Raw genomic sequence first — 72089 nt, 5'->3', positions numbered from 1 at the left:
CACCTATGACATTGTAAACCCTCACCATTTGTCTTTCCTTGGAGCACTTTTGGTAAGCACTGACCACTGCATACCAGGAGCACCCCACAAGACCTGCCATTTTAGCCATCACAATTCGGCCCGTGTCCAAGTGGCTCAGATTCTTATGCTTGCCCATTTCTCCAGCTTTCAGCACATCACCTTCAAGAACTGACTGTTCACTCGCTGCCTAATATTTGTATCCCACCCACGCCTTGACAGGTGGCATTACAACAAGACAATCAATGTCATTCACATCACTTCACTTCATGTCAGTGGTTTTAACATTATGGCTGATCGGTGTGTGTTTATAGAGCAAGGGCATCTTTTCCTTACATGATTTTTATCTGAACTGCACCACCACACTCAGGTTTCTCATCACTGTGTAAACGCAGCTTTTTGTCATTTGATTTCAATGCTGAAGGTTGAAAAATGTGTTTGTAGACGAATGTGAAAACGCAGTCCTCCCACGCCTGTCACTGAAGACGATGACACATATATAATTTTCTGTCTTATAAATAAACAGATTTCAAAGCTATGGTTTCATTTCTTGAGTCAACAAAGAAGATGGCAATAATAACAGTAGCAAAGTCCTTGTGGTATGTAATGGTAAACTTGTTTAATGAATGTTTTTTTTCTGTGTGTTCTGTGTGTGTGTGTGTGTGTGTCTTGAAATCACAAATGCCAGACGTGCTAAAGGTGTACTTAAAATCATGTTCTACAAAAATCAGACAAATCACACAATTTTCAATGTCTGAATACAACCATGTGAGTCTTGCTAGAGTTGCAGCATTCTCCCTTATCAATCGTTTGGTGTAGGGTGGTCAGGATAGCAGCCTTAAGCCAGCCCTTTCCTGGTTTTTTGTTCTTGATTTAAAAAAATCCACCATGTTTAATAATATCACTGTTTTTTAGTCTTGGCTCATGCGAACTGTGACATGAGCATTATGATTAACCAATAGGTGAGCCCTCTCCAGCACCAAACAGGAAACAGCAATGTGGCTACTGGTACATCTCTCCCCTTTTTATGGGGGGAGGGAGTTTTCATCCAAACAAACATACATACTGCACATACAAGGGCAGCTGTGGCCAAAAGCTGCTTCTGTTTCTGCTCCATTGTTCAACACTTTCTCTTCTTGGTTAAATAACCACCAGGAGCATGATGAAGTACAGAACTCAAAAGAACTGCTAAATAATACTGGAATTTTTTTATATTTCCAGGACATAAAACAAACAGCTATGAAACCATGTAAGAGGAAAAGGCCTGAGAATAAAGGAATGTTTTCAGATTTGACTTAAAACTATCAGTTGTAGCTGACATCCTTATTTAGGGGGGTAGACTGTTCTACATTTTGGGGCAACTACAGATGTGAGACTTGCTAGAGTTGCAGCATTCTCCCGTCTTTTTGATTGTTTGGTGTAAGGTGGTCAGGATGGCTGCATTAACCCAGGCTTTTCCTGGTCTGTCGCTCTGATGAAATCTTAATCTTAATAAAAGTGTTTATTATTATTACAGGTTTTTAGTCTTGGCTCATGCAAATTGGGATGTGGGCATTGTGACTAACATGGGCATTGGGATGTGGGCATTGTGAGGTAGAAGTTCTGTATAGAAACAAAAAGATGCATCAAGATAAAAAAAAAAGATGCATGGATTATCGTTAAATCATCGAATCACAGCCCTCTGAATTGTTATTGAATCAAATTGTGAATCGCCTACAGATTCCCACCCCTAGTATTTATGCATCATTACTTAAAATACTCAATAAACGCATTCTTTGAAAGGACACTGACCATGCATAACCTGAGGAAGCTCTTTCCACATGCAATACACTGCTTTCCTTCCTTTTGTTGACTCTTTCTTCGTTGTCTGTGTTAGCAGTAATGTCACGACTGACATAGTTACCATATTTATTAATGAATGCAGGAATGGAAGTAGCCGTGTCACTGTGAGATTCTCGGAGCAGACCTAGAGGGAGAGAAGACGAGAGAGAGAAAGAGAGAGAGAGGGTGAAGATAAGGGAGCTGCTATTGGATAAAGGCAACAATTGGACTCCCCAGACTCTTCCTGGACACTTCTTTGAATGGAAGTCATGTCCCTCCAGGCCAAGGAATCAGAAATAGTATAGGCTAGAAGCTCCATTAGAAGATGGAGTCAGTCTGATGCACTGCACAAATTCGAACACATATTTAAAAAGACTCGACCTCTCTCACTTTTCATTAGATTTTTGTAGATTTTTTAAAAATTGAGGACACTCACTAAACTATTACACTTGCACTGATTAAAAAGGCTTCCTTAGGTAGTTTCCAAACTTTTTACAGCTTTGACATTAAGCTTGCTGCTGGATACACTTTCCTGATCCTTACACACACATTTGTATTGCTATTATGCACAGATGTAAGACAATTATCCTATTAGACATGCCTTAATACAATAAATACTCTGATCAGCCATAACATTAAAACCATCTGCCTAATATTGTATATGTCCTCATTCAGTTGCCCACGCTTGTATACGCTACACAGAAAATCTGTAAGATGCTCTGGAGTAGCCGCATCATGAACAATGCCAAGTGTCAGCTACAGGCGTATAAAGCCCCCGAGTATTGGGCTGTGAAGAAGCGGAACTCTGGAGTGATGGAGATATCTGCATATTCGCTTGAAAGGCATCACCAGTCGAAAACCGAACCACAGATTTACACATATTTTCTCATTACTATACAACAAAAGTATCATTAGGCAAACAATAGGTATAAAATTAATAACCAATAAATATTAAGCCAGCATCATTGTTAGCCTTACTCAAGTTTACTTAGTTGTGGACATGATTAAATCAGTTAAGTAATACTAAGCTTAGCCCTTTTTGCACCAAGTTCTTAGCAAATTTACTAATTTATTAAATGTATTAATTCACTACTTCTACTGCTACTATACTGGAAAATGCATGTAATTCAAATAATTCCATTTAAAAATGTGCATCAAATTAAGTTTAATTAAGTTCAATAATTAGTTTGACACTCAAAACTGAAGTAATCACCTTCACAGTGGGAGGCTGTAAGACTTTCTACTACACCATGATACACACAGCTTAAATCTATGTAATACTAGGAACATACTAATCACATAATAAAACAGTAGGTTTAATTTAGTTTGAACTACATGTGAACTTCAAGTTAAGAAGTACTTAGTGAGTTAATGAATTTACAAACGAGCTGAAGGACTATGTTAGACAGGATTTTAAGAATATTCTTAAGTGCAAGGTTACGTAGAACTTAGTGTTACGAATGAAATACATCTCAGTAAATCATGGTTGCCACGCACATGCAAAAATGGCAGACCTTATACTTTTCACTTTTGGACATGATGTGAATTCTTTAAATTGCTTCAAACAATAAAAAATTGGACCAATAGAGATGCCCAAAATGATGTGTAATAAAATCCTTTCACTGAAAGTTAGAAAGATTTTTTCCTTCTCCAGACTGCAGAGAGGCAAAAAAGTTAGAGACTGCCTCTAAACACCTCCCCAAATTTAGTGCCAGCTGTGTAGAATAGGACCAATTGTGAATCGTGCTGTTATTGGGTTAGAACTCATGAATGGCTTGGATGCTGCATGTGAGCTAAACTGAACAGTCAGTGCTGGTTATTTGAACTTCACCAAATATCTTGCTCATTTATACAGTAGTACCAGAATTATACCAGCGAGCGTGTGTGTGTGTGTGTACGTGTGTGTGTAGGTGGAGAGATTTATGTGCAGTAGGGATGGTAAACATATTTTATCACTTACTCAAGCTCACAGGCAGTAAATCAGGTTTGGTGCCGCATCCCCCCTCATCTCAGGGCTATAAAATGGATTAATGAGACCTGCCCCCTCTTAAGGATCTGCCACACACATTTACACATACACACTGCGGGAGCATTTACATGCCGCCTCTTCTCTGTCAACTTCTCACATGTTTATTGTGGCATAACATATTTATAACAACAACGAGAAAGACCAAGTTCGGTTACTAGGGTTGTGGAATATATTTCTTGCATATTATTTACAGAAAATAGGAAAATTATTATTATTATTATTATTATTATTATTGTTGTTGTTATTTTTATTATTATCTGATATTGGGATTATAGGGGGATTTCATATTGGGATTACATTCCAACTAATCACTAACTTTCTGTTAGCTCATTTTGAGGTTAGCTATGGTACACTATATATGTCCAAATGTTTGTGGACACCCCATCTAATGAATGCATTCAGCTACTTTAAGTTAAATTGTGCTGGAATGACGGTGCTTCATCCAATACTTTTGGAATGAGTTAGGGAGTTCCGGATGATGTGTAGTGGTGTTCATCTAGCATCCTGACCTCACTAATGCACTTATCATTGAAAGCAATTAAATCTTCACAGCAATCGCCGAAAAATCAGGCAGGTCTTGTGGGGTGTTCTCGTTATGCAGTGGTCAGTATGCAGTGGTCAGTACCATGCAGTGGTCAGTATCTACCAAAAGTGGTCCAGTGAAAGACAACCAGTGAACCGGCGTCATAGTCATGGGCGCCCAAGGCTCAGTTATGCATGCTGGGAACGAAAGGCTAGCCCATCTGGTCCGATCCCACAGAGAAGCTACTGTGGCCCAAACTGCTGAGGAAGTTACTGCTGGCTATTTCTTGTGGACTCCATGAGCTAATTTAGAGACAAGAAAAGGAACCTATATAATAATAGGCAATATCAGGCAATCTTTCATGGCTGATCAGCTTCCAGCTTAACTACCTCCAGTGGCATACAACTGTACTGAATTGTGTGTTTGCATAAATTTGCAAGTCGTTCCTAATGAACGTTATTACTGACCCACTGAATAACCCAAGGAGTCTGCATGCTCTCTGCTCATGGGGCTCATACAGAGACCTCATTTGTGAAATCTCTACAATATTAATGACATTGCATTTTTCTATGTCGATCAGACATTGGGGAAATTTTCCCGTGGTTCCCGAAGCTGGTTTACCCCTTCAAGTACAACCGAAACACCAGTAATAACTGCTACAAGCTCAACAAACTAATTTGAATATTCCGTCCCCTACAAAAAATATCACTCCAGGCCTTCTGGGTGTCCTAGATAAACATGTCACTCACTGTAAACTTGAGTAATAACCAACTTTCAGTAATCTGTTAGAAACAGAAAACAGTGGCAGCAGAGCTGAAAATGGCTAAAATGCATTAGCTTAGAGCTAACATCATACTAGAAACCCCACGTGAAAGGCAGAAGACATTTTTTATTATTAGAAGTGGATCTTTCGTTTTTGTTTTTTGACATTCGGGCCAAAACTGTAGGCCTAGCTGTAACAGTCATGTTTCATCAGTGGTTCCTGTGTTAAATGCTGTTATAAATATTTACTTTTGTGATACTGCCAATTGAATATGACTCCTATTGAACATGAACCTATTGGCCCCAATGTCCAATGTCGGACATAGGCTAGAAGAGTATAACCCCTCCCCCCCACCCCCACCCCCCAGCATCGAACTGTGGAGCAGTGGAAATGGAATGATTCCCTGGAATGATTGTGCTCCAGCCAATACTTTTGGGATGCGCTAGGGAGTTGGGAATGAACTGGGGTGGTGATCATCCAACATCCTGACCTCACTAACACTCTTGTCGCTAAATGTAATCAAACTCTCACCGAATTGCTCCAAAATCTAGTAGAAAGCCTTCCCTGGACAGTTGAGACAGTTGCTCCAACAAAAGCAGGATAAACTCTTTTCAATACCCTTGATTTTAGAAGAAACAATGAATAAGCAGGTGTCCCAATACCTCCAGGTGTCCATACAGTTTATGTGTTAAAAAAAGAACTACATGTGTGGGAATTCATATCAAGTACATATTGTGCCTACACATTCATTACCCCAGTGTTCCTGGTACTCTCAATGTGGCGGTGTGGCACACTAAGCTACACATTCACCCTTGGTTTGGTGGATGAGTGCTTGATCACAGACCCCATCAGCATTTCTCCTTTAATCATGTTATAATCATTATAAAACTGTACAAAATCAACTTCCTATGCTTTACAATTTAGAAATATTACAGTCATTTGTATTGTATGAAAAGGATAATGATGCTCTTACAATGTAAATACATTGCCAATGTTTTAGATTAAATAGCACAAACAAAAAGGCCTCATTTAATAGTAACAGCTCTGTTTCTTTTGCTAGTAACAGCTCTGTTGTGTGGGTTGATGTGCGTGAGTGTGTGTGTGTGTGTGCGCATGCATGCGTAATGGTCAGTTAAAAACAGCGTCATAAAACTGCCACTGGAGGCACCAAAGTCACATCTTCTCCCATGTGAATAAACACCTGACACACACACACACACACACACACACACTTGTATATGTGAAATCACCTGTCACTGAAAGGTATGGCACATACATTTCATTTACTGATGAGCAATAATCCATTAAACATAGAGAGAGAGAGAGAGAGAGCAGTTCACCAGTCATCATTGAGTGGAGAGTTTTAAAATTTACTACATACAGTTACATTCTATGCAGATGTTCAGGCACCTTTGGCCAAATCACAGAGTTTGTGCTTTTTAAAAATGACAATTAGTAAACAAGGTCTCAGACCTTGATTAGCAAGTCAGGCCTAATGCATGTCACAAGTAGGAACTGTCAGCTGAATCAAATTTCCAAGCTTTATACATTCTTGGACTCCAAACCTGTGCTAATTCTGCAACCATGGACTCCTCTAAGTAACTGTCTAGATATCTGAACACACTGCAGGGCAAGGCTACAAGAATGTAGCCAAGAGTTTTCAGCTTGCAGTTTCTACAGAAAAGACTGGCATTAGGAAACTGCAGCTTACAGAAGGTCAATATGAGATCTGGAAGACCAAGAAACCTCTTGGGGAAAACGCACAGCACATATGCTGGTAAGAAAGGCAAACCAAAACCCCAATATGAATGCCAAGAACCTGCATGAATGCTCAGCTGAGTCAAGAGGGTGCAACACCGTTCTACTGTGGACTGTGTGGACTGATGAAGACAAAACAGAACTCATGAAACGGTAGGCATGGAGAAAAAAAGGAAATGCAGTTCATGAAAAGATCACCTTGCCAACTGTGAAGCATGGAGGTGGATTTATCATGCTTTGAGACCGTGTTGTGGTCAGTGACACTGGCAATATTGCAATGGAGTGAAGAATGGATTTCATGAACACACAAGCAAATCCTGGAGACAAATGCCAAACCATCTGTTACCAAGCTGAAGCTGAAAGAGGATGGCTTCTGTCCACCATCAGCTACCTGAAGAAACACTGAAGCTTTTGGAATGACCCTCACACACCCTCCTACCACTGCTACCTGTTTAATGACCATGTTAAAACCTAAATGGACTCTATCTATCTCTAACTTTAACTATCTGCCACTATTAATATCACCACTATTATTATTATTATTATTATTATTGTATCTGGTTTGGTCATTTTTATCATTAATGTTTAAGTAGTTCTGACCAAAGGAGGATGGGTCTCCCTTGTGAGTCTTGGTTCCTCCCAAGGTTTCTTTCTCCAGCTCTGAGGGAGTTTTTCCTTGCCACTGTCGCCGTTGGCTTGCTCACTGGGGGTCTTTGATCCTTCATGTCTTACGTTATTTCTTCTTTTTGTCTCTGTCTTTTATTAATTACTAATTATGTAAAGCTGCTTTGTGAAGACAACAGTTGTAAAAAGCACTATACAAATAAATCTGACTTGACTTGACAGTCCACTGACCTAAACCTCATAGAAGCTTTATAGATAGAGCTTGAATAAAGCTGTACACAAATAACAAGACCATTATAGAACTAGAGGCAATCTGAAATCAAGAGTGGGAGGGAAAAAAAAACAGACTACAGAAACCCAAAGGGGGGGTTACACATTCCTGACATTTTGCAATGGGTGCCCAAACTTTCGGATACAATGATACACAATACAGGTGCATTGCAAGTTGCACAAAATACACTTCAGGGTGGTATGACACATTCAAGTCAGTGAATGTGTTAATGCTGGTGTGTACTATGTGTATCCAACAAAAGCCTCTGTGAAGAGCCCGTTTTCACAGTCTGGGTTGTTTTGGTGCAGAAAGCACATTTTAAGATTTATGAAATATTCATTACAGCTAAAACCTGTTTACACACTCAAAACCACAAAAGCAACCCACTGGAAGCAGTGACTAGTCACACATTATGGTGCTGCTTTTTCAATTACCACTGACAGTCTGAGGAAAACTTCTTTGAGTGTGAGTGCTTTTACATTCATTTTCAACCAAAGCCGTTTTTAATACGAGCTATGAAGGGTTACACAAATACACAAGCAGCCCACACTAAAACAGCATATGAATATGAGTACACTCTCAAACACATCCACTGTTTCCACACCGTTCACACTCACAATCAAACACTTGTATGGGAACAGATATTATGTGCTTGGATTGATATAATTATATATCATTATAATATGATATAATATAATACTAACTATATACATATACAGTGGGGAAAAAAGTATTTAGTCAGTCACCAATTGTGTAAGTGGAAAATAAGTATTTGGTCAATAACAAAAGTTCATCTCAATACTTTGTTATATATCCTTTGTTGGCAATGACAGAGGTCAAATGTTTTCTGTAAGTCTTCACAATTGGCACACACCGTTGCTGGTATGTTGGCCCATTCCTTCATGCAGATCTCCTCTAGAGCAGTGATGTTTTGGGGGTTTTCTATGGGGTTGAGATCTGGAGACTGGCCACTCCTGGACCTTGAAATGCTTCTTACGAAGCCACTCCTTTGTTGCCCTGGCAGTGTGCTTGGGATCATTGTCATGCTGAAAGACCCAGCCACGTTTCATCTTCAATGCCCTTGCTGATGGAAGGAGGTTTGCACTCAAAATCTCACAGTACATGGCCCCATTCATACAGTCGTCCTAGTCCCTTTGCAGAGAAACAGCCCTAAAGCATTGTTGCCACCCCCATGCTTCACAGTTGGTATGGTGTTCTTTGGATGAAACTCAGCTTTCACTCTCCTCCAAACACAATGAGTTGTGTTTGTAACAAACAGTTCTACTTTGGTTTCATCTGACCATAAGACATTCTCCCAATACTCTTCCGGAACATCCAAATGCTCTCTAGCAAACTTCAGACGTGCCCGGATATGTACTGGCTTAAGCAGGGGAACACGTCTGGCACTGCAAGATCTGAGTCCCTGGCGGCGTAGTGTGTTACTGACGGTAGCCTTTGTAACATTGGTCCCAGCTTTCTGCAGGTCATTTACTAGGTCCCCCGTGTGGTTCTGGGATTTTTGCTCACCGTTCTTGTGATCATTTTGACCCCACGGGCTGAGATCTTGCGTGGAGCCCCTGATCGAGGGAGATTAGCAGTGGTCTTGTAGGTCTCCCATTTTCTGATTATTGCTCCCACAGTAGATTTCTTCACACCAAGCTGCTTGCCTATTGCAGATTCAGTCTTCCCAGTCTGGTGCAGGTCAACAATTTTGTTTCTGGTGTCCTTCGACAGCTCTTTGGTCTTCACCATAGTGGAGTTTGAGGTTGTGGGCAGGTGTCTTTTATACTGTTAACGAGTTCAAACATGTGTCATTAATACAGGTAATGAGTGGAGTGGAGAAGCCTCTTAAAGAAGTTACAGGTCTGTGACAGCCAGAAATCTTGCTTGTTTGTAGGTGACCAAATACTTATTTTCCACCATTATTTGCAAATAAACTCTTTAAAAATCAGACAATGTGATTTTCAGAATTTTTTTCTAATTTTGTCTCTCATAGTTGAGGTCTACTTATGATGTCAATTACAGGCCTCTGTCATTTTTTTAAGTGGGAGAACTTGCACAATTGGTGACTGACTAAATACTTTTTTCCCCACTATATGTTTTGGTATTCTGTTGCATTCATCCTTCCCTCTACCCATGCATTGTTGCCAATGCCACTGGCAACAACACAACTCCAGAGGATGATACATCCGCCCCCATGCTTCACAGTGGGCAAGGTGTATACTTATCACATAGATTTAGTACATAGGGATTTTCATGGCTTTGTAACTGTACTTGCATGTTTATGGTGCTGCTTGGTGCTGCTTTGCCATGTTTGGAACTTGCCTCTGGTAGTTGCTGTAATGTGGAAGCCTGTTGTGGTTAATGACCTTGTAAGCATGTGTGCATTTGAGCCTACGTCAGTGAGTCACTGCTTAACAAATCAATTGGACCTCTGATTCATGTATCAACTCAAGTAAGATGCTCTGTCCAGCTTGACAAGAAAAGAGCTATTTGTTTTCCAAGCAAGATGACTCCTGCTTCTTCTTCTTCTGCACCGACACTACAATATGAGTTCAGTCCACACCAGTCATTTCATAAACAATCTTATAAGATCTAATCATCTTAAACATGCATAAGCCATGCAAACCATGACGCAAGTTCTTAATGTGGGAGTCCGCAAATTAAAAGTAGCATCTATGTATCTGCCACTACAATAATGGTAATTTCTGTTAGCATGCCTTTGGCTTTCCCCATATAAAGTTAGCATCAAGCTAACTGGTTTATTAAGAGTTATTACACTTGTGGTCAATTAGCTACTTAATTATGGTGGACTATTTCACTATAAAAGAGTTTAGGATCCGCCATAGCCACTTGGGAAAATGTTGATCTTGTGCTGCTGCTGGATTTAGCGGACAGAGCTCTTCAGAGAAAACTTTAGCATCCTCAAAGGTCATACAGATTTATTAGCTAAGAGTGAGGACTCATTGGTTAGTTGCTTTAGACCACAGAGATCCATTCCTTTATATTTATGAAATATTTTAGAGCCAGCTTTCAGAAGGGAGTCCAAAAAATCCCATGATATCCCTGTACCTGTCGAGGTGCTGTCCATGCTTGGCTCAATGGATAGTGGAACCTTACAGCAGGAGATTGCTGACAGACCAGGAAAGTCTCAGCCTTCAATTACCCCAGCATCATACCAGGAGTTTTAAACTAGATTCATTCTTGACGCAATGCAACTGGCGTGCGCACCACAATTGCAGCATTTGCAACCCGTCAGATGGCCCAGCTTGTTGTCGCTGCACGTGGTAGCGCACCTTGTAATTTTCTTTAACTAGGGGCGCGCCACACTTCATTCAATATGGATGAATTTGAAGGAGCTCTTGCTGAGCAGGTACAACTCTATATCCATTAGTAAGAACCCTCTTTGAAAGACCATAGTGATAGTCAAATGGCTCAGGATTCTGCGTTTGCTCAGGTTCACATGCCATCTACTAGTCAAGTGACAATCTTCTGTGAAAATATAACTATTGAAGGATAACTGTTGACGGCATTTTGCTGTAATTCCCCAAGCTCAGGGCTTCCTTATGGTATGGTAATTGTAAAGAAAACTGAGGGCTTGGCCACTTTGCGAACCATTGGTATTCATTAACATACATATGTTGTACTAGTATATTTTGCAACGTTGATGAATTTGAAAATGTTCATTTTACTCGTAATTTGCTTGCTCATGTTAATACTTCATGAATGAAGAGCATTTCGGGCATTCATGACATGAGTAAGACAAGGATTTTCACTTTTTTATATAGGAAAACACTCATAAACTGCTCTTTCTATTGCTGTGCTGTAGATACAGGTGCTGTAATTGGTCACCAGGATCTTTCTGATCCTCTCAGAGGAGGGGCTGTAACGTGATTAGAACATGACAGTGGAGCAGGACTTTTTGACTAGTGTAGTGGGTAACAACACTGACTTTCTCACAACAGACTAAGGTTTGATTCCCTAACTGGACCATCAAAACTACGCCAAAAAGAGACTCGTAACACTACATTTGCCTGTAACGCAATTTACATATATACTGATCAGCCATAACATTAGCATTTGAGGTGAGGTGAAACACATTATCTTCATCTACAGGGGCAGCTGTAAAGGGGTGGATATATTAGGCAATAAGTGAACACTTAAACAGTAATGTCTTAAAAGCAGTAAAAATGGTCAAATATAAGAATATGAGGCACTTTTAGAAGGGCCAGATTGTCATGGTTAGACGACTGGGCCAGAACATCTCCAGAATATCAGACAGGTCTTGTGGGAGTTTTCTGGTATGCAGTGGTCAGTATGTAACAAAGGTCAAACTATGAAGCGGTGACAGGGCCATGAACACTTATGGCTCACTAATCCAACTTACAAGGATCTGCTGCTAATGTATTGTTGCCAGATACCACAGGACATCACAGGACGTCTAAAATGTCTTTCAAATGCCTCCAGTGCAGATGTTTGACTAAATTTCAATGAAAATATTATGTCCACGTTTTAATTTGGTATGATTAGCAATATACTGACTCAAGTCTATATATGATGGGATGGCTGTGCAGCTGGGAACAGAAGGTTGCTGTTTTGATTCCCTGGACCAGCAGGAAGTGGGGGTGGGGGAGTGAAGGAACAGCAAAGCTAAGGTGCCCTTGAGCAAGGCGCTGAGTTGGTTGCCCAGTGTGCTGTGGGTGTGTGTTCTCACCACCCCTATTCACTAGTATATGTGTGTGTGCTCACTGCAATGGATGGGTTAAATACAGAGGCTAAATACTGTTGTATTGCTGCTTCAGTACAAAACTAAAGAAGCAAACCTTGGAGACTGTACCTGTTATTGCTGATCAAGATTTATTTTTATTTATTTAGCAAATTATTCTTTTAGCACCTCTTTACAGGGTCTGGGCTGTGCAACCATTTAAACCTAAAGCCCCTTTGGCAGTAGTTTGCCTTTAAGAAGTAGCAATATATTGGCACATTCAACAATGCTGCATAGCCTATAGTACAATTACATGCAAGAGCAGAATTAACCTCCACTGGAGCCATGTGGTATTGCTCCCCACCCCCACCACACTCCAAACACACACATGTGCATGCACACACACTTATATAATGTGTTGTGAGAGAACATTCTCATACTATTACACTAGGACAGACTACAGAAGTGCCATTTAATTAGCTTGAATGAAACACTGCTTATTTTCTTTTTGTTAATACTGTGGTCTCTTTCGGAACAGTTCACAGCGGTCAGCTGAGAGCAATTTCATCTTAAACTCTAAGAAAGCTACAAAGAGAGCCAAGGAGAGAGAAGACAGTGCCTTTACATGTTAAACTTGCAGACATAGTAGCAGAGGGGAAAGGGAAATGAGGAGAAACAAGCCAGCACAGGGAGCACCTCCGCCTGCCAGGGGATCCGACACAGGCCTGCCTGTACCCATCCCACCCCCAACCACTGCTGCACACCTGGGCCTCCGCTCCACTTTGAGGTGGCTCCCAGACACGACACAGCATGCCTTTGAGTGTGTGCGTGCGCGCAGCGAAGACTGAAAGAGAGAATGAGAGACAGACAGGTTGGGAGGTCTGAGTGGAAAGGGACTTCCCCCATTCAGGCTTCTCTGAAAGAGACAAAGGTAAGCATAAACAGGACGGAAACTAATGACGTGAGTTCATTCTTATTTTTAGCAAAACAGCACTTGAACACTAGGTTTATTACTCAGTTATTAATTTTATTAAGCTTATTTTTCATGAACTACTGAACTGACCTATTTATGCCCCGCCCCCCAAATACATTCTTTTGTATCTGAGTCTTTCTATGAGACGGGTGCCTTTTGCATTCACAGTGTCTGATGAGATGCATTTAGCACAATAAATGTGCCAAAGTTTGTTTCCAAAGCTTACAGCTATTACTTCATGGTTGATAGTTAACACAATATATGAGAAAAGTACTATTTCTTAAAGAGTAACACACTTTTCATTAGTACATGACCATTTTCATGTCTGCATTGATAAAAAATCTGCATCTAAAACATTACCAAGTTAGTGTAAGGCCTGTATTATTTTTTTGGGTTGAATGTGTGACCCTGTTCACATAAGATACGTTCATTCACAATATAAACATTATTTTGTTAAAAAAAAAAAAACAAATGTATGAATTTAAGTGCATCCCTTAGTTTGACTTACCACCCCAATCACACTAACTTCTTCTGTCTAAAAGATATTGCTTTAAATGACATCACAGCGATGAAGCAACATCATTTGAGCCTTTGTAGGAGCCAGGAACAAAAAATACAAGTTCTTAGATATCAAACAGTATTTATTTGTTGATTTTTCATGTTAGACAGGGTCCGTCAAGCTCAACCCAACCACCCCGCAATGCAAAACAGATAAAGGAACCTACACTTTTAATGCAAAGAAAATGTTTCAAAATAAATTTTGTGTGCTTGTGCAGAAACATGACCGCATACAGCCGCTTCCCGATGACATTTACCACCTCATTTTGTACCACCCAGTCACGTTTGACTGTGAATATGGTCTCAATAATGGCACCAATGCATAGATGTATAGAACATAACTGTAGAGATGTATAGAACTAGGCAGCTAAAATCTGACTAATACTAATGCTATATCCTATACATAGAGGAAAAACATTTAAACTGTACCGAAAAAAAATATCATCAAATTAATAATGCCCTCTAAATGAGTGACATTACATTAAATAGCATTTCTGCCAAGTATTACTACTATGCAACTACAATCTGTTATGCAGTTACTGTATGGACTGGAGGCCCTGAACTGCAGGCCCACATTCAGATCTTAGAGATTTTAGAGGTTAAAGGCTTGCTTTGGACTGCTTCATACCATTAAAATACCCATAAAGTACAGTTGTACCATTACCGTACTTTGGATGAATAATTCAAGTAGGAATTACCATCAAATGATTATGTGCCATTTTCTGAGCATCCAAGACTCAAGCTGGACCTCTAGTGTTCCTCACAAAAAACAAGGCAGGAAAGTTTCTCTTTCTCTGCCCAGGCCCCTCCTGGTGGGAGGGATAACCCCCCTTTCCCCCCCACATCCCACCACCACCACCACCACCACCGTCGTGTCAGACTTCAAAGAGGTGACTGAGCTCCCCCTGCATTCATCTGAGGCTAACAGCTTAACCACGGAGTTCAAACAGCGCACCCACGCCCTCAGAGCTGAGGAGTGGAGGAGCACTCACACAGAACACACACACACACACACACACACACACACCTACTAACAAAAGGCTAATCTATAACTACATTCTCAATCTCTCTCATAACACACACATACACACACACACACACAGGCAGAAAGCTACATCTACAAGTACAGTCCAAATATTTCCCAATCAATTAAAAGGAATCTGTGTATGAGGGCAGTGTGTGATTACCTGTGCACGTTTTCATAAAAACCACAAACATTAGAATTAATAACCAATCGAGGGTGTGCATGTACGGGGACGGGAGGCCCTGCAGCCACGCCTAAAATACTGACTTGGTAGCGTTGGTAGAGAGCTACTGTGCGATTGACTGTACAAACTGATTCAGCAGGAATTCAAAGCTCTCCTTTTACAGACTGCTGAAAGCTAAAGAGAAGATAAACTAATGAATTGAAACGTTGGGGGGGGGGCAACATGCAAAGTATAAGTAAGTTCAAGTAATTTAGCAACATGCTAAGTTCAAGTAAGAGGAAAAGCTAGCAAACCTGGATGAACCAGTCTACTACTTTTGCCTGAACAGTCGAAAAGGACCATTTACTCGACTTTATGCTTTCAGATATGAGGATTTATGCTCTAAACGGGTGTGATTTCAGCCTCAGTTAGCTGGACGTTATTTGAACTGCCTTTAACTTGAGCAGATAATCACTTCATTCCCGCTTCAGGATCGTTTCAATTCCCGAGTTGGCCGTTTTCCCTAATAATGCAGAATGTTTTAATGTTTTTACTCAGTCCGACTAAAGGGAGCGTGTTCCAGGAGAAATGTTACTTCAATGCATACCCTCTATACTGTATAGCAAGCCTTTACTAAAGTAAATCAGACCAGCTGCAGGTGCAGGTCCATACATATCAAAACTCCTATCATAACTCCATATCATAACCTATTCAGTGGCTACCTAAAGCCCTATTTAAGCTGGGTTAGCTTTACCAGAGTACATCAGATAATGTTATTTGTATGTGATTTTATTGGCCAATTCATAACTGTGAAATGTTCCCGAAAATAACTCCAGATATCATGACCAAAACATCATAGTCTGGAAATGCTAATAAGCTAATTCTAATTATACCATCATGAAAAATGTTGCAGATTGCAGCAGTCATGTGTTGAACCCGAGAATAAAAGAACTATGCCAAGTCAAGCTCTGCTTTAGCGATTAGCCTTTCTTTCGGGAAAACACTAAGTTCACTCTGAGGAACTTTAACCAAGACTTTTAGATTAGAAGTGTTAACCCAGCATGTTGGGCTTGAGCCTTTGGTTTCAAAATCTCTCCTGTCTTAAATTTGCCATCTTTTGTATTTTAACTGTTAATATTTCTCAGCACCTACCATACAAATTCATATATAACCAAAAAAAAAGATGATTAATTCCTCAAAATCTGCAACAAGACATGGTTTCTTGTGGGTGTTAAAGAAACAGTAAAGGCTTCATTATGTTACCTTGTTTTTAGTTCATTTTGCCCTTCTGCGCTCTGCTCGGTTACTGAGTTACAAAGGCATCTGTTCCACACCACTCCAAGAAATTAAACTGTGTGCGCGCATGCATGTGTGCGAAAGCTATTGTGATGACCATTTCTTGTGATAAATAGTTAATTGGACGGCACCTCAAATAAAGGTACCATGATTATAAGCGTGTACCGCAACATACAACTGCTTGTACAAATGGGGCTCTATTGGACTAAACATCTGAGTATGGTGGAGGGCACACCCTCTGCCCTAGATTCCGACTCTCAACAAACCTTCCTACAGCATCACAAACAGTGCTGTTAGAAGCACTGCTGAGAACACGTCTGCTGGAAAAAAGCTGGGGATCGGCAGTTCTTACTTTTGTGGCCGTTTTTTTTTAGGGGCGGCATGGTGACGGCCTTCCACAGCTCTGCTGCAAAACAATGGAAAGCAATCTCATCAATATCTGTTTGGTTTGAGTTTAACAAAACAGTAACAACAATGTTGTTACAGAATTACTTTGCATGTACAGTACACTCTAAGCTAAAAAAGGGTCTATATAGAACTACACTGTCCAAATGTTTGTGGACACCTCTTCCAATAAACGAATTCATCTACTTTAAGTTGCACCTATAGCTGACACAGATGTGCACTCTCACAGCTTGTCTAATCCCTGTAGAAAAGTACTGCCAAAAGAATAGGACTGGAGCAGATAAACTTGAACTTGCTGGCACCATGCCTAATGTCAAATATGGGCTTGAGGGGTATAAAGCCCCCCCACATTGCGCTGTGGAGCAGTGGAACTGTGTTCTCTGGAATGAAGGTGTTCCATTCAATCCTTTTGGGATGAAGTGGGGAGTTGGGGATGAGGTCCAGGGTGCTGACCTGGCTAACGTTCTTCACAGCAAAGCTCCAAAATCTAGTGGACAGTAAAGACAATTACTCCAAAAAAAAAAGACTGAACTCTTTTTAATGCTCTTGAATTCAGACATAACAATGAATAAGCAGGTGTCTCAATACTTTTGTCCATATAGTGTAAAAAGGGGGTTCTTTGACTGATGGTAACAGATGATTGGTTTTTGTTTCTATATACAAAGAACTGTTCTACTAGTTCAAAATGGTTATTTGAGACATTATGATTAAAAAGAACCCTTGAAGAATCTCTCTTTAATAGTTCATACTGAGGTTCTCAGATTTCTTCTTGGTTCCCCTTAGCAATCACATGGGTTTGCTTAAGCTGACCAGTAGCCCAACTGATTTAACTTAAAAAAGCATTGATTAGCCAAACCAGGAAGACAACTCAACATTAACAATAAAGGTGCTATGACGGATTCTTTGAGCAATGCCACAGAAGCATAATCTTCTGAACCACAGGCCTCATTTACCAATATCTCCTTAAGAACTGTCTGAGAAAAGTCCTAATCACAAGGCTATACATATATATGTAATTTAAAATGGCAGAAGAAGAGCTTTGCTCTTATATTAATTCTCAGTATCCTCTTAAACTGACCAAATGACCAAAAACACGGGTGAAGAATCTTCACGAAAGTGGGTTTTAAGAAGGGATTTCTTTTTAAGGGCCGTTGGTGTTTGTATTAGAGATGCGAGTGTGAAGATCCTTTTTATAATTGGTAATCAAGTGAAAGGTTCTCAAAGCCTTCAAATGGTTCTTTAGCTTCACACATCACTATTACAAGCATGGTTCTTAAGGGAACCAACTGTGAGTTCTTCTAACCATTTGAAGCTCTTTTATTTTAAAATTAAAGATAATTCTGGGCTTCCTTAAGGAGAGGTTTGAAAATACTCCTTTTTGTATGATCGAATACTAGTGTTCATAGTAGAGCTTATTAACCACTAGCTGCCCAGATAACTCGCCTTGTAATAATTTTCCCCTGTAACTAAAACGTCTGTACAGCACTGTACTGTATATAACCAGTGTGCATGGGTTTAAAGTGTAAGAGTCTGCAGTTCTAATGTGAACTCCACTGCAGGCTCTGGAGAAGCCAGATCAGAACTTCTCCAGGAAACGACTTGGAAAGTACCCGCTCCTTCCCAGCATCCACCCCTCTTCGTGAGCGCAAGCATGTGGGTTCTATTAGCGCTTGCTGCAGTATTTGTTTATGGAGCGCTCTCTCGCGCAGGCCCCTCCTCTGGAATTCCGGGTGTTCCAGATTTCCCGAACATGCTTCAGGAATTCTGTGACCTGATTCCACAAACTCAGACTACTCTCGCACTCTTTCTCTCTATTACAAAACGTTCGAGTTTGAAAACAAAGGTGGAAATCAGGGTTTGGTGTAGAAAGAAAGAAAAAGAAAAAAAGAAAAAGAAAAAAGAAAGAAGGAAAGAACATGGATGGGAAAATGCACACACACACACACACACACAGCTTGTCTAGTTCCTGCAAAGAAGTACTGCCATTGGAATATGACTCTCTGGAGCAGATAGACATGAACATATAGGCGAAATGCCTAATGCTAAGCATGGGCTAGAGGGGTACAAAGCCCCCCAGCATTGAGCTGTGGAGCAGTGGAACTGTGTTCTCTGGAATGATCTATCCAGTACTTTTGGGATAAGTTCAGCAGCATCCTGACCCCACTAACACTCTTGTTGCTGAATGCAAACAAATCCTTATAGCAGTGTTCCAAAATCTAGTAGAAAACCTTCCTTGGACAGTAGAAACAGTTACTCTGACATAAGCAGGATAAACTCTTATTAATATCTCTTCATTTAGGAAGAAACAATAAATGAGCAGGTGTCCCAATACTTTTGCCTCATAGTGTATGTATGTTTGTTATATGATACAAGAAAAATGGTTTCAAATATAAAACCAGCACAGTGATTTTATCCATGCTTGCAATAAACCTAGCACTGTACTGATCTTCCTCTCCGTACTAAGCGCAAGAAGTCTCCATATATACCCCCTTCCTTCTCCCTCCTCTGCTGGTGGATTTGTACAGCTCGAAGTTTCACTGTGAGAGTGACAGAGTGGACACCAGTAGAGGGAGTGCATTAAGGCAGGACGGTGAACATGCACGCGCACACACATACACACAAACACACACAGCCAGCTCACTCACCACTTCCTGAGCTGTTTCCTCAGTGCAGGGACACTCCCTATAGCAGCAGCTAACCCTCAGCTGCAAATAGGCAACGCAACTCAGAATTAGACGTTAACAATCTCTCAATGTGTGTGTCTTGAGTTGGTCAAGGTTTTAAGAAGCATGCCTTCTCCTCTTAAATGAAGAATAGCAGCTCAGATACGTAAATTACAGGTGAGAGGAATGAGTCTGAACCAAGGTTAAATCAAAAACCATCATCCTTTTACAAACCACAGCAGTTGCGTAGAGCCCCATCAACTGTTGAGAGCGGCCTTCATGGCAAGAGTGTTTTATATATTTATTAGATAGGTCACATTTTTGAGTTTACTATTTAATAGAGGGAAAAAATTAGGTCAAATACAGGGTCAAACCTATATATACACACACATACACAAGGTCAACAATACACACACACCCACTCAGATTATTAATTCAGTGAGGCTGAAAGTTTCAAAGCTTCAGCCTATTAACTTGACAAAGCCATGGTCTATTAACTTCCTGTTAGTGATCATGATTGGCTACAGCTGGTAGCTTCTCTTCTGACAGCACTCATTGTATTGACAAACACACCTTCGGCGCAATGGGAAAATACAAGGAGCTCAGTGCAGATCTGAGAAACACGATCCTAGTTTTACAGAGAAGTTAAAGTGCTGTTTCAGATAATCAGGAACAACCCAAGAACCACCAAAGCACAGGGCTGCCACGAACCGGAGTCAGTGTCTACATGCAAGCCAGTTTTACATCGCCATGGAATGAGAGGCTTTCATCCAAGAAAGAAGCTCCTGCTCCAAAAACAACATCTTAAAGTTTGACTAATGTTTGCAGCTGATCATGTGGACCAAGAAAAAGACTTTTGGAGGGACGCTTTCTGGTCAGATGACACTAAGATTGTTTGGACTACAGGTGAGTTCTTCAGAACAAATTCTAACCATCAGCTAGACGGTTAAAACAGTGACCCCAAACGATGACCACAAAAGACATGTGGAATGAAAAAATAATTATCAGGCTATCATTAAGCTTTTGAAATGGCTTGCCACATGTCCGGACTTCAACGCCATCAAAAATATGTGACTAAAAGTCAGGGCCCTGCCAGAAAATCCATAAATTTAATTGAAGATAAGATAAGATAGTCCTTTATTAGTCCTGCAGTGGGGAAATTCACAAAACCAGAAAAATCCCCACGCTTTTGTTGTCCATTGTGCCTAGAGTCATAGACAACACTAAACTACCAAAGAAACTTAACTTAAAAAAACTTCTAAATTGGAAAAAAGTTAGAAAAAGCTCAGAAGTGAGCAGGAGCTGCTGCAACAGGCTGCCACCTCCGCGGCGCCATATTTGAGTGGTCAAATATATATATATATATATATATATAGTTAATGTCTACCAGAATTGTCTGTTCAAAGTGTAACTTGCTAAAAGGACCGTTCACAAAATATGAGGTGTGCTGTATGGATATTTTTGACCATGTGTACAGTATTGACCTTCTATTAAAGATGCATGTTGTTTAAAATAAACTGTTTAAAGCCCAATATCGTCATAATGTTCATGTCCATTATGTGTGTGTGTGTGTGTGTGTGTGTGTGTGTGGGGGGGGGGGGTCATATTGTATTGCTTACCTTTATGGTCTATCACCTCACTAAAACGTAAATGAGTGATCAAAAATGTTTGAAAGCAGCCACTTATCTATTAAAGCCAGTGTTCGTAGGAGGACATGCCTGCTCACCTTTCTCACACTGTGGGAATCCGAAATGACAGAGTCAACTCAGGGCCCAGGGAAGGCCAAGAGTGGCACTGACTGGAAGTGCAGCAAATACAAAGCTGAACTGATGAACACATGAACGCATGTCAGCTCATCTGAAATGCGCCATCGTGGTCATGAATAATTACTGGAGTCTAGCATGGTTTAGGGAGCCAACTGCCCACTCCACACGAGCTCTGGGTATCAGAAGGAAATGGGCCCTCTGCAGGAGAGTGGAAAGAGGAGAAGACCGACAGGAGGACAAGCGGCGTCATGACACTCAGCACTGCCATGACGCAAAAACTACGAAAATATTCATTCCCTCGAAGACCGCCTGATCATAACACACGGTTGAATGTTGAAAACTGAAGAAACGCCGTGTGTTTCTCGTGTATTTTTTTGTTTTTTAGTTTTTTACCTCAAGTAAATGTGGTGTTATTTTCTGGGAGGTGGGATTGCTCTAGCGAACTGCAGCCTCCTCGAGCCTTCTGTGCGCGGGCCCGCGTGGGCGGTGTGTGTGCGCGTGCGCGCGCGCCGTCGTGTTTTTCTCTTTTTCTGGGGACTTAACGTTCCCACAATGAGGGGAGGCATGGACTTCTTTAACGCTGTGGAACATCTGGGTTGTCCCTGTGCAGATTTCTTTCGTTTTAGAGTAAAAACGGCAAAAAAAAACAAAAAAAAACACAAATGGATCTGGACTAGGGCTGTACTGTGGTGTTGGTTCTGCCTAAGAAATATAAATGTTAAGTTACAGCAGTACAGAAGCAATGGATTATACGTGTGTACATGTGTTGAGGCAGATGGTCAGTTAATGGTCAGTTTAGAACCAAAGCAAATGTAATCGAAGATATTACGGCACATAAAGAAATGAATTAAGTTGTGTATTCTGTGTTTCCATAGTTTATGCTCTCTCTCTCTCTCTCTCTCTCTCTCTCGAGAGAGAGAGAGAGAGAGAGAGAGAGAGAGAGAGAGAGAGAGAGAGAGAGAGAGAGAGAGAGAGAGAGAGAGAGAGAGAGCAAGCTCCCTGTCGCCCATGACCACCTTACAGCCTTTAGGCATTCACCTGAACTCACCTGGTGAGGACCATGAGTACCGTTGCGTTACAGGGAGCTCCAACTCCATGTCGGTTCTAGACTAGTGTGTGTTCAAATGGTGGGTATGTCCAAGACAAGACAACGAGACACTGAACACACACACACACACACACACACACACCAGTGAAACACACATGCCTGGAGCAGTGAAGGGTGAAGGGCCTTGCTCAAGGGCCCAACAGTGGCAGCTTGCCGAGCCCGGGTATGGACAAGCTGCCACTGTTGGGCCCTTGAGCAATGCTATTATAACTATTAGAACTTGAAGCATAAGCCAAATCAAAGTATATTAATGATGATGAACATTACACCAATACGAGTCCTTGGGCAAGACTCCTAACTCTGCATGCACCTGCCTGTGTAACAGACAGCAAGACAAGGAGTAAAGGTATTCTCTTGGGTAATGTCACACTGTACCTAAAGCTGGAAATGCTAAATTGCATAGTGTTCAATTTGATGTTTAGTACAACAGTGCAGCAACAATATGTCGACCTAGTAGTTTTAATAAAGCTGCTGAAAAAGCCAGCCTAAGACCAGCTTTTTGCTGGTAGCTGGTTTAAATGGTCAAGATGGTTAAAAAAAAAAAAGCTGGTCATCCAGACGAGACCATTTTGCTGGTCAACTATCCAGGTTAGCTGTGGCCAGTATAGTGTACATTTGCATTTGAGTCCAATGGGACTGGCTGCTCCATTCACATTTGACCGACTTGACCATGCTGGACTTCTTACTGGTTGACTAGTTTAATCTGAACCTTGGTGGTCACGCTGGTCGACTAGCCTGGTCACAACGGTCAAACTGATTGGGATACTGGTCATACTGGTGCTGGGTGGACTGCCCTGGTCAAGTTAGTCATGCGGGTTGACCACATAACCATCAAACTCAAACAAAATACCCTATGCTGGTCAAGAGCAGACTAAGCTGGCCAGGGATATGAAGTGTGTTGCTTGGTTTATAGATCATTATACCAGTAAGTGACTTGTACACCACACTGAGACTTGCAGGTTTTAAAGGGTTTGCCCTAAAACCCACGAACCAAAACAGATTTCAGCGCTGATTGTGTTATAGTGTGTCCACTGGACACTACAAGGTGTTGCGATCGTACCTTCATGACGTTAACTGTTATCACTGGGTCTGAAGACTGTAAACCAGAGCTGTGGTAAGACAGCTTAGACAGTATTATACCTAAAATAAGCACCAAGACGAGATTTTAACCACGAAGGCCTTCAATAAAAGGTTCCGCAGTGTGCTGGACGTGTGCGTGTGTGTCCGAGACAGACAGACAGAGAGAGAGATACAGCTCCCTCTTTCTTCCACTCGCCGCATCACTCCCAATTATGCCCCCTCCCCACGTGCACCACTTCCCACCCCCCACCGAACACACCCTCAGTCCAGGCAGGCAGATGAGTCTCGACAGGTCACAGGAAGTCGAAATTCCAGTTCAGCTCCAATCCTGCAAGAAAAAGGGAACGAGAGAGAGAGAGAGAGAGAGAGAGAGAGAGAGAAGGAGAGATAGAGAGAGAGAGAGCATGTGGGTGTGTGTGAGAGAGAGAGAGAGAGAGAGAGAGAGAGAGAGGGAGAGAGAGAGAGGGAGAGAGAGATAGAGAGAGGGAGAGATAGAGAGAGAGAGAGAGAGAGAGAGAGAGAGAGAGAGAGGGAGAGAGAGATAGAGAGAGAGGGAGAGAGAGAGAGAGCATGTGGGTGTGTGAGAGAGAGAGAGAGAGAGGGAGAGAGAGTGGGTGAGCATGTGTGCTTCTCTTAGTATGTGTGTGTGTGTGTGTGTGTGTGTGACTGAGGGGGAGAGCGCGTGCTCTTTTGTGTGTGTGTGTGTGTGTGAGAGAGAGAGAGAGAAGGAGAGAGCGAGCAAGCTAGCGTGCGTGCGTGCGTGCGTGTGTGTGTGTCGGGGGGCGGGGGGGGGGGGCGAATAAAGGCAATAAGCGCTCGTGTGGTAATTTTCTCGTCGTAACGATCCTTTATTTGTTTCGATGCTTAATCAGATAACAGGATAGACAGAAGTATAGAGCTTTACATTATTATTATAGAGCTTCACAGCAGCCTAAACCCGAACTTTCTACACATTTACATGAAAATAATCGTTTCACACGTCGTTAAATCGGCTGGAGAGACTCGATAACCGCCGCCCTTCCCCCTTTTGTTTCCTGGCATGTACACGAACGCAGCTTGACTAAGATACTCTGGTTATTTAATGCAGTTTCGAGGTCTAAAACTTCTCCATCTCTCTGCGAGGTGTAAACTTTTCTGTGGTACGAAACAGCTTTACGTGAACAGATACGACCGTTGCCACGGAAACCAGAACTCGCCCGAGGGGGAGTGTGGAGGTCAAGCCGCACGGTTGCCGTGGAAACCGCTAGAGCGCGGAGCCCCGCCTCTTTTGCAGACGGACGAATTGCGATGGAGGACGGCGGCTTTTGATTGGCCGAAATTCAGCGGCTGGAGGCGCTCGACCCCGCCCCCTTCCCCACCTCACAGCTCGTGTTCTTAAAGGGGAAATAAATTAGCCTACAGTTTTGAACCGGTGGGGAAAACGTGATTCACCCGCAGACTAAGAAAAAAACCGAAACGCAGCATTATCCTTATTGTTTCAATTGAGTAAAAATACCATGAAATCACAAATTATATCTGTTTATTAGCAACAAAAAAGAAAGTGTCGTCCTGAGAAAGACACAGGCTGTTCAATGTCTTTAGCTTTGGTTGCAAAGAGAAGCCCAATATAGTCACCCTCATTCATTCTAGTTACTTCAGCCTTAAATCGATGATTTTACAAACCTGGGGTGCATCTAAACACTCTAGACATTAATTGTTATATTTTAATAGCGTTGATAATTATTTTTCTAACGACAGCATACAAAAATAGTCTTAATATCCGCCAAAATAACGTCGCGTATTTTATTAATCACATTTTTTTTAACGGTCCTGACCTAGGACTGAAAAAGCATCCGTACAAAAGTGCAGCTTACCGTGTAGAGCACCATCGCATCAGACTCAGACCTCAAGTTTAGAGCCTACCTGACCACGAACGGAAAAAAAACACAACGGATCAATGCACTCACCCCACAGAATTACAAACGGCTTGCAAAAAATGCCGAAAATGCGCTTTTATACTGACTGCCGTGTCAAGCACGTCATGTTTGTATCATGAAAGGAGGGCTACTACGGTACGTCCAGGACGTACGGTGGCGTACGACTGTGAAGTTGAGTGTTGCGATTTATGTTCAAGTTGATTACTTTGCCTTTAAGTTCACAAGGCATCTATCTGCCAAGCAGAGGAAGCTCCGCCCTCATATTTCACCCACTGGCCCTCCTGCCACCGGAATGCCTTAAGAGTGTCCTGGGCAACGAGCAGCACACTTCAAATCCCACAATTCTCCTTTGATGAAAAGTATCTCCCACCGCCCGTCCTCGCAGAGCGGGGAATGTAGTCTTTGGGACTTTTAATTTAGAGGCGCGCTGAGTGACAAGAGGCTCGTTTGGGACTAAATATGATCAAATTTGCAAACAAAAAAACTCTGATGGATAGGTTAAAGCCTGTAGAAAGTTAAGAAATTGTTTTTGATAAAAATCATAAAATAATAACAAAACAAATAAAAAGATATTGCTTGTATGAGTCTGTATAATATTTCTGCTGTTAACAGCAAACCAGCTACATACATAATGGCAGAAATGCTTTTGAAAAGGAGACAAAATGAGCATCAACACACATGGTGTAAATATATACATCATTGTGACATTAAATTCACTCTGAAATATGTTTATTTAGGTCTAAACTCTATTACATTTATAATAATAATTGTCTGGTTTATTCATTTTAAGGCTGTTCAATACTCACAGCATTGTGTGACATGCATTGAAACCCTTTGAATAGCATAATAAGAGTATTATTATATATAAGTGTTTCAGAGCACCTTAACAATGGCATACCTTAAAGATGCGGGCTGAATACTAACTGAAACCTACACGATTGCTAAAACCGGTGCGCTGAGTGAACTGTAGCGTATATGTTTGTTAATGTAATGTTTAAGTTACAGCAATGATCATTTTCAGTCAGTTATTAAAAACAGGAAGATTGCTAGCAGTTATGGTATTACTGCACATGAAGTGGGAAGATTGAGGCCTTGAGTCATCTGGACTTCAGCCACGTGGCCATCAGAGAAACAGCAATATATGACGTACAAGTGCCCCAGAATAATATTACCCACTGTAGATTTCAAGCTACAGTGCGCTTAGAGCTTTAAAACACTAAGCTGGTTTGAATCAGGAGGGTACTGTCAAGTCAAAGGCGGACGTCCCTCACCTACAGAGTGCGTGCAGCTGTGGGTATTTGTTATTGTTTTGTAGGTCCTGTTTCACACACGTACACCATATGTCCAAATGTTTGTGGACATCCCCTCTAATGAATACATTCAGCTACTTTAGGTTGCACCCTTTGCTGACACAGATGTGCAAATACGCAAACACAGCTTGTCTAGTCCCTGTGGAGAAGTAGTGCCAATAGAATAGGACTCTCTGGAGCAGATAAACATGAACCGGTTGGTACCATGACTAATGAAAGGTGTAGGCTAGAGAAGTGGAACTGTGTTCTCTGGAATGATGGATGCCACACCCTCCAGTACGTTTGGTATGAGTTGGGGAGTTGGGGGTGAGGTGGGATGGTGATCATCCAACATCCTGACCTCACTACCGCTCTTGATGCTGAATGCAATCGAATCCTCACAGCAAAGCCTTCCCTGGACATTAGAGACAGTTACTTCAGCAAAATACCCTTGATTTCAGAGGAAACAACGAATAAGCAGGTGCACCAATACTTTTATCCATCTAGTGTATTCCTTCAGAAGTAGAGCCAACATGCATTGTACTCATCACTTTAAAAAGATACTTCAGCAACTTTTGGTCTAAACTAAGCAACCCAGCCCAAAATCTGCCTAATTGTATTCTTGTGGAAATGATGGGTCAAGTAACTTCAGTGTATCACTTTCTGCAGTGTAAAGTAGACATTCGGACATTAGTTGGCATTCACATCAACATAATGTCCATAGCATCCCCAGATACCCATCAGCACCGGTGTCTGATGTGATCATTAAACAGAGTTTGGAAGAAAGGTAAAGGTAGTAAGGTCCCATAAGACTGGCAAACATGATGATTAGCATCCGAGCATCCACAGACACAAACCTGTTAGACTTTCAATACTGCAAGTCTGGTGTAATGAAGCTACCACTGGACCCCTCAAAACTGAGCAGCTTACTCTTCTGGTCTTCTTCCAGCACTGTGAGCTGAAATCAAAAAGAGGTGAGTGTAATAGAGGTCAGATGACAGGCTTAGCACAGTAATTCTTTATAACAAGGCTAGCTGTAAAAGATTGCATTGTTTCTATAGGCCGCTACTAGACCCCACTCTAGAGATAATACCTTTTCTGTTACTGTGTGGTATTAAAGTGAAACTTTGACATACCTCATCACAATGTTCTACTGCATCCATAGTTCAGCTGGAGCTTGGAATAAACATACACAAATAATCTTTTATTGTTGAAACTGATCAAAACCCTGATTTTACCCCTGTACAGGTGGTAAGGGCTGTATTTGGGTCCAAGATATAGTTTCTGATTTCTGTGTTGACAGAACTTTCATGTTAGTGTCATAAAAGTTCCCCAGTTTACCCTTGGTGTAAGAGAGTAAAAATACCAACTCAAAAATGTAATACTGCCCAGAATACAATCATTCTAGCTGAGCACTGTATTAGGAACACTGTACTAATACTAGGTGGAGGCCCGTCTCGCTGTCAAAGCAGCCTCAATTCATCACGGCATGGATTGTTGAAACTTTGAGATTCTGGTTCGCGTTGACATGATAGCGTCACACAAATCCTGCAGATTTTACAGGAGCATTTTCATGCTGCGAATCTCCCGTTCTACCACACCCCAAAGGTGTTCTATTGGGTTCAGATCCGGCGACTGGGAAGGCCACTGAAATACATTGAATTTATTGTCATGTTCGAGAAACCAGATTGATACGGTTGTTGCTTAGTGGCAGTAGCCATTAGAAGATGAAGTGTTACTTATGTTTATGGAGGGCTGTACATGGTCAGCAATGAATAGGCTGCAGCATTCAAGTGATGATTGACCGGTATTAATGAGCCCAAAGTCTACCAAAAAAACATTCCTCACACCATCACACCCCCTCCAGCCAACAGCCTAGACTGTTGACACAAAACAGGTTGGGTTTATGGATTCATGCTTTTCCAGTTCTGTCCCCACCATCTGTGTGCCTTAGTAGAATTTGAGATTCATTAGGCCAGTTTTGGTGAGCCTGTGCCTACTGCAGCCTCAGCTTTCTGTTCTTGACTGACAGACATAAAATGAATTTTGTGCTGTTGTAGCCCATACACCTCAGGATTAGTTTTTTTTTTTTTTGCTCACCACAGTTGTGGTTATTGTAGCTTTTTTGTCATCTCAAACCAGTCTGGCCATTCTCTGTTGACCTTTTTAATAAACAAGGATTTCCAGTCTGTAGAGCTTAATTGCACCAACAATTCTGCCATGTTCAAAATTTGGTTCCAGAAGCCAAAGGGCCAAAGAACCATTTTTTCTATGTGGTCTGGTCACCCAGAAAAACCATCTCCTTGAACATTTGTGGAATCCACACACTCCAAAAATGAAAAGCAGTAACACTAACTAGAAAATACCTCTGTATACCCTTAGTAAACGTGTCCTAAAGCCTAAAAATGGTTCTAAGACCTATACCAAATTTTAGTGACACGTTCTACCATTTCTAAAAGGTTCTTTAAAGAATCATGCACAAAACATTCTCCATCATAGGACTTAACCATGCAAAGAAACATTTAAATATTGTCATATGTATAAGTTGTCATGTTTCTATATATAACCATTGTGTTTAAAGGGTGTAGGCTTCAGATGAGGAACAGAACAGAAAGAACTTTACCATCAAGCAATATGGTTGCGTCCATGTCTGAGCACACCTAGTACAGTCAACCAGGGACTCAGGTAAACATCTGTGGATGGCTCTGAACCCAGCGTTTGCTGCATGAAACCGGGAGGGAGTGGTTACCTAGCAGCAGGAACTTTGAAAGGGCGCCACTTAACTCTCAAAGGCTACGTTCACACTTGATAAGTGTAAACAGTCCCACCCACAATCATTACCAAGCATCACTGGAAACATCACTGTAAACGAGTCTTTGTCTTCATCCTATACTTGACTGGTATCACTGATTAACAGCTTTTCAAACGACTGCACTGCTGCTCACTTTCGCCTGCCCATTTATTCACAGGGGGGTTGGGGTACAGTGGAGGAACGGGATAGAGGTGTCATATGAAACACCCTTAAGCAGCTGGGGGGTTCAGTGCCTCGTTCAAGTGAACAATGCCAATAGCCAATCGACAAATTTTCTGATAGGGCGGCACCTCTGGTCCTATTCTAGCCTATTTGTTCCATAGCAGTCACTGGGTATTGCACCACTAGTTACTGAGTAATTCACTGTAGTTACTGGACAATACACTTCACACTAATAATATCTGAGCAATTAGTCTGTAATTTGAGGGATTAATTAGAATAGCAGGTCAGCACTACCACTGCATATATGGAAAAGTTATTCTCCATGTGCCTTTCCACAGTGTAATTACAAGCCCTGACTGTCTTACCGACTGGCTTAGCACGTGTTTTACAACATCAGTGCAGTCAGGAGAAACCATCCCAAAATATTACACTACTGCAAAGCTACCTGTATGCATTGATGATTTCTAGTATAGCATGTTTTTGTAGTTTGGTTTTGAGCCATTTGTATTATCTTAGGACATAATAATGAAAATAGTATTGAAGCAAAAAAGAATAAATCCTGCCTTTTAACACTACATTGTGAAAAACACTTCACATATATTTTCTGTTTTGCCCCCGTTTCCTTGCTCTGTTCCCTTTTTGTCCACACATACTCCTAATGAATCGCCATTCTGTTGCCTTATCACCATTCCAGTTTGGTCTGATATGGTTCCCTTCACATACGTATTGATTTCTTCCCTTGCAATGCATAGCTAAGAGATGGGTGCTCCTGATCCAAGGCATTGTTAAGATGCAGAACTGGTAGCTCCAGCACTTTGCCTGTGGTTGCACACTGGAGATCTGAGAGAGAGAGAGAGAGAGAGAGAGAGAGAGGGACGGAGAGGGAAAGGGAGAGAGAGAGCTTCACATGATCTGCTGGATCTGCATGATTCACCCGTTAATGCTAGAGAGTTTTCATTAGTTACGGAGAGCAGCAAAGCAATGTGAAAAAAAAACACTCCTACAGTAACATAGTGCAGTAGTTACTGTTTATAAGTCTACAGAGGCTATTAGAGTTATTGTAGTAAAAATAACATAATGTGCGGTGAGCAAAATACCTTTACCTGCACAAAAAATGGCATGGTACTTAAGGAAGGGTCAGACAGTAACAGACTATATAACAATTTACCTGAAAAATATTTGGAATGTCATTCCAAATATGTGAGTACATTTCTTAGCGCTTTCCGTAACGCAAATAGGATCCAATCCATGATGGGGGAAAAAACATCTAAGAATTTTCTTACATTTGTTTCTTGAAAGAAGTCCTAACAAGAAATCTACATGAGATTAATGATGTGCTTTTAAACTGCAGCTTTGCTCCTAGAATGATGGATCTCATTGTCCTGGTAAACTCAAAAAACCCAAATAAGAAAACATTGGTCAGAGTCAGAAAGCTGTAAAAGTGGATTTGATTAAGAAATGTCCTTTTAAGAACGACTGGTGAATAAGGCCCAATGCTTTTAAAAATAAAAGAGTTTCAGCCTCCCCTACATGTAGGTTTCTTCTTTTGTCTCCAGACAAAAATCTCTCCATCCACACAACAATCCTAAAACGTTGATAAAAAGAGGCATATCTCTCACTATATCTGTCATATCCGGCAAGACAATCATGTAGGCTAATGAAAGTACAATATTTTCTGTCTGATTTCCTGTATTTCCCTGTTAATTGCACTGACTTTATAGCACCAGCTTTAAAGAAATCTATGACTAATTCCTCAAGAAGCAACATAACGACCAAAACAGACCTAAATAAAGCTGAAAATCTTTTTATTTCTAAAGTCTATTCCTTAATTTAAACTCTCACACAGACATAAAATATAATTTGCATCAGGAAAGCTTACAATCTGAAAACAAATCTACCATAGTAGCATATTATGTGACAATGTAATGAAACAGTAAACTCAAATATTATATCTGATTTTCCAAAATCTGTTCCTTTGAGTGCACATTGAAAAACCTCAGCTTTTACTAACCAGTACCTCTGTGCATTTGTGTGGACAGAAGGTCATAACAGAGAGAAAAAGCTATTAAAAAAATTACTACATGTAGGCAGCGCCTTAGATACTGTATTTAAAGCTTGATGAAGTTTGAAATGTGTCATTCACTTCTCAATCCATACAGTTTTAATGTCTAGTTTTAATTCACTGTTTTTTTTTCTTTCATAACAAAGAAAAACAATAGTTTGGTACATATACATCAATTCAGCCTACACTCATTCATTCTGTGTAACATGATTCAAATGCCTGTATAAGAGTTGCTGTAAATTTCGACCAGAAAGTCTATATATATATATATATATATATATATATATATATATATATATATATATATATATATTCAGTTTTGTGTCAAATTTGAGGCAGTTTTTTCATAAATTGTTAGCAACAGAAGAGTATATTTCACTAGTTACATGGTTTATAAGATGTACACGTAAAGTAGGGTAACTTATTTACTTGAATAACTAACTAAAATGTATTTTTTTAAAAGGAAAATGTTACATTTCTGTGCTAATTTCAGTCATTTGCAGACTACACACTGTGAAAAGCCATTTATTGAAGACTTAGAGCAGCAGTCAGTCAAAACACTGCAGTTCTGAGAGCAATCAACAGAACAGCAGCCTTAAAAAAAAAGCGCGGGGGTCACGCACGAGCTGTATAGAAAATATATTTAAAAAAAAAACACTTTCTGACTCGTTTTTGCCTCTCTTTCGGTTTTTAGTCTAATTTAGCCTGAAATTAGTTTTGTAGACGTTTGTTAAACTGTGTGAAACCGTATCATCCTCAACATGTGCGCTCCCGGAGACGACCGGGTCCTCAACCGCCTCAGCGCCTCATGAGAACATTCCAGTTTGCTAAAGTCAGTTTGGAATTTGAATAGCACAGAAGAACCGCCTCGCTCTGATTGGCTAGAATCGTCGCGGGTGGCCGGGACTTGCCTGCCACTCACTGGCGCATCCGGCCGCCGATTGGGCGGCGGCGAGGAGGGCGGGACACGGCGTGGCTGTATAAATACCATGGGAACGGGTTTGAAGCTAAATGCTCGCTGGCGCCTTTCGCTCGTACTGGAAGCGACGAGCGCGATTCAATGTTTCTCCAAGGAGTGCAGCACTCAGACCTTCTCCCCCGACCGAAACGTCGCGATTTCGCCTGAGCTGAGCGCTTTTCCTCGGGTGTAAGGAGGCGTCGGAGGGCACCCGTAGCAGCAGCCAGCCCCCGAGACGATGATCAGCGCGGCGGAGTGCGCGGTGGACGCGCAGAGCCTCATCTCCATCTCGCTGCGGAAGATCCACAACTCGCGGACGCAGCGCGGCGGAATCAAGCTGCACAAGAACCTGCTGGTGTCGTACGTGCTGAGGAACGCGCGGCAGGTCTACATGAACGAGAAGTACGCCGAGATCTACAGGATGCAGCAGTACGAGGAGGTGATGACCGTGTGCAACGAGATCCAGGAGCTCGACCCGCTCGACGTGGTGGCCGCCGCCGCAGCCGCGGACGAGTGCGAGGACGCCGGAGTCGCCGAACAGCAGTGCTGCGCGGGCGGCATGGCCGGCATGGCCGGCGGGCAGTCGAGCCTGTGCGTAGCGCAGCCGTGCTCGTCCCCCTCCGCGCCCGAGGAGGCGTGCAAGACGTCCGAGCCGCTGTTCTACCGGAGCTGCTGCGCGGAACCCTACCCGCCGCCGCCGCCACCGTCGCCGTGTGACTTCTCGACGGCGCACTGCAACAAGACCACCGTGCTGGACCTGGACACTCATGTGGTCACCACGGTGGAGAACGGCTGCCTGCACCAGGACTGCTGCACGCCGCTGCAGCCGTGCAGCAGCCCGGCCAAAAAGCGCAAAGTGTCGGACTACAGCGGCTGCTGCTATTACGCGCCCGAGCTGGAGGACGTTTCGGTGGAGCCCGCGCCGTGCAAGCGAGCCAAGCTCGAGGACTGCTGCTCGGACTGTTTGGACACGGCCAACATCTCCAACTTGATCTCCATATTCGGCTCGGGCTTCTCGGGACTCGTGAGCCGGCAGGCGGACTTGGAGCAGGCGTTTAACGGCCAGTTCTGCAGCAAGCAGGCGCTGGCTAGTTTAGGCGCCTGGACGAGAGCCATCGTAGCTTTTTGACCCCGCGTGCGGTGAAGAGAGACACACAACACAACCCTGGACTCGAAAGACAAACGCTTTATGAAATTGTACAAAAGTCTAAGACACAAATCGACTTTATTTTTGCAGCGAGATGTTATTTAAACGTGTGTTTTTAAGTTACGGTGTAGTTTCGTTTCGATGCTAGGGGGAGGGAGGAGGGAGTGTGTAGCCCAAGTTAGCTACCACTCGGGTTGGGACGTGTCCTTTTAAAGCCGACAATGTTGACATGGTTTTTAAAACGGTTAAACTTTACTGAAATAATCTTAACGAAGTTGAATTTCGTTGCCTTAAAGCCCCCCTCAGAAAACCAGAGCGGAAACCTGCTAGCTGGCGCTAGCTATCACCACGAAACTGAACGAGTCTGAATGTGTTTTGCTAGCGGATTGTTTCTTTCTGCTTTTCTCTGCTTTTCAGTTTGAACTTTTCACAAAGATGTCTTGTAAAATAACATTACCCATGTAATGTTTGAAATAATCCAAGCGAAATCAGCCTAACGTTGCACGGTCTCAGTAAATAATGCGTTAGAGGGGTGTGTGTACTACTTTCACTAGGCTACATGGACCATCCTACGTTTTATCTCTAGCTATAGTTTCTGAAAAGGCTTCACAACAGCTCCAGAGAACTGGCATATCTCTAATATCAAGCAAGGCAATCGAGTAGGCTAATGAAGGTGCAATATTTCCTGTCTGGTTTCTTGTCTTCTCTGTATTTTGAAGTGGCCTGGTGCGTTTTGTTGACTGCACTGACTTTACAGCACCAGTTTCCTCCCCAGTTGTGTTTGTAGTCCACCTCTGCCAGCCACCTCATCACATTGAACGTCGGGGGCCATTAATTAACACTACAACTCCCAGAATGCACGACGACGGAATTTAATCAGCCAGGTGTTTGGGTTCATTCTTGTTAGTTTTTTTCTATTTTTTTTTTTTAGGTTTTATTTTTATTTTTGTTGACTGTTTGGTCTCCAGAGCGTCAACATTTCCCCCCTTTTACTCTTCAAAAAGTTGATTAAGCCTTCACAGTAATTCATGATGCCAGCATTTGCTTGGTTTTGTGGGTTTGATTTTATTTTCTACAAATGTTAGACCTTTTGTTCTAAAAAGGCAATCTCATAAGTTAGCCATAAGTCCTCACATTATATAAGCACTATGTGTACTGAATTAAAGACGTTTTCAGACGTACTCTCCATATTTTGTTGGTATTCTTGTATTTTTGTGCATATTAAATTGTATATCACCGGGTAAAACTGTTTTAGAAAGTATTTGTTTAAAATTTATAACCTTAATAAAAAATGAAATTCATTTCTGGCTACTTCTGGTGTTCTTCCTTCTTGGGCTGACTTGAGCAAGCTTGTAGGCCTGTTCAGATCAGTGTCCTCAGCCACATCATACCACTCTACATACTACACTACCCCATCATATTCAGGGACAAAGTGGGCCTATCAAGGCCTACTGAGGCCTGTTCACTTTGTGGATGCTGAAACCAATATGAAGGCCTAGTAGGAAGGCTTGTGGAAGTTAGTGTAGTTGGTTAATAAACGTCCCACACTGGCCACACTGGTCTGGGTGTCCTAACGCAGTACTAACACGGTTAAAGGAGCGCACAGGACAACCTGAGGAGATGTCAAGAAGGCCTTACAGCGCATTGGTGCTAGTTTATTTATACCCTATGGCCTTCTGATTTTGAAGCATTTAGCCTGTTCAGAAGCCCATGTGAAAGTGATAAACAGAGGCTTTCTGAATCCAACACAACAGCATACGCAGTAAACGGACACTGCAACTCCACACAGAAGCAGAGACATGGTCAGTTGGTGTGTTTCTGCACAGTATAGCCTGCTGTAATTTCTAACCAGTGCTGTACTGGGCGCTGCTGTGAGCTTTTCCCTTTTTTCCTTCTTTTTTTAGCCAGGCACTTTTGCAAAATACTCGCAGGCTGTGTTATCTCTGCTGTGTGCCACATGGTGGTGTTCTTCAAAATCGATGAATGGAGGTATTAGAGCGCCTATGGAGCGGCACCTCGGGCTGACCTCGGATCCGTTTGCTCCCCCATAACCACCCCCACCCCTCCCCATCCTCCCCATCCTCCACCTCCTCCTCCTCCTCCTCCTCCTCATCTTCCATCTCCAGCTGAAACCTCTCCACTCCTCTCAATTTGAGCTGCTGCTGCAGCGTCGAGCACAGGGGTCTGCACCTACTCCGGCCAGGCTGTTGTAAAAAATAATGATGGTACTGCAGGTAAATTCGGCGACATGAAGCAGACAGCAGGAGCTTTAGGCTTTAAAGCGTGCATTAACACCGTCGTAGCGAGCCGTATTTTCATGTGGGAGAGGAGGAATGTGTTGTAGACCGTCGCAGATTCTGGCAAGGTTGAGTTATAAACAGACTGCTGTGTTTGGGAAGGGAGTTTATAATGACGTAATTACGTAGGGTTGAAAACACTGCGGCTGGGCGCCTGTGAGCTGGATTATTAGCGTACAGCGTCGCGCAGTAAACAGAAAGCATTCTCATAGTCGACTTTTAAGGCGTCTTTCAGGTGATTTTGTAGGGAATAGTTTTATTATTCTTCTGGAAAATGTTCATCGTCGTACACAAGTGGTTTACGTTCAGCCGTGTGTGCCGAGCTCCCCCCCGTGGCCGCAGATGGGACTGCTTCTAATACGGACGCGCTTTCGGACGGCAATGGCTTGCTTTGAGAAATGTGACCGAAGTCGTTTTACACTTGCTGTGTAACGAAGTGAGTGCGAATCTGTAGATAACATCACTTCACAACCCCAAGCTTACATGTTGGGCGTTGAAACTGAAGCATCTGAGATTCTACCCCAGTCTTATCTTATCAGAGGTGGGAGGTGTGGAGACTGTGCCCTGAGTATAATAGAGGAGGAGGTGGTGGTGGTGGTGTGTGTGTGTGTGTGTGGGGGGGGGGGGGGGGTGTTACATAGCGAAATTCAACCATTTAGAGGAGCTGTGCTAATTGGTGAAGTTGGTTATTGGTCTGTGGGTACTAACACAGTACTAACACAGTACTAACCTGCTTAAAGACCTGCTTATAACATCCTAAGACGGCTTTAAGAAGGCCTCACAAGCAACAGCACATTGTGAAGGAGGTCTGACCTACACAAACTAGGGTAGTCTATACTATTCATCAGGATTTTGAAACATTTAGCTCATCTGAGGTGTGGAGCTCTGAGTCTGAGTACAATAGAGGAGGAGGTGGAGGGTTGAATAGCTAAATCCAACCATTTAGAAGAGCTGCACTAGTCTGTATAGTTGGTTATTGGTCTGTGGGTACTAACACAGTACTAACACAGTACTAACCCGCTTAAAGAAGTGCCTAAAACATCCTGAGACAGCTTTAAGAAGGCCTTACAAGCAACAGCACATTGTGAAGGAGGTCTGACCTACACAAATGAGGGTAGTCTATACTATTCATCAGCATTGGCCTTCTGATTTTAATCATTTAACTCATCAGATGTGGGAGGTGTGGAGCCCTGAGTCTGAGTACATTAGAGAAGGAGGTAGGGGGGTTAGATAGCTAAAGTCAATGGTTTAGAAGAGCTTCACTAGTCTGTATAGTTGGTTATTGGTCTGTGGGTACTAACACAGTACTAACACAGTACTAACCTGCTTAAAGACCTGCTTATAACATCCTAAGACGGCTTTAAGAAGGCCTCACAAGCTCCAGCACATTGTGAAGGAGGTCTGACCTACACAAACTAGGGTAGTCTATACTATTCATCAGGATTTTGAAACATTTAGCTCATCTGAGGTGTGGAGCTCTGAGTCTGAGTACAATAGAGGAGGAGGTGGAGGGTTGAATAGCTAAATCCAACCATTTAGAAGAGCTGCACTAGTCTGTATAGTTGGTTATTGGTCTGTGGGTACTAACACAGTACTAACACAGTACTAACCCGCTTAAAGAAGTGCCTAAAACATCCTGAGACAGCTTTAAGAAGGCCTTACAAGCAACAGCACATTGTGAAGGAGGTCTGACCTACACAAATGAGGGTAGTCTATACTATTCATCAGCATTGGCCTTCTGATTTTAATCATTTAACTCATCAGATGTGGGAGGTGTGGAGCCCTGAGTCTGAGTACATTAGAGAAGGAGGTAGGGGGGTTAGATAGCTAAAGTCAATGGTTTAGAAGAGCTTCACTAGTCTGTATAGTTGGTTATTGGTCTGTGGGTACTAACACAGTACTAACACAGTACTAACCTGCTTAAAGACCTGCTTATAACATCCTAAGACGGCTTTAAGAAGGCCTCACAAGCTCCAGCACATTGTGAAGGAGGTCTGACCTACACAAACTAGGGTAGTCTATACTATTCATCAGGATTTTGAAACATTTAGCTCATCTGAGGTGTGGAGCTCTGAGTCTGAGTACAATAGAGGAGGAGGTGGAGGGTTGAATAGCTAAATCCAACCATTTAAAAAGCTGCACTAGTCTGTATAGTTGGTTATTGGTCTGTGGGTACTAACACAGTACTAACACAGTACTAACCCGCTTAAAGAAGTGCCTAAAACATCCTGAGACAGCTTTAAGAAGGCCTCACAAGCACCAGCACATTGTGAAGGAGGTCTGACCTACAAAAATGAGGGTAGTCTATACTATTCATCAGCATTGGCCTTCTGATTTTAATCATTTAACTCATCAGATGTGGGAGGTGTGGAGCCCTGAGTCTGAGTACATTAGAGAAGGAGGTAGGGGGGTTAGATAGCTAAAGTCAATGGTTTAGAAGGGCTGCACTAGTCTGTATAGTTGGTTATTGGTCTGTGGGTACTAACACAGTACTAACACAGTACTAACCTGCTTAAAGACCTGCTTATAACATCCTAAGACGGCTTTAAGAAGGCCTTACAAGCTCCAGCACATTGTGAAGGAGGTCTGACCTACACAAACTAGGGTAGCCTATACTATTCATCAGGATTTTAAAACATTTAGCTCATCTGAGGTGTGGAGCTCTGAGTCTGAGTACAATAGAGGAGGAGGTGGAGGGTTGAATAGCTAAATCCAACCATTTAAAAAGCTGCACTAGTCTGTATAGTTGGTTATTGGTCTGTGGGTACTAACACAGTACTAACACAGTACTATCCCGCTTAAAGAAGTGCCTAAAACATCCTGAGACAGCTTTAAGAAGGCCTCACAAGCACCAGCACATTGTGAAGGAGGTCTGACCTACACAAATGAGGGTAGTCTATACTATTCATCAGCATTGGCCTTCTGATTTTAATCATTTAACTCATCAGATGTGGGAGGTGTGGAGCCCTGAGTCTGAGTACATTAGAGAAGGAGGTAGGGGGGTTAGATAGCTAAAGTCAATGGTTTAGAAGGGCTGCACTAGTCTGTATAGTTGGTTATTGGTCTGTGGGTACTAACACAGTACTAACACAGTACTAACCTGCTTAAAGACCTGCTTATAACATCCTAAGACGGCTTTAAGAAGGCCTTACAAGCTCCAGCACATTGTGAAGGAGGTCTGACCTACACAAACTAGGGTAGTCTATACTATTCATCAGGATTTTGAAACATTTAGCTCATCTGAGGTGTGGAGCTCTGAGTCTGAGTACAATAGAGGAGGAGGTGGAGGGTTGAATAGCTAAATCCAACCATTTAAAAAGCTGCACTAGTCTGTATAGTTGGTTATTGGTCTGTGGGTACTAACACAGTACTAACACAGTACTAACCCGCTTAAAGAAGTGCCTAAAACATCCTGAGACAGCTTTAAGAAGGCCTCACAAGCACCAGCACATTGTGAAGGAGGTCTGACCTACAAAAATGAGGGTAGTCTATACTATTCATCAGCATTGGCCTTCTGATTTTAATCATTTAACTCATCAGATGTGGGAGGTGTGGAGCCCTGAGTCTGAGTACATTAGAGAAGGAGGTAGGGGGGTTAGATAGCTAAAGTCAATGGTTTAGAAGGGCTGCACTAGTCTGTATAGTTGGTTATTGGTCTGTGGGTACTAACACAGTACTAACACAGTACTAACCTGCTTAAAGACCTGCTTATAACATCCTAAGACGGCTTTAAGAAGGCCTTACAAGCTCCAGCACATTGTGAAGGAGGTCTGACCTACACAAACTAGGGTAGCCTATACTATTCATCAGGATTTTAAAACATTTAGCTCATCTGAGGTGTGGAGCTCTGAGTCTGAGTACAATAGAGGAGGAGGTGGAGGGTTGAATAGCTAAATCCAACCATTTAGAAGAGCTGCACTAGTCTGTATAGTTGGTTATTGGTCTGTGGGTACTAACACAGTACTAACACAGTACTATCCCGCTTAAAGAAGTGCCTAAAACATCCTGAGACAGCTTTAAGAAGGCCTCACAAGCAACAGCACATTGTGAAGGAGGTCTGACCTACACAAATGAGGGTAGTCTATACTATTCATCAGCATTGGCCTTCTGATTTTAATCATTTAACTCATCAGATGTGGGAGGTGTGGAGCCCTGAGTCTGAGTACATTAGAGAAGGAGGTAGGGGGGTTAGATAGCTAAAGTCAATGGTTTAGAAGAGCTGCACTAGTCTGTATAGTTGGTTATTGGTCTGTGAGTACTAATGCAGTACTAACACAGTACTAACCTGCTTAAAGACCTGCTTATAACATCCTAAGACGGCTTTAAGAAGGCCTCACAAGCTCCAGCACATTGTGAAGGAGGTCTGACCTACACAAATTAGGGTAGTCTATACTCTTTATCAAGATTGGCCTTCTGATTTTTAATCATTTAACTGAGATGTGGGAGGTGTGGAGCCCTGAGTCTGAGTACATTAGAGAAGGAGGTTAAATGAGCTAAAGGCAATGGTTTAGAAGAGCTGCGCTAGTCTGTATAGTTGGTTATTGGTCTGTGAGTACTAACGCAGTACTAACACAGTACTAACCCGCATAAAGACGTGCCTAAAACAACCTGAGAAGGTTTTAAGAAGGCCTCACAAGCTCCAGCACATTGTGAAGGAGGTCTGACCTACACAAATTAGGGTAGTCTATACTCTTCATCAGTATTTTGAAACATTTAGCTTATCAGAGGCAGGAGGTGTGGAGCCCTGTGCCCTGAATACAATAGAAAAGGAGGTGGGGGGTTAAATGGCTAAATTCAACCATTTGCCTTCACCCAAAATTACTCAGCAAAAGCCCACGGTAGTGGGAGCACATGGGCCAGAATCACAGTGACTCAAAAGTCTACAACAAATGGAGCGGTTGATAGTTCATGATTGGTCAGGTTGGCCTCTGCATGATAAAGCAACATCAGCTCCAGCTAGAGGCCACAAAACCAAGCAACTGCGATTAAAGCAGAGGTCTACTTTTTTTTCCATAAGAACATAAGTTCACATCATTTCCCCTAACCCTAAACCTGGTCCTAAACCTAGCCCTGGTCTCGCCCAAACTCTACCACTTCTAAGAAATTTACTTCCAGGTTTTACCTGATAGTTTGCTAATTTGAACATCTGTAAATAATCAGTTGGTGGAATGTAGGCAACAAGGCAGCAAGGCTTCCTCAAGGCAGACTAGGGTTCGATTTCTACACCAATAAGGTCATGTAGAGTTAATAGTTATTGGGCAAAACTCCTAACTACATTCACCTGCCTCTGGAACATGATTTAAACATAAGTCGCTCTGGATAACAGCGTCAGCTAAATGTTGGAAATGTAAATATAATATATGGTGGGCAAACGTGCCTCTAAATAAGGTGACTCTAAATTTTAATGGTAATTTGACCAATATTTCTTAAGATCTACTCGGAATTAAATTTGCAATAAGCTTTTTAGATGACTGAATTATGTCTCAATATCAACACCTACTACAGACACAGAAAGTAATGTATCATAGTTTCATATAATATACATAGGATCATTTTGAAGCATGTAAATAACTCACTATGAGTACTAGCCATGCTGAGTTAGTTGCCACTGGGTCTCTCTATAAAACAATAAGAGAAGCCTACAGTGTACATAGTCCTACAATGAAGTTAAAAAAATAATAATTAATGCAACATAACCATCATTATAGCCACAGCAGGTAAATCTGTAAATATGGAAACCTATTCCTTCAGATGCAGGAAGAGGGCCACCTGCATCATGAAGGACCCCACTCACCCAGCACACTCACTTTTTGTCCTGCTCCCCTCAGGTAGGAGGCTGCGGAGCATTAAGCTTCTTTCCAGAAGCTGTAGGACTCTACCTAGCCAAACACACCGCACTGACACTTTGACACTTTATTGTGTTACTGCTACTTATCCATTCATGCTGCTACACTCCTTTCATATTGTGATCATGTTGCTCTTTTTAACATTTTATTTTTCTACTTTTTCCACTTTTCCTATTTATGTCTACCCTTTATGTATTCTATTATCTTATTTGTTCAATAATTGCTCTTTGGGTGTAACTGGGACCTTGAGATCACAATTTCGTTCCACCCCATGTACCACATGTGATGCAAATGACAATAAAGTCTCCTTTATCCTTTATAAGCACATGGCCTGTGTCACATTATGATGTTGTACACTTAGAAACTCAAACGTTACTTTGCTGGTATACAGTTAGAGACTGAAGTCCATTTGTTAACGACATGGACACGTTTAATACCCTTAGCAACACGCCACTACCATGACCTAAAGGTCTGGTCAGGAACGAACCAGAGAAGTGTTTATTATAGATGGGTCAGGGTGTGGAATAATATACTCTTACGGGTTATTTGAGCAGTGCCTTAGAAGAACCATTCTTGTTAAAGAGATATACACCAATCACCAAAACATTACCACCACCGTCATAATGTCATAGCTAATCAGTGTATGTGTAAAAACTTTTCTAACAGATTTTAACAAGTAGGTGTAAAGGTTCTTTACACTCGAGGCCTCTTTACAAAAATGGTTCTCTATGGAATTTCAGCATGTACACCTTTATGGTAGAGGTGAGTAGTGGCAGGATTTGCTAATAGAGTGGACAGTGTCAATCGCTCCAACTTAGAAACCACAAGGTGGCTATATGCTGCGGTCACGACAAGGCATACCGCATACCATGATCTGAACCGGCACAAGAGGTCCTTTTGAAATGGAGAAAGTGTTGGATTAACTTAAAACCATTTATTTACATAGCATGAAATCTGGATGCCATCCAGTGTGCTTCCTCTAGTGCAGTAGCTGCCGCTGTTGGGGAACCAAGTACTTTGCTTTGAGTTTTTGAATGGAAGACTATGGTGACAAGATTTTTTTTTTTTTTTTTTTAAGGGGTTCTTGGTCAAAGGTATAGTGATCTGATCTGTACTACTTCAGTGTTAAAAAGAATTAAGCATTGCAAACATATAAGACTAAAATAGTTGACAGGTTATTAATGCCAGACAGTGACAAAATGACACTTGAGCATTACACACTTACATTCACAGCAAATACAAGGCTTTAGCAAGTGTTGAGCAAGCCAAGAAAGCCATACAAACGATAAACACTGTCCTCTTTGAGACAGATGTATGTGCACACCCACACAATTCATCCATTTGTCAAAGATCATTACACACTCAAAATGGGGAAAATGGACAAACTGCCGGCATCCTTTCACATCAAAACCGAAACCAGGCCTCTACACATCCATTCAGGCAAGCTCTACTCTTGGTACATTTACATAAATAAATAAAAATGCTGGAGATCATGAATATGCATGTCTTACTGGGCCATGGACTATACTTAGGCCTAAAACAGAATACTATGAGCATTTTATTTGGGGGGGAAACCTGAATTGTCAGCTTGCAGGTGAGATATAGAAAATTCAACAAAATAAATTCCATCATTGAAGAAGGTGGCAGCCATACTGGCTTGATGGTAGATGCTAGGATTCAGATTGTAGTCACATCTATTAGTTTTGAGAGGTGGATAAATATTGGGGCTTGGTGATCGTGGCTAAGGGGATTCAGGTGCTTTGCTCTGGGACTTCAGTTTTGGTTGTGGTCTTCCATTGGCTCTTCCTGCTGCCATTCATGGTTTCACAGGCTGGATAGAAAGCAGGCTGCCGAACTTGAAGTGCTGGATGACAGGAAACTTCTCTAGACACTGGAGAATTTAATGAAAAGAAAGAGAGAGAAAAGTCACAGTCACCTTTGGTGAGGATAAATGCAAGTCTGTCATAAATACAGTCACTGAAACAAGTAGAGAAATATAGATCACCAGACTTACGCTAGTGTAAGTGTGCGCTTGGCCAATACTGACAATGTATGTCCGGGGGGGGGGGGGGGGGGTGGGTGCGGGGGGATGGGGGAGATGACGTAGCATCACACAGCCACCCATTCAGTATATTTAAGCTCATGCCTTACACACAGACGCACACACATCCTGTTCACGTGGCCCTGGATGCAACCGGTGAATAAAGAGCATGGAATGTGTTTCCTGTTAGTGAGGAATTCATTTTTGCTCCTTAAGTGGATAGTTCCATTTTGTCCATTTTGTAACTGTAAATCTCATCATTACTATGGTTCTTGTTAAGGAATACCCCAGAACAGAATGTTTTGATTAATATCAATAACTTCATTAACACCAATAACTGATCATTTATATATTGTAGCCTATACTAATGCCAGTGATTCATTTTTAATGCCTTTTGAAAAGTCATAGTTATAATATAATTATAATAACTATATGCTTCCCAATAAAAGGTTACTGATAACTAAACTGCCCTCGATTTTTTCCAATTAAGGTATTGGCTGATGATATGCTCTAGTCTTGGGCTGGTAACTGATTTTCTTCATATTACCTCTTGTTTGTTCTTTTTCACACATCATGTTATTTAATTGCTGTGCCTTTATTTCAACATTCCCTCAACAAATTAAATAGAAACTTGAACTTCACGAGGTCACAGGACTAGGGTGTTCCCTTGAAAACGTCTGGTGCGTAATTTTGACATTTTGTGGTAAGGGATCAGAAAAGGTTCTCTTCTAAAGACTGCTGCTGCACAGTAGAACAGTGCTCCAGCTCCCCACATATTCTGCTGAATTTCCCTTAAGGTGTTTTCCAGTCAAACAGAGAATCTGATTTGCCTTTTCTAATAACCCTATGGGCAGTATATTGGAAAGTGTTCTTGGTCTTCCAGACCTCCATTTACCATCTCTGGTAAAAGCGTTGTACACAATTTCAATCCAATATACAACAAAGAAAGTGTCTCAAATCGAGAAACAACCATATTTGAGCCAATCAGCATCTCCAGCCCAGCACATGGAAGGGAAGGGTCAGGGGAGACCCAGTGTGTATCTGGCACATGCTACATGTTGAAGTACATTCATTCTCAAGGAGCAATGACTGAAAAGCAGCTGAAAATGAAAAGATGAGCAAAAAGCGTAAACACTGGCGAGGTGTTTGGGAGGTGGCGAGACCTCCAAATGCTAAAAAGCATGAAAAGGGATGAGGATGTCGCTCTATTTCTGTTCAGTATGTGGGTAACATTTACTTTTTTTTTTTTGCTCTTTCACAGAAATAATAGCGAATATTTGCGACTGGTTTGCTTCGCAGCAGCAACTGCAGCAACAGTTTGCCAACCCGCAACCTAGTTAACGCTGACCTATCTTCTGCCATAATTCTTTTCTGGGTCCACAACCCAGTGTCATTAGCTTGGCAATGCACAACCATGAATTTAAGGGGCGGAGCTTCTGAAGGAGCACAGCAGGGAGGGGTGTGTTTGTTTTGCTGTTGAGATCAAATATCAACAGTCGTTCTCCAGAATCATATACGGTGCTTTTAACTGCCATTTCTTGATTACATTATAAACCGAAAATGAACTGCTTTCTAACATGATACTTATTACAGCTACTATTACTATAACGACATTTGTCAGCAATTAACATAAAGGCTGATAAAGGCATCATGCGCTAGCCTTGGGCTGCTTACTGTTATCAAATACTGCAGGAAAAAGTGTCTTAATATTATTACAATTCTTTAATTTTTTTTTGCTTTACCTTTATTTACTGTGGTTGGTTCAAAAATGCATAGAGCAGAAATGACTGCATTTAATTATAGACTATAGAAAACAGAACATCCACTAATTAACTAAACACATACTTTGTAAGCCATTTAGAAAGATAATAACACAGATTTCCATCCTGGCAAAGAATGCTGGCATATATGCAAACCAAACAAAGAAACTCCAATAAATGAGATCTGCTCTCCAGTAGAGAGTAAAATGGATAAGCCTGTCCAGAATAAACTGCCAAATTGCCAGTTTGGCAAAACTTTGGTTTCCAAAGAACATGAAGAAGCGCTGGACGTGAACAGTATAACATACTGCCTGTGCAGAATATAGTATTATTAATTAGGTAATATCAGAAGCTAGCCCACTGGTAATGATGCTACCATCTCTTTAGCTCCCATGTAACCATTTGTATCTAAATCTGGATCATTATTTCAGAAGAATTCTAATAAACATTTAACACCTAAATTTGCTTCGTCCAAGCTCATCATGTCACTGTATTTTATTAATGTATTGTTCAGTTCTCGCATGTTAATCACAACATGCATATTTTTACGCTAAAATTTAGCTGCAGAAATAGTCCGCCTCGAGGCGCACTGAAGACTGCAGAGCTAAGGCAGTAGAAGAGGGAATGCAAGGGTGTGTGCGTGTGTGAGTGTGTTGGCTGGGTGGGGGTGGGGAGGTTTGCAGACAGACTGGCCCCTCAGCTGAGGGAGGGGAGGGGCCACGAGGCCTTCTCTCTCTCAACAACACAGGATGTGGCTCTGGAAGAGGGGGTGGGGTTTTAGAGGCACGCACACACACACATACACTTACTTAACCCTTTCTTGTCCACATGAGTTTAAAATAATGCCATTAGAAATTTGAAGGATTTTTAGAAATTGTATTCTAGATCACCAACCAATGAATCCTTTTCAGATTCTATATCACTCTTCTACAAACCTTAAAATCCAGTTTCAACTTATGCCATTAGAAATGGGTAGAAATGTGATTTTTTAATGTTATGATATTCAGATTTTGATCTGAATCAAAGCAGCTGCAATTACTAATTCAAGATGTCCAGCACTAAAACTTTACAAGGCACTGATCCAATGTGCTCTTACTACACAGCTCCCTTATCATTCATGTTAAAACAAACCAAGGCAATGAGTCAGAAAAATGAGTCAGAAAATGCTAATTCTACCTTTTCTCCCCTAAAAAGAAAGACCAACATGCACAAGCCTAACTGTTTATAAACAAACTGCACATCTTTATGGTCACTACAGAATATTACCATTTTTTTTATATATCTGTTTTCACACTATTTTAGAAGGTCAGCTGACATTTACATTTCATTTCAAGTAGAACAGACCAATGCAAGAGGTCAAACAGTACTTCAACAAATAAGAGAATAGTAATAATAATTATAGCCACAAGAAGCAATATGCAGGGGGCCAAGCACTTTCAGCTCACTAGTATGGGACTGTTTTGCAGAAAGAAGATAAATCATTGGCACCCACAGCTTTTAAAAAGGCCTCATCAAGCTGCTGCTGCTGTTTACCTTTTGTTTACGTTTGTTTTAACTGTTCCACTGGTTTGACCTATGTACAACAACCTCTTGCTGAAATACAGCGGTTATAGCACACCCTAGAGAAAGAAATCTACCATAAGCATTTGAGTTTTAGCTAGCTGGGTTGAATGAACCATGTCTAATCTATTTGCCCTAATTTGTAGCAGGAAACACTTGTTGATACCAACATTTTTCTTTTTTTTTTTACAATAATTACTTCCAGGGTCTACAAATGCCATCTATACCAATTACATCTTACATTCTGATATGATTTATAGTCTAGCTTAAAGATGCTGTGAAACTTACGTAGCACGTACGTAGCACTTACAGCACCCTCTTTTAGCATGTGTGTTCAAAATTATAAGGCCACCTCAAAATGCTCTGTTGAACAATTATGTAAAGTTTCACTGAAATCTGAGGAAGGATTAACAAGTTAATCTGTTGTAGTAAGTTCTGCTCCAATTCTTGCTCGGCAGCATTAGGCAGTAATCTTTACGAATGTCACATTGTTTTTAGAAATGGCTGAGGTTATAACACTTGTAATTACTGTGATACCAGTTATGTGAAGACTGGACTAGGACTAGTTTGTAAAAGTAGGTTATGCGTATTATACAAATGAGCTAAACAGCTAAAAATTCAAAACTGCAGTTTAGATTATTTTAGATTAGGGGAAAAAACAACAGCCCATCATTCCCATATCATGCATTTATCTTTTTCCTCCTCTGCAGAGTGGGAAACTGCAGAGATGGGATATGGTCTATTGTGACTTTGTACTTACTTCAGCCTTGTACATTCGTACAAGGCCTTGGTTGACTTTGGACCAAGAAGGGACTGCGCTGATGTTCCACAACTGGTTAGAGTGCTCAGCAAAGGGACCAGTTTTCATCTGAGGGAAGAGAGTGAGCAGAAGAGAAGTGAGCAAAAGAAAGAATAGAAGAAGAACATGCTTGAGCGCTTGAATATTAAACTAAGAAGAAATATCTCCTGGGTTAGAATTGGGCCTCTGTAGTTACACATGGAGTGATGGATGTAAAAAAATCATGTTATCACCAAGAGATACCACTGGATATTTTTCAGAACAAATATGCCATGAAGAAAAGAGAAAAAAAAGCTGTGAGTTTGGGCTATGTGATGCTGGCAAACAACACTGATGTTGAAATACAGAAGCATGAAAGCATTTACAATCCTTAAAATAACAGTGAGCAAAACTAAGGTCATCGTTGCTGTCATAACAGACCGTACCATCTCCGAAACGGTAATTTTATAAAAGAAGGAACTTGAATTTACATGAATACATTTTGGATAATTTCTACCATAATACCAATTCATAATGAAAGTTCAAACAGGGTTAGAAGAAGTTGAAAGGTTTTAATACTACAGTGACAACAAAAACTACATACAAAACTACAAAAAGGAAAAAGTGCTGAAGAGGAAGAGCAAAAGTAAAAACAGAAGAAATGGATAGTCATTATGGCTAATGGAAGGCTCGGTAAGTATAGTAGTCAGACGATAGTGGTGTGTGTTGTATGAAAGGAGAGACATGGTGACGGCTGTAACGACTGAAGCAAGTTGTAATTAGAGTTGTAAGTTCTAAAGAGTGCCTCAGTGCTAATGGTAATATTAGAAGTAACACAGTAGTAATAACTGTAGTTTTGGGTCCATTCAAGAGGCCAATAGGGGAGAAAGTCTGGTGGGGGGGGGGGGGGGTGCTCCAAGGAAAGACGAGCTCATGAATGGAGTGCTGTGTAGTGCTGCGTAGCTTTACTCCACACACACACACACACACACACACACACACACACACACACACACACACACACACTTTCCCAGACTGCCCTCCTGAGGCCGGACTTTCCAGTGGGGCCCAGCAGTCCTTCATGGGGGTGGGGGTGGGGGGGTGCTAAGGGAGTGAATGATTCACAACAGCATGTGTGGAAGGAAATGACTCATGTGAGCAGAGTGCTCTACACATAACCTCCCTGAGAGAGAGAGAGCAGGCAAAAGAAGAGAGAGAGAGAAATATAAAGTGAGAGACAGACGTACAGAGATAAGGGCATTCAAAGCAAGCACATTATCAATGTCTTAACAAATCCTTAATTATTACCTGGGCTAAAATGTGTTTTTTTATTTTTGAGTGGTCTAAATTTCATAAATAAAGACTGCAACATTAAGGGTGTGTAGAGCACTTGTGTGTTAAACACTGTCAAGTTCCTCTTTGTCTTAAGAAATGGCACAACAGAGCAAGAACAAGACAAGCCCAAACATGACTAGAGAGAGACACACACACACACACACATCGAAAGAGACACAAAAAAAGAGAGACAAATAGATAGAGGGAGAAAGAGGGTAGAGAGACAGGGTTAGGGTTTCTGTCTCTGTCTCTCCCCCTCCCACATATATCTCTATCTCTGTGTGTGTGTGTGTGTGTGTGTGTGTGTGTGTGTGTGTGGAGAGACATATGAGAGAGCGAGATGTAAAAAGGAGACAAGAGGGAGAGAGACAGCCAGCTAGAAAGGGATGAGACGGGGACACAGAGAGACCCCCGAAGATGGATAGAAAGAAAGGATGAGGAGGAGAGGCTGAGAGAGAGAGGCAGAAGGACAGAGAGAGGCAGAAGAAAGGGGTGAGATGGGGGAGGGAGAGACGCATATGAGTGAGGGAGAGAAAAAGGGGGAGAGTGGAGAAATGGGGGAGGGGGAGACAGAGGGAGAGAGAGAGAGAGAGAGAGAGAGAGAGAGAGAAACAGACAGACAGAAAGAGGAGAGAGAGATGGGGGAGGGAAAGACACATGAGAGAGAAAGGCAAAAAAGAGCCAGAAAGAGGGGGAGTCAGGGGACACAGAGAGACAGAGACAGAAAGAAAGAGGGGGTAAGAATGGGGAAGAGAAGAGACAGAGAGAAAGAGAGAGACCCACGAGGGAGGGAGGGAGACGGACGGAGAGAAACAGGGTCTGAAAGACAGAGAGCAGAGACAGAGAGAGAGAGACAGACAGACAGAGACAGAGAGAGAGAGAGAGAGAGAGAGAGCGAGATTGTGTTGTATGGTAAGTTTGGGTTAATTCTGGACTCCACCACTCCTACACTGCACCCCCCCTCCTCCCTGCACACACCCTTTACTCTCCTTTCTGCATTCTGGGAAGTTGAGTCACTCTGTAGCCACAGCTGCAGCATCCTCTCTGCTCTTCACACACTCCTCCCTCCCACACCAAAAAGCAGCACACACACACACACACACACACACACACACACACACACACACACACACACACACACACACACACTGTAGTACAGATCTGAAGACTTATAGACAGATTATCTATTAACAGTTATCAGTGCAGTAAATGTATTTTCCTCAAGCTTCATTAATGATATTTCTATGGGGTTATTACACCTTAAGAATACCTAATCAGTAACTACATGCAAAGCAGTGCAAACTGGCTGAGCCCGAGTCAGGAACGACCAGTGGTTCTGAAGAGATAAAGGTTAAACTTGTGTGAATGGGTGGAGCCACACTACTATTGACCGACTAGGCAGATGTGTGTAATTGTGTTGGTTTTCAGGACATCACAAATAAATCACAAAAAAATTAAAAAATTAAAGAACTTAGTCTGGTTTACTGCGGTTTCGTATGTCTATATTTGTTTTTTACTAACTGTATATTCATTTTTCCCTCCCCTTTTACCCCAAATTGGTAGCGCCAGTTAACCTACTTGTTTGTAACTTGTTTGTAGTTGGTGAGGCGCAACAGATAACACCACTACCTGCCAGTGAGCTACCACACCATGTGGGAGACTGGGGTTCGAGTCCCGGTCTGGTTGACTATGGCGCTACACCAATAAGAGTCCTTGGGCAAGACTCCTAACATTACATTGGCCCACCTCTGTAATACGAACACCCTGTAAGTCTCTCTGGATAAGAGCGTCAGCTAAATGCCGTAAATGTAAATGTAACTCCCCCTAGCACAAGCAATCCTCCCGACACTAGGACGGTAACTTAAGTCTCCTCTGATACATGTGAAGTCAGACACTGCCTATTTTTTCGAACTGCTGCCATTGCGGCATTGCTGGGCAGCCGACACACTCAGAGAAAAGCTCTGGGTCCACGGCTCCATCTGCACCATCTAACAGATGCCTCGACCAAAATCCCCTAAACAAGTGATGAGGGGAAGGAGTGCCATCTACCCACTTGGAGAGAGCATGGCCGCTGATAGCAAAGTGATATAGCTCGGGATTTAAACTTGTGACACCACAGGCCATAGGTATAACCATTCTTTTTTTTAATTTTTATTTATTTTTTTAATTAAATCAACTATCAGAAGCTCTTTACCGGACTAGTAACACTGAACGATCTTGTGGGAGACATCTGGGTTATACATGCAGTGAGTTAATAGGCTCTTTCATTGAAACAAAAAAAAGTGTATATAATAAAAAATGTATACAATAAATATAATATAGTGTAAGTGTATACAATAGAAAAGTGTCTTCTATCTGGACAGGAAAGCCAACATGTCCTTTAAATTAACAGCAAAACACATACTTTGAAAAGCACTATTCATTAATATGCCAAAACATACATACACACACACACACACACTGCTTAGTCTTAAAAACGAACAAGGCTTCCCCTGCAAAATATATGCCCAATTGTCCAAAAGAGGATGGACTCTTCACTTGAGCCTGGGTCCTCTCAAGGTTTCTCTATATTAATATCTTAATTCTTCCCCACAGTTGCCTTAAGCGTCCTCAAACTGGGGCTCAGACATCAGCCTTATCTGTGGTTTTAGCTGCGTCACGATAACTTTTTATTCAGGCCTTGGAGATTGTTTTAAAGGATGGTGTGTATATTTTTAAAGGGAACTGAGATGTTCTTCTGAAGGCTGTTATCAGGATTTTTGCTGTGTTGGGCAGAACTGAAAATGAACAAGTGAGCTCGGGCCGCGAGACCTGGACTATGAACTATAGGATAGCAAGCTATCTGAACGATGTGCTCGTAACCACTCCTCAGTATGGCCTACGTTCGCCTGTTCTACATTGTGTGAAGCTGCATACAGACCAACAAGACCTTTCTCCATCTCTATATTTCTTCTTGGCCACGTTTTTGAGACTTTAAGATATGTAAAGATTCTTTGACGTACAGAGACCGATTATTCCCGAAAAAGGACACGCTGACATAAGATAAGAACCTGATGGCACTCATCTTTAAACTGTTGAAGCAGCCAGAGTGGAGCCCTTCACGGTCATCAGAGCTGAACAACAAGGCGTTAGACACTGCTGACGTAGCCATATTTATCTGTGTCATCCACTGGTTTTATATTTAGTCATCTGCATTAGGTTTTACCACACTTTCAAGCCCAATCTGACCCGATATCGCTTATCACATTGGTGCCATCTCTACCTCGTATCTAATAACCAGTCAACTTCACACTCACAAACAACAGTAATGGCCTATACACTCACTCCAATCCACTGGTACTTCCTGTTCACACTCACAGACAACATAAACAGAACCAGCTGCCAAAAATACCAAATAGTGTACAGGACAAAAGATAGCAGTAGATAGAACAAACTACATTTCCGGTAAGTACATTACGGTGTCCCATAAGGTTCCATCCTAGGACCTCTCCTATTCATGTTATATATGTCACTACTGGGTACTGTTATTCACAAGCATGTCATCAGTGTCCACTGCTACGCAGACTGTACATATCGGCCAAACCACATAATCTAATTCTTGGTTAAATCTAAGTTAAATTAAATTATGTTTAATATAATTCAAATTAAATTATATTAAACTGTATCAATTTCAGTCAAATTTGCTTTCTGCGCATCCATCAGAAGCTCTTTATCAGAGTAGTAACACTGAACTTTGATCAAGAATAGTTAGCTAGTTAGATAGCTTGACTCATCCCCAATAACAGCATCATGTAGAGATAGAAAACACACTGTAAATTAATTTCTCCGAAATCAATTAATATTTGCTGAGCACAGTTAACCTGAAACCTAGACCAGCCTATATACTGTCACTTCAATGTCCAACTAAAGATGTACTGAAACTGGGCACTCTCCTTACATTCTTCACATTCAATCCCATAATTCTTACTAACCTCCTTTCTCTTCATCCTCCCTCCATTGTCTCGTGTCTTATTTAGAACAGGCCCTGCTAAAAGGGGACGTTACCTGAGAGACACACACACAGATTAATTTACGAGCATGTGCGCACGCACACACACACCTCATTGATGAACTTGATGCACTCTAGGAACATGTAGTCCTGGTGGTACTCGTTAACCACCTTCTCCTCTACAAAGTGCCGGGGCTCCAAGGTAGGGTGGTCTGAAGAGGGAGAAAGAGGGGAAAAACACTTTAGGCACTTCATCACAGCCACCAGCAGGTGTCACCACTCCTCCATAACGGCCGATGCTGCAAGCGCCAAATCACCACTAACCCAACATTTCATTGCAGGTTCTAGTAGAACCAATATTAGTGTTGTGTGTTTTCTAGGGTTATATTACATATTGCATCATATTTTGTTTACATGGATCAACACCTTAAAAGGAGAACTCCATTAATGATCTGCCAATTGTAAAGAATTCCACCCTTTTTTAAACATTTTTACACAATTCAATACATAAGAGGTCAAGAAAGGTTTTTAGAACACTTTCCAGAGATGTTCACAATAGTGATAATGGGAACCACTTCTGGAGTGTGAATATGCTGCCTGTTATCTTTGGTCTAAATCCTATTTTTAAAATACATTCATGTCAAGGAGGAACATACGAGTCCTTGGAAAGCAAAATAGCTTAAAGATTTTCTTTCCTTTTGACTTCCCACTGTTTTACTACTATCAATATTACAGCATCAGGAATATTACAGTATCGGTTCTGTCATTATTACTGTAAAAATGTATTTTAAATCTACTGTAAATTGTACTTTACATTAGTTCAAATATTTATTATACAAAATTAATAAACAACACTTTGCTGAATGGTCATTTAAAGGTGGGTAGGTTAGTGCTACAGCTTCAAGTCAGCTTCAAAACTATGACCTAAACATTATTTCTCATCACAGCAGTCTCCAGACTGTTGGGGTTAAAATGGCAATGACTAAAAAAAAAAAAAAAAAAAAAAACGATGCCAAATTACCGATGAGTTGGGAGCTGCCCCATATAAAGGGCAAAAACTGGAAGTCATCAAGCCCCCACACGCCCTGGCTGCCTGCCGGCTCCATCCTGTATGTCTTCTGCAGCTTCCGCATCACTTGCAGATACCTGCACCCATCAGAGACCAAAGCTCATTAAGATGCAAATGTGTATCACACGCAGCATTTTTCACACTACCAACCCCCAATACTCTGTGACTATGCAGGAATTAGGTTATCAATTGCCTACCAAAAGAACATTTTAAGAATAAAAACATCATATTGTTTTGGGTTTTTCCGTTAAATAAGTGCACAAGCAGAGATAGATTAAAGAGATTCAACTTTGGTGTTGATTAGTACAAGACAATGAAATGCGGTTTTACATTCTATTGTTATAATACAGAAAAAATATGCACAGTGTATATAGAGTATGGACTGCTGCAGTATACAGCATGCTGTGCATGAATGAATGCTATAAATAAATGAACACAGTGTAGAATAGCTTAGACTAATAACTAAAACAGTAAACAGTAAGTGGAATAAATATACAATCCACATTTTAGTGTAGCAAACCTGTCAAAGACTTTGAAAATGATGGCTAGCTGGTCGTCCACTCGAAGAGCTCCAACTTTGCAAAGACAGCAGAGGAATGCTGCAAAGGCGGCTTCGTGACCTGCAAATACACACAAAAACACACACATTCACCTTTACAATAAGTATGATGGGCAGCACAGTGATGACTAATGTTTTTCCCATTCCATTAAAAACACCAACTGAAGACAATTAAAAACAGAGGTGAACAGCTTATTCAGGTTTACGTCTTGCAGTTGTTTACTGGGACACAGTGAGGCTCCATGGCATTTTTGCTTCAACAGTGCCCTCCAGTGGACCTACAGAAATGTCTCCACATCTGAGTTCAATTACTCACTCGGATCTCACTGTGTTGTACACTGAATTATGAGTTTTAGTCCAGTGTACCTAATATATGACCTAAAACAACTATGTTAATAACCATTAGAAAAACATACTCAGTAAATAAACTGAGTGAATTTCAGAAGGAAGAATACAGGCAAACCGATTTTTACCTATAAATCTAAAAAGCAAGACAATTTAAAGCAACATTATGTAGCATGTTTACCTTTAAATGACAGCATCAAAATCATGCTGTTGCTCCACTGACTTGTAATAGGGGGAAAGTGTCTCTATTGTTGCTACACGTGGCTCAACACACTGCTAACTACACTATGTAACTAAAGCCAGCAGTAAAACGCTTATGAGAACCGTGTAACGCTGCATAACCCAAGTCATATTTGTGTAAAATCTTGTAATATCACTCTACCGCCTCAGTCCACATGCTTCTGTCACCTTCAGTAGCTGCTCTGTATCTCTCAGCTTGTCCATAAATCAATGTGTAAAGCCTTTCCTACACTTCCCAACTGTAGGGGGAACCCAGGGGCACTCAATTTGTGCATTTGCCCATTTTTCCTTATACACACACACACACACACACCTGTGCCATAATCAATCCTAGTAGAGTTGCCTACAGCCTCCTTTAGGTACACAGCAATCTCAGGAGCAGCAGCACTGAGGTCAGAGGGTAGAACTGCAGCGACTAAAGTCTCAGCATCCTAGACACACACAGAAAGACACAAACACACACTTTAAAATTCATTAACATTGTGAATGGCACTGAATTCTCAAAGTTAACATGATAACCCTATGTACCCTGCAGAAGAATCAGCTCGTAAGAAAGTGGACTGAGCAGAGCTGTTGAGTCAAACCATGAATAAACCTATAAGAGACCTACAGTGCCAACAGAGGGCGCACTACTGAGGTCTCCGCTTTAGTGCTGCATTGCATACCCCCTTATTTAATTTGTTTCTGTTAATACATTTTTTTTCAAATTCATATAGCACTTTCCTTACTGTGTGTTTATGTACTGTCCCTTTAGAAACACACTACCACAGTGTAGTAACATGACTCATCCAGTCTGCAAGAAGCTTAAACAGTTGTTTATTAATTGAGTCAAGGTCAAATGTTCAGTTAATTGGGATATTGATTTGACATCACTTCCTTACACTTGTATTGATTTTTGCCAGTTTAAAAATTTAAATCTAAAAACGTAGTGTAGGGTCGTGTCCACACATATCCTGTTGTTTTCAAAAGCGTAGTTTTATCTCGGATTGTACTCCCATCCATACAAACACAATGTTTTAACTTTTTAAAACAATGTCAATGTTTTTGAGAACTCTGGTTTTAATGTTTTTGAGTGGACAAGCAAAATGCAGCCTTTTGAAAACGCTGACCTTAAAACAGTTAACTTGTGCATGGTTGAAAATTGTAAGCTTTTTTTTTTTTTTTGTATCGAGTCTTTGTGAGAGATTTGGAGACCTACTTGTTTAAACGACAAAGTAAGAGAATCTTTGCTGTCATTAGAAAATGTGCTTTAGCCTGGATTTAGGATTTAGGGCTGTTTTGGTCATTACACTTGCTTCTTTGACTCCTGCTTACATAAGTGCTTTAGTTCCTATGTCATCAAAAATATATAGACATATGTGGACAAGGCTTCAGTCTTACTAAGCCCATACTACATGACGATATACTGTGGTTGTGGTGAAAACGCATTTTATTTTTATTTAAAAAGCAATGAAGATATATATTTTTCAGTATGGAGTGGTAGAGTCAGAGCAGCCACCTGGCTTAACATCATTACATACAGAATGTGAATAAACATAATCAGTGAATCAGTCATATGTTCTTATAAAAATGGATCAAATACAAACATGGAGTGTGTACCTGGTCTAGTTTGGTATACCAGGTACGGTAAGCTTTATTGCCAAAGCGTGAAGGCTGATCTACAGGTGGTGTTTCATCTATCCAGCGATCTAAAGTTCCCAACAGCGATAGCAGCTTCTCCACCGTCTAACAGCCAGAAACAGAACAAACACAAAACACAGGGACTTAAAAAAAACAAAAAAAAAAACATTTATAAATAATAATAATAAAAAAAAAGAAAAGTGTGCCCTTCAACCTTGGCCTACACAGTTCTGTCTCTAGTGGGGGCAGAGGAATGAAAATCGATTATGCACTTACTTCTGAAACTGGGTATTCACATGTGAGCTTCTTTCCTTTCACCCCTTCATTCAGAGTTTGAACGAATCCCATGTAGTCTGCATACGCCTACACATGCATAAGAAACAAAGACCACATGTTAAAAGCCTTCTTTTGGAATGACTCGACAAATACTAGTTAAGAGTAGTCTGTTGTTTTAACTGAACTAGAATCATTTTGTCTTAAACTATCTGACATAATGTCCAGCCAACTGATTAAATTGGGACATCTTTAAGGCTTAGTATCAGCCAACACCTATCACTTTCAGTAGCAAAGCAAATGCTTGGGTCAGTGGTTAAAGTCTCACCCGGCTGGCCCTACCTGGGATCTCTTCCATTTGCCCATATCAGGCACCATGCTGATTTCTTTCTTTGGCACCATGAAGTTGAAACTGGCAGGTATGGGAGGCCCATCATCTTCAGGAGAGGCACCTGAAAAAACAGCAAAATAAAGTTAACAGTCAATATAGTTCTATCTTGGTTAGGATTCACAATCTGACAATTTTCAACATTAAATTCCACAATACAATAAGGAAGTCATGGAAGTCTGGCTCTACTCAGACTTTTAAAGATTGAAAAGTTAAGAAAAGAATTAAAAGATGAGTCAAATCAGATTTGCTTGATGAAAGTCACAGAAGGCTCCTGTACATATACACACACACACACACACACACACACACACACAACATACATATATATATATATATATATGTATATATATGTATATGTATGTATGTATATATATATATATATATATATATATATATATATATATATTAGTGTTGCATAAATATTTAAGCTGTGAAATTACAGCTACTGCAGCAAACAGCTGTTTAAATTAAGCCTTTCGTGTTAAAATACCAAACTATGCTTAACCAACAAACAGGGCTAAACATTACACACCACATTAGACTGAACCTCTGATGACCTACATTTTACTTTCAGTGATTGACTTTTTCTTGCAGTTGCATTGCATGTTGCAGTCTGGGCTCCTCTCTTACGGCATGTAAGAATATGTGCTCTATGCTGATCTTCAGATGCTAATAACCCAACCTATTGTCTAAAGCAAAAACCCATGTATGGGATTATAATCTCTGCAGATGTCCTGTGTAATCACAGAAAGAAAGGAAGGAAGGAAACCCTCTGGGATTAATGTTCTGCTTTCCAGCCCTTTGTTATATCAATCTGCCAGTCATACATAAATGAAACACCAGTGGAAACGTTCACCCACATGCGTGTAATCTCTTTAGCCCCTTTCCCTAAACCAATTATATTTAATTCTGTGCATCAGGTATATCTGAAGTAGAGACCACTTGAAAATGTGTAAGTCAGAGGGTGCTCAGGACTGGAGTTGAGGACTACTGGTCTATACCTTTTGGCATAATGAAGAATGACAGTTAACTTTAATTATAGTCCTGGTGTGATCACACATGTCTGGGCTGTTTTGGCATTTCAGTAGAGGAAATATTACTGTCCATGATGTTAGTGGGAGTCTTTTAATACTATTCAACACATGCAGTGTTATTAAGGAGTTATTTAATGCAAGTTGTTCAGAGCAAGCTGGAGCAGAGGAGCTAACTTACAAAGCCTGGACCTAGGCAGCTCTGCTCCCAGACAGCACCCAAATGTAAATCAACAGAGATACAAGGGCCTGCGTTCACCAAATGACCACGTGTGTCTAAATGGGTTTAAATATAATCTTCTAAAATCTGAACTAATATTACTTTAATTGAACTCAATAAAAACCTATTGCTTCAAACCACAGCCCAACTTCTCTACTTACATCTGTCTCAACTCCGAGTGGAATGTGGTAGAAAATGTGCTAAAATAAAGCAATCAACTCAAATAATGTATAACTATGAACAATATAAATAAATGTGGAGCCCAGCTCTGCATTAATAAAAAACGCATGTTAATAAAAACGCTAGCCTCGTAGCTAACTGCTAAGCTAGCAGGAACCCACTCAAGTGAATGAAGCGCGATCAAAATACCGGTTTCCACACACGCATATCAATCTCTCCTCATGAACGGGATGCTGCTGGCAGTTATTAATCAGTAGAGACCTCATATAAACCGATTTCAGAATGAAGCCTGCCAGGCTGCAGTAGCTATTTCCATTTTAATTTACCTGGCTGCTGCTCGCTCTCCGCCATGTTTGTTGATGGCTGAGGCAAACGTGACACCTCGACCTCTGACCTTCAGAAATGTAAACACAGCGTTAATCACAAAAATCATTCATTGAAAATAAGGTTTTTGCAGTTCATCATTTTACAAACGCAATCAAGAGCTATTTTATTCATTTAATGATGCAGTGTGTTGAATATCAGTGTCTTGAATATGCACATTTGTATAATATTTATTTTACGTCGCCAGGTGAAATTTAGCTTTTTTTCGAATTTTGAATTTACATTTATTTACGGTTTTATGCGTAAAATAAATTAAATAAAAACTTTTAACATTTATATTGACTTTCAAACGTGGAAAATAGGCCAACATTGATGTTACTTTTAAAGCGAACTGTTATGTTACATTATAACGTTAGATTTATGCCTAATTTAGTTTAAAACGATTTTCTAACTGTTAATAAATAAGTCAGTAAGTAACTAACTAAATAAATAAATAAATAACATGCCTGCATTGGTACTGTTTCTAAAGCGATCTGTCATGTTAAATGCCAATATCATTATCTGTAATGGGTCCACACACACATACCGAATGCAAAATTGGACTACTTTGTTGATTTTATTTTAAGATGTATATTTATTTAGATTCGATTCATTATATTTTTATACAAGCCAATCAAATGCAATCGTGCACGTCAATGTAGACCGGTAATGTATTGTTGATCAAATAGAAAAATTATTATTATTATTATTATTATTATTATTTAGTAAATAAGTACATTATATCAGTGCAGTACATATCCTTGTTTTTATTTTATTTATTTTTATTTTAACTTGTTAAAAGACTTTTGTGTGGTGGTCTGACGCGCTGGTTGGGCGCCCCCAGTGGTCGCGGGATTGCGCTGCAGCAGAAGTGCAGCTGCTGGAAGTGCTCGTCCTTCGTAAGAGCTCTTCTGATGCTCAATCGCGTGGTTTTGGGGGCGTTTCAGGCAAAGAACTTCCACCATGACGGTATTAGCAATTCTAGCCAGGACCATGGTAAGTAGAGTCAGTGTCCAAGTGGTTAATTTAACCGTTATTCAGCCGCATTTGAGAGAAGGTAGCTCAATAACTTCAGCATGTTAGCTAGAGGATAGCTATAGCTAACTTAAGAGGAGCACCATTTGTTCTTCTGGAGGGGTTAAACAGCTCTCTGTCATTTAGCAGTGTAGCTTATCTGTTAAACCTTTGGAACAGTGACCTGAACGTGATTCACAGGTGAAACGAGGCTGGGAGCTCAGTGAGTAACATTAGCTAGCTGAGTTAATTAGTAGCGCTACTGAGGTTAACTATAGGTTATAGCGGTTAATAATATGGTAGATAGCTAGGACTCCAGGTCCCCTTTTAAAGAAGACTTGACTCCATCAGTTTAGCTAGCTACCTCTCTGCATACCTTATTTTGAGGTAAGGCTGCCAGACCTGTTGTTGTAAGGGCAAGATCTATGGACCCCAAATGATGTCAGCACTGGCTGCAAGTGCTTTGAGTATCATGCTGGTAGACTAGACTCATGTAAAGTAGTCTAATGTATACACGTTATTAATATGCAAAAACCTTGTATCTTCACTTTTTGACATAATGGGAGTCTGGCATCTGATAATGTTGTTTTTTTACATTGTGTTCCAATCCATGATCAGTGGTCCAAAAGAACTGCATTTTGCTTCTCCTGTAAAGTTGTCTGTTTTTGTGTGACAGTAGTGATACACATATTTGACTTGAGTCATATCATTAGCTAGTGATCAGACCCTTCAAGGGCTGGATTTCTGAACCAGTAAACTGTGCCTGTTCAGTACATGTCGACTGTTTTAGTCTTTAGTCAGGAAAGTGTTGCATTGTGTTGCAGATTTCTGACCACCTACTCATCAACTTTCCTTCAGGTGAAGACTGGCATGGCAACGCCCTCCTGCCTTGTGAAACCAGTAGCTTTGACGAGGATCCCCGGACGCTACTTGACCCATCAGGGGAGTCTCCCTAAGCTGCCTGTGCCACCCTTGAAACAGACATGCGACCGTTACCTGGCTGCTCTGGAGCCCATTGTGGACTCAGAGGAGCTGCAGCACACGAAGAAGCTGGTGGAGGAATTCCAGATACCAGGAGGTGTCGGAGAGAGGCTGCAGAAGGGCCTGGAGCGCCGGGCACTCAAGACAGACAACTGGGTAGGGAGACGCTGCAAGGACGGGATGGGTTATCATTAGCGACTTTGCCCTGTTTACTATATAGTTGTGGTGTAAAAGATTAGATCTCACCACCATTGAATCTGACTGCAAAACCAAATTCAGAGCATAGTATAATTAAATATTTTCCAGAATTTACTGCGTATTGTCACACACAAACATTGTATTTTTGTTTTTGTTATTGTTCACTTTTTTACATAATTTAAATCTGGCAGTTGTTCTTTACATCATCCCCAAATGCTCCATAATGGCTTGAAATATACATATTTGTATGTTGACTTCCAATGAGAGTTTTTTTTTTTGTTTGTTTTTTTCTGCAAAGTCACTATTTTAGATATATTTGGGGAAACGTGAAGTAGAAGCAATAATTTTATTGATATAATTTGAAAATAGCCCAGAAATCCATGTTCTGCCAGTTAGTCTTTGTAGTAATAATTAAATATGATTATCGAATAATGTTAAAATCATTTACATAATAATAATAATAATAATAATAATAATAATAATAGAATCCATGCTAAAATTCAGAATTCCCCCCAAAATAGTTGGTCTATAGATGATGTACCTTGGTGGACAGTGTACTGTATTATGTAATACCTACAGTATTCTGTATTATCTGTGATAATGTGACTGCTGTCGCAATGTGATGAGCAACTTGCAGAACATTAGTTTCCTTCCTAGTTTCCTTGCAATTTCAGATTCTCTTCCCGTTTATAGTTTTCCGTAACTTTCCTGATTTTTCCAGTGTAGATTTTGTTGAGTTGAGTCATCAATGCAGAAAATATGGTGGCAAAAATATGGTGACTGATACAGTCAGTTTCTGCTTAAGCTGCTCTCTTGCTTGACTGAGCTATTTCAGTTGACATGAGCTGATGTTTCACAACATGTAATTCACTCTTTGGCCCATTTCACTCCCTGTGTCATGATGTTTGCACAACGTTGTGACCAAGACAAAAGCAAGATCACACTTTCTGTATCTCTTGCTAATTACAAAAGGAACTTACTTAAAAAGCAAATTATTGGTATGTAATTGTGGTTCCTTGTATTGCAATTTCTTTTGTTTTATATTTGTATTTTTATTTTATTCCCCTCTATTTCACTATAGCTTTCTGACTGGTGGCTACAGGTGGCCTATCTGGACTACCGGCTGCCTGTGGTTATCCACTCAAGTCCTGGAGTTGTCCTCCCTCGTTTGGAATTTAATGATCGCCAAGGTCAGATAAGGTCAGAACACTGACTACACATGAGTGTATGAAGGAGTCTCTAAAAACTCAATATGTGAGTGATGTGCTTTTGTACAGGTTTTATCTGAACTACTTTCAGTTTTTTCAGACCAATAAAAATAATACACATTTATACAATTACAATATTAGTTGGGACTAAATGTGTGTGGAATTATTCCAAACATGGATTTGATGATGTTTTTGCCTGATTAAGATCAGGTTCAGGTTTCCATGTCTAATAATACATGTGGCTGTGGTGGTGACCTTTGTACACACTAACCCTGGCTGAGCTGCTCTATTCACAGAGCATACATTGCTGCTGTCAGCAGACTTCCGATCTAAGGCGACTTTCCTTTTAGAAACCCTCACTTTAACTATGAATTTACTGGCTTCAGATATGGATAATAAAGTCCTGCTGTATTAGACTGTTTTATCATAGAAAGCCTCTGAAAGATTAAGCACACAGAATAAAAAGTAAAGTCCCATATACACGTTCTGTGATGACGTGTTTTATTTTTTTTTGTGTGGTAGACCAAAGTCTGTTCTTAGCCGAATTACATTATAATGTTAATGTGCAATTGTGCATGTTCTTTACAGATATGCTGCTAAGTTGATTGCTGGAGTTTTGGATTTCAAGACTATGATTGACAAGTAAGTGACATCTTGTGTTGTGCCAATATAAGTAACAGTAGTCCCTTTAGAGTTGCATACTAACAAATCTGGTTGCTATCAGTAGCAGCCACAAGACATGAGTGGTTTTAGCCCTACACTCTGTTTTGGATTGAGTATGGGCATTGATATGTCTGTACAGTGACATTACAGCCAAGCCTCCACAAACTGAAACAGTGCAAAAGGACACTGGGAGATGTAGGAATAAAGCATTGTGGGTTTTAGATTAAAGCAAATAAAGATACATTAAATTACACTGCAGTATGTCATCATTTATTTTAGGGGGCAGTACTATTTTTTTAAAAAAGACTATTATATATATTTAATAGCGTGATTGACCCCCACCCCCATTTATATATGAATTACATTCATTAAAATTATAAACATTTTAATAAAAATTCTTTGTCATTTTTCAGTGTGAATCAAAATGTGCTAATTGACTAATTGAGCTGTTGGCTCATTTACTGTCCAGTTTTTGTTGATCACATTCTGTGTTGCAGTGAAACTTTGCCATTAGAACATCTGGGTGGGAAGCCGCTGTGTATGAACCAGTACTACCAGGTGCTGTCCTCATGCCGTATACCAGGAACGAAGAGTGATTTGGTGGTGAACCATGCACAAAACAAAAGGCCTCCAACTCACATCACTGTGGTACACAACTACCAGGTTAGCAGGGGGTATACAGATGCTTTACTTACATCAGTTAGCCTGTCACTGATGGTCTTCCCAAGTGTTTGAGCACAGATGCTCTGTGGCATGATGTGCTGTTTGCATTTTGTAACCCTTAACTCTAGTACTGTGTATGTAGGACAACTTCAGTTATTCACCCTCAAACTGCATTACTCTCATAATTGCAAATAAATTTCATAAACTTTAAAATAGAAATATATGGGACTCAGTATTTAATAACAGAGTAATAAACCTGGGATTCAGAAGAATTGGACTGGTCTGGCACAAATGATTTGAATAATTCACTCTTTGATGAGTCTTTGATGAGTTACTGTAAATTTCCCCACTGCGGGACTCTGTAAATTTCCCCACTGCGGGACTAATAAAGGATTATCTTATCTTATCAACAAATGGTTATGACACTACCTTATACGTTTTCCTCAAATGGTGGCTTATGATACATTCATACCTGTCTTGTATAGGTTGTTAGGAATGGAATTGGCTGTTGTTGGCTGTTTGGGTTTTTCTACACAGCTCTCGCAATGTTCGTCATCAACTGCTGTTGCTATACTTAGATAACCTATTTAATGTCTGTTTTTTAGTATCAAGTGGTTTCCTTCTTTTTCAGGACATTCTAAATTGTTGTATTGGTTATTCCCTATAGACAAGATCTCTGATCTTCATGTTGATTTATCCTTTTTATCAACAAATTTAGAAAAGCATAATTATGCATTATTTTTACAGTTGAATACTTTAGCTTTAAAATCTTATAAACTGTATGAAAAACAAAAAGCATTATGTGAAAAAACTTAAATGGCTGTAAACCTATGTCTGGGTGTTTCTCTCTCCTCTGTTGTAGTTCTTTGTTCTGGATGTGTATAACAGTGATGGCACTCCACTGACCGTGGATCAGCTCTACCTTCAGCTGGAGAAAATCTGGAACTCCTCCCTTCAGACAAATAAGGAGCCTATTGGCATCCTTACCTCCAACCATCGCAACAGCTGGGGCAAGGCCTATGTCAACCTTATTAAAGGTTAGAAAAGTATGCAGGGCTCTCAAGAGACCTATCAGAATATACAAAACAGTGGTTTTTTTCCCCAAAGTGGAAGAAAAGTGTATTTATATGACCAATGAAAAATGTTTAGAATGTTCGGTATTCAGTAGGCAGTGGTGGACAAATGTATGTGCAGATATCCTTTGTTAAATTATGCTTGGGCAGTGGCCAAATATTTTACCTGACCCTTGGCTGAGCTTTGTCTGACATGCTATTGAGCATGGCAAAGGTAAACCTGTTAACCAGTGAAATTTAAAATCCAAAGTATTAAAAAAGAAATTGACAAAGTAGGCTGTAGTGTATTCACTGAGGGCTGCATAAAGCAGCCGAATAGCACTAAAAGAGTGAAGGTAACGGTTAAAGCCTATAGATGAGTCAGAAAGGAAAAAGCCTCATGAAATTGCACTGATGTAAAAGATTGTCATTGTTCCTGTTCTGCAGGGTCGGTAAATATGTGTATCTGTATTTGAATATTCAGAAATGTGCTTATATCCAGCTAATTAATGTTTTGTAATTTGTAATCTAAATAATAATTAATAATAATAATTGTAATTGTTGGACTACATGTTATTTCACTTTACTTATTAGGATGGTCATTTAGTTTGCACCTTAATCACGTGCCACACATTACGATGCATTAATTGAATTGTATTGTATTAATTGTCTTTTATTCTTATTGTCTATGCACCCTGTCTTTTGTCTGTCGTCATTGCACTGCTGTCACACATCCTTGCATATCACTGCACTGAAGACTTAGCAGTGTTTTGTTGTTCTGTACAACCCTGTATAATTATAATGACAACTTAATTAAGTTGAATTAAATTAAATTATTTAAGGATTTTACTAGATTTTATACTTCGGATTATTAATAATGCTGTTAATGTACAATTTTCAGTCCGGGTTAGGTTTCAGATTTACTCTTCTCATTAGGTTGGGTATGCAGTACCAAAAATACCTGTCAGCACTCAACACTGAGAATAATTTCCCCCTCTTCCAGATAAAACTAATAAGGAGTCAGTACGGGCAATTCAGAAGAGTATCTTCACCGTGTGTCTTGATGCTCCTATGCCTCGAGTCTCCGACGAAATGTATCGCACACGAGCAGCTGTGCAGATGTTGCATGGAGGGGGCAGTCGGTGGAACAGTGGAAACCGCTGGTTCGACAAGACACTTCAGGTTGGTGTAACTTTGTTGGGTATTAGATGAGCTAAATTTAAGGTTATACAATTGAAGTGAAGTATTATTGTTACTGGCATTTGGTCATATGTTGAAGTATTCCTTGTTTATCATTGCCATCAGATCCTGTGTCTCTCCTATTTTTGTTTTGCATGTTTATTTGAAGCTAGCTAGTTGTCAAAAAAGTAATACATTCACTGTGGGCCTAGACTGCAAGATGTTGAGTTAAAAGCTCAAGCCACCACTGAAGTTACAGCTTCAGCAGTCCTTAACCACTTAACTATCCACAACACATCCCTAACTGCATCCATGTGTCTCTCTCACACATGCTTCTCTCACACACCTCTTTTAATGAATGCATTCAACTACCTTAAGTTGCACCCTTTGCTGACACAGATGTGCAAATGCACACACAACTTGTCTAGTCCCTGTAGAGAAGCATTGTCAATAGAATAGGACTTTCTGTAGCAGTTAAAGATCCACCTATTGGCACCATGCTTAATGCCAGGCGTGGGCTAGAGTGATATAAAGCCTCCTAACATGGAGCTGTGGAGCAGTGGAACTGTGCTCTCTGGAATGTTGGTGCTCCATCCAGTACTTTTGGGATGAGTTGGGGATATACTAGACTTCAGTTTGCCTCAGCTAAGGGTCTCATTGTTTTCTGGTATTGGTTTCTTTCTTGCTTCTCTCTCTAGTTTATCATCGGTGAAGATGGAACCTGTGGTGTGATTTATGAACATGCCCCTGCAGAAGGTCCACCAATCGTGGCACTCATTGACCATGTGGTAGAATACACGTAAGTTGCATTTATGCAGTGTTTTAAGCAAAATTATTTTGGTGATGGTGTATCATGTTGTCTGTTAATGACCTGAATGAATAAACCTGGTTACATTTATCAGCAAGAAGTCGGAGATGGTGCGTACCCCCATGGTTCCACTGCCAATGCCCAAGAAACTGCGCTTCAATGTCACGCCAGAGATTAAGAGGGACATTGAGGAGGCCAAGCAGAACATGAACATGTAAGAAGATGACAACTGGCTTTCCTCTCTGTTCATTCTGATATGTATAGCCAAAGACAATCTCAAGATTTTGTTTCATTACATGCCTAAATATGAGCATTTACACCAGAAACTAACAGCTGGTACTGTTGTTTATTTCACAGAATGGTTCATGACTTGGACGTGAAAGTCATTGTGTTCCCTTACTTTGGTAAAAATGTTCCAAAGTCCTACAAGATGAGTCCCGATGCCTTTATTCAAGTTGGTCTTCAACTGGCCTATTACAGGTAAGCCAGGTCAGCCTTGAATAAAACAAAATTGGTCATTGGCTTAAATAATATTGGCTACTAATTAAGAAAACAGAGGGTTGTGTACAGAGAACATTATTCCTTTTTATCAAATTAATTTGCATTGAAATTTAGATTGAAATAGATGTTAGTGTGTAATTTTTTTTACTTTTCAGGACATATAAGCGCTGCTGTGCCACCTACGAGAGCGCCTCTCTTCGGATGTTCAGACGGGGTCGAACTGACACAATCCGTTCAGCGTCTAGCGATTCTGCCAATTTTGTCAAAGGCATGGATGACCCTGCCAAACAGGTTTACTCATCTTTATCAGTTTTTCCTCACAACATTTTACCTGCTACCATTGCTTTCTGCCCAATTGTACTGCCATGTGTATCTGGCTCATTCAGTTTCCATGAATTGAATGGTGGAAGGTAGAGTAACACCTTAGTAAAAACTAGTGGTGTAACGACACAGAGAATATACAATATGAATAGCTTATATGTTCAAATGTTTGTGGCTACACCTTCTAATGAATGCATTCGGCTACTTCAGATGTGCAAATGCGCATACACAGCTTGTCTAGTCCCTGTAGAGAAGTACTGCCATTAGAATAGGACTCTCTGGAGCAGATAAACATGAGGCACCATGCATAATGCCACCTGTTCATTCATTGTTTCTTCTGAAATCAAAGGAAATAGTAAAGAGCTTATCCTGTATTTGTTGGAGTAACTATCCAGGGAAGGCTTTTAACCTTCACGAACCTATAAACGTGAACCTATTGGTGTCCACACGTTAAACTGTGGAGCAGTGGAACTGTGATGATGGTGCTCTATCCAATACTTTTGATGAGTTGGGGATGAGGTAGGGTGGTAATGTAGGGTGGTAATGCCTTTGTTGCTAAATGCGATTAAATAGGTTTGCTGCTTGCATGGCAAGCATAGTCGTGTGCATGAGAAGTATGTCACTCAACGGCTAAAGTGACGCAAAATTGCTGTGCACAGAAATTGCTGCGCATTGCGGTTTGAAGTGCCTCTGTAAAGGTCCACTTTTGCTGCATGCCATGAACTCCCTGCTGTAATTACCATGTCAAAATCATCTCTTTTAATCCAGTGTTACGTTAATTATCATTCCAAAGTCACTTTGTCTTGCTGTAATGTTGTTTAGCATAAATGTAAGACAATCCTATATCGGTTTAAGAAGATACCATTGAGTTGGTTTGTAATCTCAAGTAGACTTTTCTGAGACTGTGGTTTCTGAGACTGTATGGTGCTGTTTGATCTACAGAACCAGGAGAAGGTGGCACTGCTGGAGAAAGCAGTGAAGGCACACAGAGCTTACACGGACATGGTGAGCGGCACCTCTCTGTTTTTAGAGTATTGTTTAAAGTACTACCTATTATGCTTTTGACAGTTTAACATGGGCAGGAACAGCCTGCAGTCAGAGGAGGAGGCCATGTGACACACAAAATGACCAGTCATGACCTTCTTAGACATTCTTAGAACGTATGTGTGCGTATGTGTGTGTGTGGCTTTGTTCAGGCAATCCACGGGCAGGCCATCGATAGACATTTGCTTGGCTTGAAGCTGCAGGCCATTGAAGACTTGTCAGCGCTGCCAGATATCTTCATGGACACATCCTATGCTGTGGCCAACCACTATAATCTTTCAACTAGTCAGGTATGACCGGTCAATCATCCCTGCTGTAAATAATAATGTGCTCATCATTCTTTCCTTCTTTCAATGCATTGTTTGGTAGCATGACACAGGAAAATAAAACCTAAAACTATGTGAAAACTCCCAGTCCTAATACATTTTAAAATCTGAAAATGTAAAAAGATGACCACGAGTCAACATTTAAGACTTAAGCTTCAACCAGGCATGTGCTGACCTTAGAACAGGTTACAAGCTTGTCACTCAAGTAGCTTGTTGTCGTGTACTGTTTTTGTTCCTTGTACCTCTCGCTTCTCTGCAAAGCTTCAGCTGCCACTGAGGGCCACATCATCTCATAGCAATTGTCAAAAGAAAACACCTGACCTTCACAAGAGTCCTGTAATCGCATTACCAATCTCCAAGGCCTTGTGCCCTTGTGTTTGTGGCCGAGCTAAAGAGAGTACATTTTAAATATCCCTCTAAATGATGAAGTATTCAGTTAAAATAATAATAATTTGTGAAACAATTAATAAGTGTAAAGGTATGGTTGTGTCCAATCACTCCCATCAGCATGTCTGCGTACTCTTTAGGGGTGGCTCAAAGCATAAATTTCACTTCCCAACTGTAGGGGGAGCCCAGGAGCAAGAAATACCAATTCTCCATAACACTGCTTTATTTTGAGGATCTTTCCATAACTAATCCACTGTGATATTTACATTTTTAGAGAATACAGTTGCATAGTATAATTTGACACTGGAAGCCAATGCCAATCCCTTGAAATATGTCTTGAGCAACTCTGGTTGTTTTAGATCAGGCCAGGACGTCCCTACTGTTCTTTACTTGTCAGCTTACTGATGGCACAGGGAAATGCTGTATTGTCTTTTAAAACAGTCATCAGCTTCAGTCTCTCCGTTCTCTCTTCTTCTTCAGGTGCCAGCCAAGACAGACTGTGTGATGTGCTTTGGCCCAGTGGTCCCTGACGGCTATGGTGTGTGCTACAACCCAATGGAGCAGCACATCAACTTTGCTGTATCCGCATTCAACAGCTGTGCAGATACAAATGCGGCCCGGATGGCCCAGGCTCTGGAGGACGCTCTGGTGGACATAAAGAACCTTCTGGACCAGACGCCCAAAGCCAAGCTGTGAGGACAATAACTAACCCCACTAGACTGACCTGACTATGACCTGTTGACGTCCTGTTAGTTGACTACGCACTTATATCAAGTACAAGAACAGAATGGAGCTTCCTAACTTCACTCTGTAATCACTTTACAAAGTGCCCTTCTTTGGTGTTGTTACCAAACTTTTTGGTATGTTTTAGAGGACTGGCGGTTGAGGAGCACTTTTTGTTGAGGTATTTGTCCATTTGTGTGGTTTTTTTGTGTGTGTTTTCTGAGTTGTTGTTTGTTGTTTTCCCTAAAAACAGGCAATTTGACAAAACTGATATTGAACAAAAATCTGTTTATTTGATGGTCTTAGATTGCAGATTGTGTCTTGTTAAGTAAGAGTTTTGCACATGCAGAACTTGTGGTTGTAAAAAAGCAGTGGATATACTTCTTTCTTGACCACAAGCTGAGTATGGAGGAATGTCATTGAAGTACATAATTGCCATGATGCTGCTTGAGTGTGTGTTTTGTGGGTGAGCATGTGCCATTATCATTCACTTTAAATGATTGACTATATGAATTATGTAAATAATGAGAATTTCTTTCTAATGTTTCATTTGAGCTTTTGTTAAATTGTACAGGAATGCCCTATAAAACTGCAGAATTGATTATCTGTAGTTTATTGTAAAGTATTACACTCACAGGTCGCGACCTATGTAACATTGCATTGATAAATTGAGTGATTGTCTCATGGGAGCACAACACCAAAATAATTTCACAAAATAATATAAGAGAAGACTGTTAATCAGATGTCAGATTATGTACAGAAATAAAAACTGTTAAACTATCTGGTCATCATATCAAGATGTCAATATTCTTTATTAATTCAGGGTTTCCACTCTTTAGGAAAACATTATTTTTTCAGGACTACCATACACTAAACTAAAATAATTACTAGTTGAAACAAGCTGCTCCTGGATCAAGTCCTGAGTAAGAACTTTTTGGGTCCCACCCTGAAGAACATTTACATCACAACCTTTCAGTAGATACTCTATAGATAGAGTAGATATTTAAGCTAGCAGCAGGATGCCTCACTGACAAACTACAATATTGTACAAGTTTAAGATCTAACTCAAACAGAATTTAAAAAATAGAAAGCTCAGCTCTGGAGGCTCCTTTGGACAAACCTCCCTGGGTGCCTGTCTGACCGGTTCTTGGTTGACCACCACATCAGTCAGAATCTTCATGAAGACACAACGATTATCTAGACCCGGAGACTGCATAAGCTGCCACCTTAA

General features: G+C 40.9%; 3 protein-coding genes across 3 annotated transcripts; 2 read left to right on the top strand and 1 right to left on the bottom strand.

Moving 5' to 3' along the window:
• Positions 1–32814: 32814 nt before the first annotated feature.
• ier5l (immediate early response 5-like) lies at positions 32815–35183 on the top strand. The gene has a single exon (XM_072692810.1). The coding sequence runs from the start codon at positions 32986–32988 to the stop codon at positions 33874–33876; it is 891 nt and encodes a 296-aa protein (XP_072548911.1). The 5' UTR covers positions 32815–32985; the 3' UTR covers positions 33877–35183.
• An 8007-nt stretch (positions 35184–43190) lies between these two features.
• Positions 43191–59809, bottom strand: ptpa (protein phosphatase 2 phosphatase activator). The gene is made up of 10 exons (XM_072672394.1): positions 59754–59809; positions 57948–58057; positions 57609–57695; positions 57312–57437; positions 56026–56143; positions 55089–55188; positions 54521–54645; positions 53611–53711; positions 48159–48266; positions 43191–43928 (listed from the first exon to the last, which is right to left on the bottom strand). The coding sequence occupies exons 1-10, from the start codon at positions 59776–59778 to the stop codon at positions 43854–43856; spliced, it is 975 nt and encodes a 324-aa protein (XP_072528495.1). The 5' UTR covers positions 59779–59809; the 3' UTR covers positions 43191–43853.
• Positions 59810–60679: 870 nt separating this feature from the next.
• Positions 60680–71638, top strand: crata (carnitine O-acetyltransferase a). The gene is made up of 14 exons (XM_072672447.1): positions 60680–60786; positions 61663–61941; positions 63065–63183; positions 63780–63833; positions 64352–64517; positions 65380–65554; positions 66573–66751; positions 67447–67547; positions 67651–67770; positions 67914–68036; positions 68213–68348; positions 69321–69383; positions 69575–69712; positions 70616–71638. Exons 1-14 carry the CDS (start codon positions 60754–60756, stop codon positions 70829–70831), a joined length of 1902 nt encoding a protein of 633 aa, XP_072528548.1. The 5' UTR covers positions 60680–60753; the 3' UTR covers positions 70832–71638.
• Positions 71639–72089: the final 451 nt, after the last annotated feature.

Source organism: Salminus brasiliensis, chromosome 1 (assembly GCF_030463535.1).
Source record: "Salminus brasiliensis chromosome 1, fSalBra1.hap2, whole genome shotgun sequence".
Taxonomy (NCBI): Eukaryota; Metazoa; Chordata; class Actinopteri; order Characiformes; family Bryconidae; genus Salminus; species Salminus brasiliensis.
Note: the sequence above shows the minus strand (reverse complement) of the source record. Positions and strands in the feature narration are given on the sequence as shown.

Excerpts from the sequence above, each read along its gene's own strand:
- ier5l (XM_072692810.1), top strand. The coding sequence starts at position 32,986 with ATGATCAGCGCGGCGGAGTGCGCGGTGGACGCGCAGAGCCTCATCTCC.
- ptpa (XM_072672394.1), bottom strand. The coding sequence starts at position 59,778 with ATGGCGGAGAGCGAGCAGCAGCCAG. Across the intron at positions 53,712-54,520 it reads GGGCAGCTCCCAACTCATCG|ACCACCCTACCTTGGAGCCC; the intron begins GTAATTTGGCAT and ends CTCCCTCTTCAG. Across the intron at positions 48,267-53,610 it reads GCATCAAGTTCATCAATGAG|ATGAAAACTGGTCCCTTTGC; the intron begins GTGTGTGTGTGC and ends CTCTTCCCTCAG.
- crata (XM_072672447.1), top strand. The coding sequence starts at position 60,754 with ATGACGGTATTAGCAATTCTAGCCAGGACCATG. Across the intron at positions 63,184-63,779 it reads GATCGCCAAGGTCAGATAAG|ATATGCTGCTAAGTTGATTG; the intron begins GTCAGAACACTG and ends TGTTCTTTACAG. Across the intron at positions 66,752-67,446 it reads GGTTCGACAAGACACTTCAG|TTTATCATCGGTGAAGATGG; the intron begins GTTGGTGTAACT and ends TTCTCTCTCTAG.